The sequence below is a fragment of the Dromiciops gliroides genome, chromosome 6, assembly GCF_019393635.1.
Source record: "Dromiciops gliroides isolate mDroGli1 chromosome 6, mDroGli1.pri, whole genome shotgun sequence".
In the NCBI taxonomy this organism is placed as follows: Eukaryota; Metazoa; Chordata; class Mammalia; order Microbiotheria; family Microbiotheriidae; genus Dromiciops; species Dromiciops gliroides.
Window position 1 is genome coordinate 234,677,174 of NC_057866.1, and position 72,089 is coordinate 234,749,262.

The 72,089-nt window shown below is 37.9% G+C and overlaps 1 protein-coding gene and 1 pseudogene across 1 annotated transcript; one reads left to right on the forward strand and one right to left on the reverse strand.

The window, feature by feature from the left end:
• Nucleotides 1-2,884: 2,884 nt before the first annotated feature.
• Nucleotides 2,885-56,936, forward strand: LOC122732242 (sodium/hydrogen exchanger 9B1-like). Its single transcript, XM_043972336.1, has 11 exons — nucleotides 2,885-2,923; nucleotides 7,354-7,474; nucleotides 9,685-9,855; nucleotides 21,380-21,522; nucleotides 25,548-25,675; nucleotides 27,316-27,491; nucleotides 35,570-35,676; nucleotides 37,040-37,189; nucleotides 49,740-49,848; nucleotides 50,610-50,746; nucleotides 56,727-56,936. Exons 1-11 carry the CDS (start codon nucleotides 2,885-2,887, stop codon nucleotides 56,934-56,936), a joined length of 1,491 nt encoding a protein of 496 aa, XP_043828271.1.
• Nucleotides 32,020-33,078, reverse strand: LOC122730903 (annotated as a pseudogene).
• Nucleotides 56,937-72,089: the final 15,153 nt, after the last annotated feature.

Here is a 72,089-nt window from a genome sequence, read left to right on the forward strand (position 1 = left end):
CCAGTTCACTAAAATGAAACTCTTGTAAATGGGTTCTACACATAGACAGATGGATCTTAGTTCTTCCTATGAAATTCTTTCCACTACAGCAGACACATTCAGTCAACTCTGATTTATTAGGTGAGATGTTATGCAATAACGGAATTTTTGTTTTGTTAAAAATGCTTCAAATTAAAATTCAACTAATGGTTATTAACTATCATGCACAAGGCGTTGTGCTAGAAGCTAGGGATGCAACACAATATAAAAACAAAATGATGCTGTCCCTCTAGGGATTATATTACACTGGGGTAGATATATAATGTGCCTCGATCCGTATAACACAAGGTACAGAGTAATGTGGGGGAGGGGAGAAAGCCCCAAATCCCAGAATATTTGATGATGGCTAGAACAATTTCAGCAGAAGATGATCAAGGCTACCCAAAAGAGGTGGCCCCTAAGATGAGCCTTGAAGAAAGATGAAGATTTTGAAAGAGTTGAGAAAGTTCATTCCAACTATGGAACATAGACTGCCTGACTACAAGGAGGCTGAGGATGAAATGTTGTGTTGGAAACCAGTGAATAATCCACTTTTCTGAAATAGAATACATGAAGAGAAGTCATATGAAATAAGCCTAGAAAGCTAGGTGTAGGCAAATTGTAAAAGGCCTCAGATGTCAGGCTAAGAAGTTTGTATTGTGATGTTTAAAAAGTTCTAGAGATGTAGTTTCTGGGTAATTCATCATTTTAATAATACTGCTAGCATGTTATTAATAAAAGAGTTCAGTGGCACTATCAAATGCCAAAGACCCCTCATGATGGTGGACGTATAGTTTATATGCCTTTGGAAGAGTGGATGTTCCTGAGGGTGGCAATCAACTCTAATTGGTTAATAATTAATGAGAAAATAAATATCATAATGAGATGTAGACTTGTTCTAATGAGGGTCTTGGGGGTATGCGATTTGGATCAGCCAAGTCTTGGTCAAGGAGACTTATCAACATATATATCAAGGAGGGAATCCATTTCTATCCCAGACCTGTCTGGCCAAACACAATGAACAGGAATTCACCAATTCTTTCAACCTGGTTGGGTAAGTTTTTCTCAAAATTTCCTACAGTGGTTGATTTCTGGAAAAGGAAGTGGAAAACCCTTTAATCCTAATTCAATAATTGGTTGTTAATATGAAAAAGAAATAATTATTTCTCTCAATATTTTTTTAGAAGTAGTAAGGAAGTAGAAACCTTCAACTGAAGGTTAGTGAGCCAAGGGGTAATCACAGACTCATGACTTAGCAACATTATTTTGGTAGCTGTGCAAGGAAAGGTGGTTTGGAGAGGGAATAGACTAGAGGTAAGAAGACCAAACAGGGCCTATTACAACAGTCTAAGTGAGAGATGATGAGGCCCTGAGCTAGGATGGTGGCCATGTAGTGGTGGAAAGAAGGGGACAGATATGAGAGATGTTGTGTAGGCATAATCAACAGGACTTAGCAACCAGATATGGTAATGGAATGAAAAAGAAGAAAAAGTCAAAGAAAGATGAATCTAAAGTTTTCACCCTGGGTGAATTGGAATAGAAATCAGAAAGTTTGAGGCAGGAGCAGATTTGGGGTAGGGTTGGGAAAAGATAATGAATTAAGTTTTTGGACATATGTTGAATGACCAAATTTTTTTTGACATGTTGAATTTGAGGTGTTACTGTTAGGATATGCAGGTAGAAGATGTCTAGCAAGAAGATAGAAATGTGAGAATGGAATTCAGGTGAGAGATTCATTCAGTCAACAAACATTTATTAAGATTAGATTTGGCCATCTCCGGAGAGAGAATCAATGTGCAAATTCTTAGTGCAAATTTAAGCATGTTTTTAAACTTTATTTTTCTGGTTTTAGGTGTGTTTTCTCTTGCAATATGGAAATCTGTTTTGCATGATCCTCATGTAGAATCGATATTATATATATATATATATGTATATATATGTGTATATATATTTGTTGTTTTGTTGTTTTTTTTTGCAGGACAATGAGGGTTAAGTGACTTGCCCAGGATCACACAGGTAGTGTCAAGTGTCTGAATCCAGATTTGAACTCAGGTCCTCCTGAATCCAGGGCCAGCGCTTTATCTACTGTACCACCTAGCTGTCCCTGTAGATATTATACTGCTTGCCTTCTCAAGGGGTGGGGGAAGATCAGGAGGAAGGGAGAGAATTTAGAAGTCAAAATTTTTAATTTTTTTCTTTTTTTTCAAAATATTTTTTAAAATGAGTATCAAAAAAGTTTTACATGTAATTGGGAAATATTTAACAAAATACATATATATTAGAAAAAAGATTAGAATTGAATATGGGGGGCAGCTAGATGGTACAGTGGATAGAGCTCCGGGCCTGGATTCAGGAGTACCTGAGTTCAAATCTGGCCTCAGAAACTTAACACTAACTAGCTGTGTGACCCTGGGCAAGTCACTTAACCCCCATTTCCCTGCCAAAAAAAAAAAAAAGAATTGAATATGTAGACTTGGGAAGCATCTGCATAGAAGTATTATATCCATGCAACCATTGTATCCTAGAGACTGAACAGAGGCTCGGGGAATACCTACTATAAGAGCCATAGTATTTAGAGTTAGGACCTTATGTCCTCTCTAATCCATCCTCTTCATTCTTTATATGAGGAAAGTGAGTCCTGGAAAGGGTAAATGACTTGTCTAAAATCACTAAAGGAGAAAGTGGCAGACCCAGAATTTGAACCTAGGCCCATGACCCCAAACCTAGCATTCTTCTAGTAATTAAAAAGAAAACATCTGAAGAGAAGGGAACCCCATCCGGCTTGATTTTGAGTATATGTTCTAGTTTTTTGTTTTTGTTTTTTAATAGTTTTCCTTTCCTTTTAAATCTTCCTAGCAAACACATCATGGAATCCCAAAGTGAAGACCCCCAAGCATCTGCTCAGGTAAAGTTGATCATGTTTTACAAAACAATTTCACCCATAAAATAGAGGGTTCATTCACATTTTTCCAGAAATTTTCTTATAAAGCCTAAACACCAATCAGATTTCTTAGTGGATGGTTGTTTCGAGTATGAGAAAGAGAAGTTAACCATGGGCTTATGGAAATGCTTACAGAGGGAGGGGGTAACAAAATGATTACAGGATCAAGATAGGCTTAGATAAAAGCTAAAGAGGTGGTATTTGTGAGGGCTAGCCCCATTGGATTAGAAATGAGGGAGCAATGTGGTGAAAGTGGAGCAAGTCTGAGAACCTCATTACTGGGTGGCCGACCCTCTCTAACCTTACCCAGCTGTGTGTCCATGGACTGTACTCAAATACTTTTATCACTTGTTGGGGCCTTCATGACTTTCACCTGCCACACAACTGGGCATGAGATCCTAGGACCCCCTAAAATAATGTCTTTAACGTGGAAGCTCTCCCAAGTAATATGTAAGCTCCTTCAGAATAGGTGTGGTTTCATTTTTGTCTCTGTACACCCAGCACCTAGGACAATGTCTGGCACAGTGGAGGTACTTAGTAAATATTTACTGAATGGAATTGGAGTGAAAGGACTTGGGTTCAAATCCCAGCTCTGCTGCTTACTATGTGACCCTGTGCAATTGACTTCACTGCTCAAAGTGTCCATTTCCTCATCTATAAAATGAAGTGGTTGGACCAGATAATCTCTAAGGTCCTTTTTTAGCTCTTAATTATATAATGTTATAAGAATAATTAGCCTTAGAAGGAATTTCAAAAGGGGATACAGATAAACGGGGGGGGGGTGGTGTTGTTACTGATGTGTTAAATTAAATATATACTTAACACTCTATTACAAAAGTAAACCGAATATCAAAGAAGTTCGCAGTTTCATGTTTTTTTCTCTTCTTTGCATTTTGAAATGTCCTTGTTTGTTGATATTTATTTCCATAATTCAGAAGGAAATTAAAATTTTAAAAATAGAATAGTAACCTTCCCTAGAAGAGATGAAAAGACACTTCTCTCTCTCTCTCTCTCTCTCTCTCTCTTTTTTTTTTTTTGCAAAAGTTGGGATTATAGATGTGGGAAGCTGTATATAATATCAGACTTTTTGGAAGTGTTGGTTTGTTTTACTGAACTGTTTTTTCCCCCTTCTTTTTTATTCTTTGTTATAAGGGATGGCTCTCTCAGAGTGGGAAGGGGAACAATACATTAGGGAATGGAAGTGAATGTAAAAACCAAAGATCAGTAAATTTTGTTTTAAACTAGCTATTCTAGTGAGGAAAATATCACAAATTTAAGAAGGGGTTCCTTCCACATTTATAAAAAATCTGAAATATATGACATTTTAAATGAGACCAGCAGGTGGTGCAGTGGATAGCACACCAGGCCTAGAATCAGGAAGATCTAACTTCAAATCTAGTCTCACATATTTACTAGCTGTGTGACCCTGAGCAAGTCACTTAATCCCTATTTGCCTCAGTTCCTCTTCCTCATTTCTTTCTTTCTTTCTTTTTTTGGCGGGGCTATGAAGGTTAAGTGACTTGCCCAGGATCACACAGCTAGTGTTAAGTGTCTGAAGCTGGATTTGAACTCAGGTCCTCCTGAATCCAGGGCTGGTGCTTTATCCACTGCACCAGCTAGCTGCCCTCAGTTCCTCATTTGTAAAATGGGGACACCCTAGAAAAGGAAATGGCAAACTATTCCAGCATCTTTGCCAAGCAAACTGCTCCAGATCATGGGGTCACAAAGAGTGGGACATGACTGAACAACCAAACAACAATATTTTTAAAGTCTTAAGTTTTATTATTTAGTGCTTGCTTTATTATGCTAACTAGTACATTTAGTGTACAATTATATTTTAAATTCAGCACCAGCTAGCATGATTTAAATAAAGATAAATTAAAAGCATTTATTTAGCATATCATTAAGTACATTGATTGAATTCAACAAGTATAGGTGATATGCTAATAAAATATATAGATAACACAGAGCTGAGAAATATAGCTAATGCAATGGATTTTGAGTCAGGATACAAAGGGATGTCAATGGTCTAGACTAATGGACCAAAATTTAAGAAATGTAAAATCCTACATTTGAGTTAAAAAGAAAAAGTCATTAAAAGTATAAGATTGTAGAGGTGTGGCCAGACGTGTTTTTGTGTAAAAAAAGACTTGATGGTATTTGTGAGCTACAAGTTCAAGGACAGTGGAATATAACAATAAAAAGTTTTTTTATAATCTGATGTAGCATTAAAAACTTTATTGTCCAGAACATGGAAAGTGAAGATCCCATGAAACTATGCATTGATCATACCCTATCCAGAATTATGTGTCTGATTTTGAATTCCACACTGTACATTGATTAAATTGAGATCCCCTAGATAGGGGGACCAGGATTGTGAGAGGGGTCATGAAGCCATGAAACTTTATGATTGGTTGAAAGAACTTGGGACTACTTAGCCTAGGCAACAGAAAATGGAGCTGGGATGTGAGAGTACTATTCAAATATTTTGATACTCTTACAAACTGTGTGACCTTGGGCAAGTCACTTAACCTTCATTGCCCTACCCCTCCAAAATGTATGTGTGTATATATATATATATGTATGTATGTATGTATGTATGTATATATGTATATATATATATATATATATATATATATATATTTTAAGATACTATCATAAGGAAAAGGGATTTCATGTGTTTTGCTTGGTAGTGTGGCATAGAGGAGGCCACCTTAGTGGAGGCCTTTAATCTGGAAAACTTGGTTTCTGATACATACTGACAGTGTGGCCCTGGGCAAGTTATTTTCCCTCTTAGTGTTCTTGGCAACTCATTATTATAAATTGCTGAGAAAGTGCTGACCTGAAGAAGGAATTTCCTTATTTAGGAGTTCTCTAGATCAGTAAAATCACAGGTCCACTTCCTATCCTTGTCTCCATTCTTGGTGCTAGGGGAATGGGGGGAGTCTTAGTGGATCAGGTCTAGGAGCAATGTATGGAAATTACAAAGGCAAATTTTGATTCCATTCACAGAAAAATTTCCTAACCATCAGAGTTGTCTAAAAGTAGAATGAGTTTTTAAAATTCTCCATTTTTATCTTTATACCATAGTAATATCCTATAATTTTTTCATGTTATTTGATAAGTATATAACATATTTCCAACTTAATGTTATTACAAATACCATTGCTATGGATATTTGGAGATGTATATACACATACCCACATTACATGCATACACATAAGTGTACATATAGATGTACATATATATACAATCTTCCTTTTGTCATCCTTGGGGGTGGCAGGGAGTATAAATCCAATAGCGGGATGCAAAATTTAGTAATTTTTCTCACATAATTCCAAATTGTTTTCCAGAATGATTGGACTATTTCAGATCTCTATCAATGGAGAATTAATTCACCTGTCTTTCTCATCACTTCTCCAACAATGATTTTTTACATTGTTTATCATTATTTTCAATTTGGCATGTTTTGTGAGGTGCTCTCAGTGTTTCAGTTAGATTTGTCTTGATAATGATTTGGGACTTTTTTTTCAATGTGGTGGTTGATCATTTGTATTCTGCTATTTTAAAGCTGTGCATATTCTTTGATTTTATCAACTGGAGATAAGCATAATCATAAATTTGTGTCAATTTCCTGTAGCTTTTCTACGCCAGACTTTTGTTAAATTTTTTATTTAAAGATTTTCTTCCTAATCCATAGCTTTATTTATTTTAGTTACATTGGTTGTGTATGTGCAAAATCCATGATTTTATATTATTGAAATTATCCAATTTATCTTTCATCATCTTTTATCCCTTGTCTTGAGGCGAACTTGAAGTTATTTATGTTATAAAGGCACACATGAAATCTACGTAAATGCAATTTAAATGTCATACAACTCATGTTTACACAATTCTGAGTCAAGGTGAACTCTAAAACACTCTTGTAACTCCCACTGCCACTTCATTGTATGCAAACTGATAGACTACATAAATCTAAGTTAGTATGAATATTATCATTGTTATCAATGAAAGCACCATAGGATGTTAGTCAGACTTAAGTGACTTCCCTAGGGTCATGCAGGTAATAAGTGACTGAGGCTAGATCTGAACTTGTCACCTAACTGCCCCCATCCCCATTCTTGATGGTAATAATGAAGGGTTTTGATTTATTTTTTGTGTGTGGGGGACAATGAGGGTTAAGTGACTTGCCCAGGGTCACACAGCTAGTAAGAGTCAAGTGTCTGAGGCTGAACTTGAATTCAGGTCCTCCTGAATCCAGGGCCAGTGCTCTATCCACTGTGCCACCTAGCTGCCCTGGGTTTTGATTTTTTAAAAAATATCTGACAATTTATTCAGTTCAGAAAACATTTATCAAAAGTATACTTCTGATTAGATTTCATTATTTGCTTTAGAGATATGGAGATGAAAACATTGAAGAAAGCACCCTTTTCGAAGAATCAAAGGTCCAGAAGAAAACTCGTTCATCTCGAATATGCCCACCTAGAGGGAGATTGAACAGAGTAATAACATATGGTATGTAAGAACAAGCCAGAAGAGAATGGGGAAATTCTAAGCAGAATACTAACAACTCACTTTTGTATGGTGCTTTAAGGGTTACAAAGAATTTTGTTCACAGCAGCTTTTTATTATTTTTCCAGTCCTACAGATTAGGACACCAAAGCTTAAATAGCTTAGTTTTAAAAAACCATCACAAAGCCATTGCCTCATTCACTCATTATTATTCAGATCCTTATGATATGATTGGCATTTGATGGAGGCATCATTGTGAACTAAAACATTTCCACCAGTGAGTTGAGAGAGTAGTATTACTTTTTTTTTTATTGGAAAGGATACTAAAATAAACAAGTACTTATCTCTTGTAGATCTATACTTTAATCTTCCCTAGACATTTTCATGTTGATTTTTTTTTCTTAGACTTAGAAATTATTTGGATTTGATGGTTGCTAAGGTCCCTTCCAGCTCTTTAAATTTTGTTATTCTATGAAATGTTTATTTACAAATTTGCTTTTGACATCTACATTAAATTAAAAAAAACAAAAAGGAGCACCAAAAAAGAGAGCATCTGTTTATATACACCAGGACACAAAAAGAGAATTGTATATATATACTCCATACTACTTTTTACTCAGTATTTAATAATACCATATATAACTTTAAGAACTGTCTTGCTTCTCTGTGTTTCCTCCTGAACTCCCTTCTGCCATTCCTTTCTGTGGTGTGTGTGTGTGTGTGTGTGTGTGTGTGTGTGTGTGTGTGGTGTGTGTGGTGTGTGTGTGTGTGTGTGTGTGTGTGTATTTCTACAGCCCTCTTTCTTTTTTTTTTGCATCACTATTGCTAACCTCCTCCAGCCCCTAATTGAAAAACCAATAGAAAGGAGAGGGGGGAAAACCCCTTATAACAGATAAGCACAGTTAAGCAAAATGAAATCTATATACGTGCCCCAGAACGTGTATCTTTCTGCATTCACTGTCAAGAGGTGGATGACAGGGTTCCTCAGAGTTCCTCTGCAATCATGCCTGATCCTTGCATTGGTTACAGTTCTCAAGTCTTTCAAAGCAATTCTTCTGTATAGTGTTATCCTTTAGAAAATGATTCTCTCTGTGCTGCTAACCAGAATTCTTTGAAATCTCTTCTTCCCTCATTTCTTACAGTCCAGTAATATCTCACTTCATTCATATGTCAGTTTGTTCAGCTATCTCCAATTGATGAACATGCCCCTAGATTCTAGTCACTTTCTTTCTTCCTTTCTCTCCCCCCACCCCCAATTTTAATCATTCCATTCAGGATGAAGAAGTTTGTTTTGTGTATGTAACCATTGGCTTCAAGGGCTAAGTATATGGGACTCTCTTTATGGGTGGAGAGGCATGTATGAGAGGTTGGTAGAATTGGGGAGAGCAGGAGAGAAGAGAGATACCGGCTCTTCTGGCTTCTAGCTTTGAAAGGAAAGATGCAGGATGACAACCTCTCTTCAGATTGCTGAAGGCTTCAGGGGCTGGTGGAGTGTTTTTTAACCTATTCTGCTGGCTTCCCTGAAAGGATTCCTCTCCCAATGCCTGTAGACTTCTGCCTTCTGCAGGTCCTGGGCTGGAGGAAAATGTTTCTCTTTGGATTTCTTGGAGATGATTTGATCTGGTGCCTTTTTCCGATCCTTGGGTGAGAGCAGAGCTCTTCCTCAACCTTTTACATCACCATCTTAACTAGAAGTTCTGCCTCTCAGGCTTTTAACGAGACTGTTCCAAGCAAACCTGGGATTTTTTAACTTTCTTTTTCTTTCCTTCTTACTTTCATCTGTGTTTTCTTTTACAACATGACTGGTATGGAAATATGTTTTGCATGACTGAAAATGTATAATCTCTATCAAATTGCTTTGTCTTCTCAAGGAGGGGAGAGGGGAGAAAAGGAGGGAGAGAATTTGTAACTCTTCATTTTGACAAATGAATGTTAAAATTATTTTTACATGTAATTGGAAAAAAAGTAAAATATAAAAATGAAAATAAAATGTCAAAGGAAGAGCATCTTTGTTAAAGCATTGGATGCAGGGATATATGAAAGTGTGTACTCATTCAAGCAGAAATAACAGCCTCAATAGAAGTAAAGCAGGGTCATTATGAGCTGGGTAGTCAGACACAGAACAAGGCTTATTATATAGACGTAGGTATTACAGGGGCAATTGTGTGTATGAATTGTTTGTCTCTGATACGGATTTTCCTGACTTATTTCAGGTGCCCTCACAGTGGTATTTTTGGTTGGAGTCTGGTCCTATGCAGGCGAAGAAGTTTTTCCTGGTGGAGGCCTATTTGGAATGTTAATTATTCTCTATTGTGCTGCTATCGGTGGCAAACTTTTGCAATTCATTAGGATCCCTTTCGTGCCTCCACTACCTCCTCTTCTTGGTAAGCATTAACATTACTTGTGTTCTTTTTAATTCACTGTGTATAAGTTTTGAACATGTGGTGCTTATAGTGCTAAGTTAACACTGAAAAACATTTCAGTGCAATGATAACTGTCTTATTTTCTGTGTATACCTACAGGCATCTTTTTCTTTTAAAAATTCAGTTTTATTAAAAACTGAATATTTAACATTAATACAGCTGAATAAATTTGCTTTGTAATGAGAGAAATGATTATCCTTTCTTGCATTTAATAACTAATCATTGAATCAGAACAAAGGTTTTCCCCCTTTTCTATTTCCATATTCAGAATTTAGCCCCTGTAGGTTACTCAGGCAGGCACTTAAAGTGCAGGGATTGGGCGGGGGGGGGGGGGGGGGGGGGGGGGGGGGGGGGGGGCAGAGCCAAGATGGCAGAGAGAAGACAGCGAGTTGCCTGAGCTCTCCTTCTGTTCCCTCAAAAAGAACATTAAATCAAGCCTCTGGACAGATTCTGAAACTACAGAACCTGCAAAGAGACAGAAAGACACAGTTTTCCAAGCAGAGATAATTTAAAAGACTTCAGGAAAGGTCGATCTCACTCAGGCAGCGTACCACAGCACAGCGTGGAGGGGGTCAGGACAAGTCAACAGGAAGCTGTAGGCCACAGCTGAGCAACTGAGGCCCCTGGATCCTGACTCAACAAGCTGGTGGCACAGCAGGACAGTGGCGAAACTAGCACTATCCGAGAGGGAAGGCTGCCAGCTAGAAGGCCACCCACAGGAGAAGCGTGACCAGGCCTAGCCATCCCAGCACGTGCCCAGGGTGGTGAGAAATCCATAAGCCATAGAGGCCTTAGTGTAGAAAGCCAGTGACACAGCCCCTATACCCCAGCACAAGAAGCTTGAAACAGGGACCCTGGTGCCCGAGCAGTGGACCTCAACTTAAAAAAAAAAAAAGCTGCAATATGAGTAAGAAACAAAAAAGAGCTCTTACCATTGAGAGCTTCTGTGTCAACAGAGAAGGGGCAAACTCAAACTCAGACGAGGACAATACTCTCAAATTACCTACATGTGAAGCCTCAAGAGGGAAGATAAATTGGTCTCAAGAACAAAAAGCCTTCTTGGAAGAACTCAAAAAGGATTTAAAAAATCAATTGAGAGAAATGGAGAGAGAAATGAAAGCAACATGAGAAAATTATGAAAAAAGAATCAGCAGCTTGGAAAAGGAAGCATAAAGATTGATTGAAGAAAACAATTTCTTAAAAAATCCATTTGGCCAAATGGAAAAAAAGGTGCATATCTCACTGAAGATATTTTAATGCCTTAAAAATTAAAATTGGACAGTTGGAAGATAATGACTCGATGGGACACCAGGAATCAGTCAAGCAGAAAAAAAAATGAAAAAAAAATAGAAGAAAATGTGAAATACCTCATTGGAAAGACAACTGATCTGGAAAACAGATTCAGGAGAGACAATTTGAGAATCACTGGACTGCCTGAAAGCCATGATCAGAAAAAGAGTCTAGACACCATATTCCAGGAAATTTTGTTTTTAATAACTTTTTTTTAATTTTTTTTTTTTTGGTGAGACAGTTGGGGTTAAATGACTTGTCCAGGGTCACACAGCTAGTAAGTGTCAAGTGTCTGATACTGGATTTGAACTCAGGTCCTCCTGACTCCAGGGCCAGTGCCCTATCCACTGTGCCACCTAGCTGCCCCATTCCAGGAAATTATTAAGGAGAACTGCCCTGATATTATAGAATCAGAGAATAAAATCGTCATTAAAGTGCAGGGATGATACAGAGAAGGAGAGCTCAGATTTGTTCAAAAGGTAAAGTTAAATGAATTGATAGATTTCAGTGCATTGTGTTTTACCCATACAGGCCTGGGAAAAGGCGGATTCTCCCTTTTGTCAGATAGATGATACAGATATACATAATTCTCTTTGACCAAAACTGAGTAATCAGAGTCATTCCCCCAGATCCTAATTATAATATTTATTCGCTCATTCTACTCCTACCTGCTCCAAGGGAGACTTTCATTCCCCCTAAGAAAATAGGAGATTGTGGCCAGAAGCCCATCTACTGTCCTCAGAGAGATTGGATATTAGGCTAGAAGTATCGATTCCCTTAAATTTTATTAGTCTAAGGAATATGATTACATTCAATCTAACTCTTGATTCTTCTGTCATTATTGAGGGAAGGGGACCCCAAACTCTATATCCAAGACTTGACCTCTTCCCTACCTAACAGCAGATCTACAATGAACACACATGGAGAATAAATAGCAAAGATACCCATTTATCCAAATCATAGCAAAACAGAAATCAGAACAAGTATACCAAGGAGAATATATTATATACCAGACAACACGGAGGAAAGGAGCTCTCTCATTGGGAATGATGTAACTCAGCTCAACCAAGAGAGAGGGTCCTGGATCTCACCCAAGAGGAAACTCCCCAAAGTCTTTACTATAGCAAGCTAGGGGATAGAGACTTGATGGAGACTGCCTACTCCTCCCATGTCTTCCTATAACCTCTTCCTTCAGCAACCTGAAGTGACATTGGTTTCATCCATCTTTCCTCTTGAAGCTGGAAACCAGAAGCTCTTGAAGCAACTGAAAGCTCAGAGATGACTTGAAGCTTCAAGAGTCCCAAAGAGGACTGAAGAAGGCTGGAGGACTCTTGTCAACTCTACCTCACCATTTACATAGGGCAGGACAATCATTTCCTCCAGTGAGGAAAGAGCCCCATATCATTTGGCTTTGGGATAGTGGTTACATGAAGTTTTTACTTATCATATTAGTGGTAAATGTTTTTTCCCAAACCTGATAACTTTCTAATCTTTTTTTTTTTTTTGCGGGGCAATGGGGGTTAAGTGACTTGCCCAGGGTTACACAGGCAGTAAGTTTCAAGTGTCTAAGGCCGGATTTGAACTCAGGAACTCCTGAATCCAGGACCGGTGCTTTATCCACTGCGCCACCTAGCCGCCCCCCCACTTTCTAATCATTTTAATCATAAATAGTCACATATTTGTCATACCCATTTTTTATTTTAAGAACATAGAGCGTGCCCCATAAAATTCCTTTTATGCCAGATATTTTTTTAAATCATCTTTCCATAACTGAGGAAAATATATTATTTCATTTTTTTCTATATTTTAAATGTTATTTTTAATTTTAAAATTTGTCATTTAACTAGACTCCACTAAGATACGTGGCATAAGATGTCAGTCTAAATACATGCATCTTTTTCAAACAATATTTGCAAATAATTTGTATATCATATACAATATATATCTTATGCTTATCCATTTTCTAGAATATTCTATTTTTACTTTTGTATTTTATTTCTCTTGTAATACTTTTATAATATAATTTTTATAATAATTTTGCCTTTAATTGTTTAAATAAGCTTTATGAAAAAGCAGAAAAGCCCTGGGAGATGACTGCATTTTTTTCTGAAAAGCAAATAAAATGGAATGCTACTCTCGTTCTCATGATCAGAACCTAACATTTATCATAGTGGCTGGTTGCTGCAATTCTTACATATAGACTATTGGAATAGCTATCCCAACTAGATATTTTCATGACAACTGTTTTCCAAAGTAATCAGAATGCTGTGCCCTGTTTTATACCATTATTTATCTGCAACATTGAAAGTGACAAAACTGAATCAATGGTCAGATCACCTACCAAGCATTAAGCATATTCCAAAGTCAATGCAAATTAGCAAGTATGTCACAGAAATAAATGTCCGAAGAGGATGGTATCTTGAGGTGTGGAAAAAAAAATTGCTTGATACTATTAGTGATAATACTTAATGTACAGTTTGAAAGACAATATAATTATCATAATTAATTATTCATAGAGAGGCAAGAGTGTTGGATTGGATTGAGATCTAGCCTCAGAGTTTGTGCTGACTGCATTGACCTTTGGCAGGTCACACAACGATTCAGTATCCCAGGCAACTCCCTCAAGACTGTAAATTGCATTGCAGATACTGATATGTATTGGAAGGAGTTTCCTCATAGAGAGCTCTTTATGCCAATGAAATCACAGGTCTAATCCAAAAAAAGTAATTCTTCATATGTGTGAGATTTGAGTGACCTTTGACTTTGACATATCCTAAGGGAGGGGGAGAATGTTTCCAAAAGTATTATTGAGAACACATATTTTCCTCTCACTTCTGAAACAGTGAATACTCATGTTCCTTTGCTTTTCTTTATGGCCTTTTGGTAGCATGCTCTCACACTGGGCAGACACATGACACAAGGGAATGTCAGTGCAAAGGTGGAGGGTACAGTGTCCAGGAATACCAGAGTGCTGCAACCTCTCAGCTGCAGGGTTTCCAGCAATGAAGTCTCACAGCATCCAGTCTTATCCTTTCTTCACTTTACTCACAAGTTCTGCAGCAGCCTTCAAAAAAGGAAACTTTGCTTCTCTCTACTTTCCTGTGTCAAATACTAGCATCTCCAACATGGGAGAAATGGTGGGGAACTTTTCAAGGCTGTCGGTAGCAGCTACTTCCATTTCCACAGGATAACTGGCCTGCCTTTTGTATTGTGGTAACAATAAGTTTAACTAGTTACTATACAAAATCTGCATTCCTAAAGATTTTGGGAAAGCAGATATCCAAAAAAACTTTTTTTAAAAAAGAAATACAGGCCAAATGAAGCTAGCCTCTGAAATCTGATATTCTAACTAGATACAAATAAATTATCCTAATGAAGAAGGCTGAGAAGAAACCTGGTAGCCACACAGGATGCTCTCAATTTAACTTAGACGGTGAAAGCATACTTACAGAAGATGTTGTGAAGGGACAACATTTTTTAAAAGTGGCACAGGGGGTAGCTAGGTGGCGCAGTGGATAGAGCACCGGCCCTGGAGTCAGGAGGACCTGAGTTCAAATTTGGCCTCAGACACTTAACACTTACTAGCTGTGTGACCCTGGGCAAGTCACTTAACCCCAATTGCCTCACCAAAAAAAAAAAAAAGTGGCACAGAATTGTCATAGTATCAGGTCAGAAGCCAAAATAATCGAAATCTTGTGGGAAATATAATTAGAACAAAAAAAGGCACAATGATTTGATTCCAATTTTTGTCTTTGTCCTGAAACATGGTGTTCAAACTGGAATGGGTAGAGAAAACATTGTCTTAAAAAAAGATGAGAGATGAGAAGACAGTGAAAGCATCAGCCAGCTGCTTTTTAATTAGTTCTAGGTTTCAGGTATGGATCACATCCTTTGTCAATGAAAACCTAAAGACGTGATCACAAAATCATGTTTAGGAAGACATCTTTGAATCTTGGAGGATGATTCACAGGGAATAGGCTAGGAACCAAAAGACTAGAGACAGGCAAATGTCCTGATTTTCAAAAGGGAGAAAAGATCAATTCCAGACACTAGAAATGAGTAAATTTAACATTCATCCCTTGTGGGGGGGAGTCAAGTGTGGATTACTTAACAATTAGTTTGTGGGCACTTCAGAATAAAAAGTGGTAATTATATAGAGATAACACAATGCCTGTCAGCTAACCTCATTTCCTTTTTTAATAAGATGACTAGACTGGTAGATGAGAATGACATAGACATAAGTGTATCAATTTCAGGAGGACGTTTGACAAAAGTCTCTCATTATGGCTTTTTGGAGAAAATGAAGAAGTATGGGCTGGAGTGATAGTACAGTCAGGTGGACTCATAGCTGGCTGAACAACTCTATCCCCAAATATTGATTAATGGATCCTTCTCAACCTGGAGGTTGAGCCACAGGTCTCACAGGTCCTTAGGTCTGATAGGCCCAACATTTTTATCACTGATTTGGATAAAGGCATAACAGGTATGTGATTTTTAGATAACACAAAGCTGGGCACAAAAGTTACATAATTGCATAACAGAGTCTGGTTCAAAACCAACTGATATTTAAGAAAAAAATCGACATTAAAGTAGATTTGTCTCAGCAGCAACTCACGTGAAAAAGACCTGGGTGTTTTTGTTGGCCATGAAGTTCAAGATAAAGTCTAAAAAAATAATTTGTTGAAATCTTAAATTTCATTAAGAGACATAACTGTCCAGATCAGGGTATTATTCTCACTGGAATCTGCACTGGTTAGACCACATCTAAGTTATTGTGTTCAGCTTTGTAAACTACCATTTTAAGAAAAATGTTGGCAAACACGAGTGTCTTTGTAAAGGAAGCATCCAAACTGGCTAGGCTTTTGAAAACTATGTTCTATGAGTTACAGTGAGGAATGTGGGGATGTGTTATCTGGGTGTTGAGAAGGCTTAGAAAGGGCCTATTAGCTCATATTTGAGAAATATGTTGTCATATTTGAGAAAGAATAGACTTACTTTGTGTTGCTCTAGAGACAGAATTATGATGAATGGAGGGAGGTTACAAGAAGGTAAATTTCAATTCATTATAAACACAAACTTTTTGGTAACAGTAAAGCCCACTAATAATGGAACAGGTTCCTTCTCATATAGTGGTTTTCCTTCCTTTTAAGTGTTTGATCCTTTAAGAATCCGGTAAGAGTTGGATGCCTTTAGAGGTGTGAGAGGAATTGACATCACTTAGGAGATTGGACTCAAAAACTTCTAAGCTCCCTCTTTTGTCTTAAGATTTGATTAAAATCACTTCTTTTGGTAAAATTTTGCATATAGTCTTTGTTCACCTCAAGTAACGCAGGTTTTTGATGCCAAACTTTGCAGAAACAAATTGTAAAAAGGTTGAGTTTTACATGAATTAAATTTTTCTGATAATCTTTATATGTTTTATTGTATTTTGAAGATTTTGCCTATTTCAGAAAAATAATGTTAATGCTTTTTCTGTATTTTCAAATTTTAAAAACCGATTCAAGATATATAGAAAAGTTGAATTAATTGATCAGTCTTGAAATTAATAAACTAATATTTTTTACCTTTTATTCCTTAGTGATTTTTACCAAGGGATAGAGATAGGAAATAGGCCCGTGGTATCATTGATAAAAAGAACTCCCAAGTAAAGAAACTCCCTCTGCCAATGGTAGATTAGTACCTCCTCTGCAACTTAGTTGCCTAGAATACTGAGAGTTTAAGTGACTTACCCACTGTCACACAGCCAGTATGTCACACACCGAAGTCTTTCTGGCTCTCTAACCATTATACCATGAATGTCTCTGATTTTTACTAATGGTAATAAAATTATAAAATGTTAGAATTAGAAGAAACCTTGGAGGGCATCTCCTTGAACATTTAATCCCTCATACACTAACCCCTCTGGTCATCTCCCCTCAATTTGGAGACTTCCAGTGACAGCTCATTTTCCCCATAATGAGCTCCCTCACTATCTCCAAGTCCTCTCATTTCATTCTGATCATTCTTATTGTTAGAAATTTAATTCCTCACAAGTTTCTTCAGAAAAGGCATTGTTTTTGCTTTTTCTTTGTATCCTCAGTCCTTCACATGGTTCCTGAAACATATCGTCTGATTGATTGATCAGTATGCATATTCATAGCCATCTTTTTCGGTAGAAATGACCAATTACAGCCAACAAGTTTAGTAAAATGATCATGAAAAATCTCAGAATCATAATTGGAAGGAAACTTGGCAATTATCCTGGAGACCAGCCCTTCATTAAAAAAAGATAATAATTAAGTCAAATCATTAAGTCAAAATATGCCTTTCTGTAACTCCCAATTTTTGCTCTAAATTATGCCCTCTGAGGTCAAGCAGATCAAAACCAATCTTTCTTCAAGGTGACAAAACTATAGTTTGTTTTAGAAAGATATTATGTTTGCATAATGTTTATCATATTGCTTACCTACACAATGGATTGGGGAATGAAAAACAGAAATGTTTGTATGAACTAGAACAGAATGAAATAAACCAAACAAGAAAAAGAATATTAAAAATGACTACAATAATATAAATGAAACCACAAATATAAATGAATCACTAAGAGGAATCTGGACTCTGAATTTTTTTTTTTTTTTTAGTGAGGCAATTGGGGTTAAGTGACTTGCCCAGGGTCACACAGCTAGTAAGTGTTAAGTGTCTGAGGCCAGATTTGAACTCAGGTACTCCTGACTCCAGGGCCGGTGCTCTATCCACTGCGCCACCTAGCTGCCCTCTGAAAAAAATTTAAACCAGAAAATTATCCCAGAAAACAAATAATGAAATATACCTTCCTCCTTTTGTCAAAGGAGGAAACTACTAGTATAAAACATATAAATTATCAGATTACTCTGGGAAGAAAAGTAGTGGTGCAATGCTTAACTGTTTTTCTTTGTTACAAAGGAGGATTCAGTACTGGTCTGGGATTGAGGGGAGAAAGAGAGAGAACATAATATTTCCAGAATTGCCTATTATAGGAAGGAAAATCAACAAAATGTTTTTAAAATGTAGAAGACAGAAGTAAATGTTATAGATGTAGTCTAATCAAGCAAATACAGTTAATTACTTCCATAATTTTATTAATGCATCCTAAGATTAAAGCAACCTTTTGATGACCACATCACACTATTAATTCATACTAACTTATAAACCAGGTTAATTAGCCAGCTGAGTCTTTTTTACATCCTATTGTATTTAACCATGTCTTTCCCATCCTATACTTACTCAGTTGGTTTTTGGAGTCATAGTTTAAAGTTGATCCCTACTAAATTCCATCTGTGATTTCACCCAGCTTTCCCACCTGTCAAAATCTTTTTGGATCCCAGTTCTGTCATCCACAAGTTTAACTATGCCTCCTAACCTTCCTATCTCTAATAATTCTGAAAAATATGTCTTTCAAGTCATGGATAAAAATGTTGAATCTGACAGGGGAACCTCCTTTAAGGTTGACTTCAATCCATTAATCAGTACTCTTTAGATATGGTCATTCAACCATTTCTGAATCTTCCTAGTTTTATCAGCATCCAGCCTAAAGCTTCCAATCTATTGCCCAAGATTCTTTGTCGGATACCTTGCTAAAATACAGGTGTACAATATCTATGGCATTTCTCTGATATTCCAGGTTGTTGTTTTTTTAAACAGTAACTGCCCAAAATAAGCAAAACAATTTAAATGCAGGAAAGAAAAATGACAACTGTCTTTACTAAATTTGAAACACATTGGAATAAGATACAGAGATCAGCAGTACAACCGCAGGTCAAGTTTTAAGGTGGACTTACTGACATCTAGCTGAGGGCAAGAATCACATATTCCCAACTCCTTTCCAGTAGCACAAAAATTTATACAAAGGCTAAACAATGAGTGAAATGCCCTTCTCAGTAGTCCTTGTCATGAGGAACAGGCTGTTTCTATATCTAGCTCCTGGATAACAGAGTGCCTATTCTTTATGTTCTGCCTTATAAACATGTGGTTTTAATAATTTAACGCTTCATGATAATGTTCACAATATTTTAGAGTACAGTTCCTAAATGTATTGAAATCAAAGTAATCCAACATGTTTTTTTTTTTTTTTTAGTGAGGCAATTGGGGTTAAGTGACTTGCCCAGGGTCACACAGCTAGTAAGTGTTAAGTGTCTGAGGCCGGATTTGAACTCAGGTACTCCTGACTCCAGGGCCGGTGCTCTATCCACTGCGCCACCTAGCTGCCCCAATCCAACATTTTCTAACTGACATTTTCTGAGAACCACTTGATGGAAGGATTTCCTAGGAATGCCAGCTATTCAAAGGCCATGAGGTTCTGGGCTTGATTTCAGGAAAACCTGGTAGTCGTGTGACACTTGGATAGTTCTCTTAACTCTAATGCTTCAGGAAACTACCTAGGACTTATCAACTGAGTCAGGGATTCTTGCCATCTACATTAGGAGAAGGAATTCTCACACTGGGAATTCATACTCCACCATTGGTTCCCCACCAGATGAGCACATAGACTCTAGTGCAAGGTAGGTAATCAGAGGTACTAAATATTATGCTTTCTAATTCATACTAGAAGCATAGACTCTTAACCAAATAAGAAAAGGGGGGGTTCCTTTTTATATTCTTCAATAGTTTGAGTAGACATACTCAATCCAATTAAACAACCACTTATTATAGGTGCTAATGAGACATAAAACATACTTCAATGGTGCTTTCAATCAGCAAACATTTATTAACTGCTTCCTGTGCTAAGGGTAACTTTAGTGAGGAAGGCACTAGCAACGGGGGGATGGGCGAGGTGGAGAGGGGGAAAGGACTTCTGCAGAAGGTGACATTTGAGCAGAATGAATCCTTAAGAGGTGGAGCTGAGGAAGGAGAACATTTCAAGTAAGCGCAAAAGATGGAAGATGGAGTGTCACATGTGTTGTTTTTGTTCATTCATGTCATTTCTTGACCCCACTTGAGGTTTTCTTGGCAAGAATACTGGAAGTGGTTTGCCATTTCCTTCTGTAGCTCATTTTACAGATGAGGAAACTGAGGCAAACAGTGTAAGTGACTCGCCCAGGGTCACATGGGCTAGTATCTTGAAGCCAGATTTGAACTCAGGGAGATGAGCTTTCCTGACCCCAGGCCTGGCATTCTTATCCATTGTGCTACCTCCCATCATGTGTGAAGAACAGCAAATAAGCCAGTCTGAATTGTAGATTGTGCAGAGAGGAGTAATGTGTAAAAAGACTAGAAAAGTAGGAAGAGATTGGGTGGTGAAGAAATTTAAATGTCAAACAGAGAAATTATATTTGATCTTGGGCACCCACTTATTGAGGAGGGGTTGTAACATGATCAGATTTGTACTTTGGGGAAATCACTGTTGCAATGGAATGAAGAATGATCAGAGCAGGGAGAGGCCTAGAGGAAGCTACTGTAGCATCCTAGTTAAGAGGAGATGAGGGCCTGAATTAGGGTGGTGGCAGGGTGAATGGGGAGAATGGGATGTTGAAGAGAGAAGTTATAGAGAAAGAGTTGTCAACACATTGTATATGTGGCCTAAATCCCACCGTTGCAAACCTAGGTTGACTGGGTAGATATGAGTGCCCTTGACAGTAATAGGGAAATTTAGAAGAGGCATGTTTTGGAAAGATTTCTTTTGTATGTGTTAAGTTTGAGATGCCTACAGGATATCCAAAGGGCATCTAAGAGGAACTTGAGTTTGTAGAATATAAAATGTGCCTTTTTGTCTCTCTTTGCAGACCTTTCTTCCATCTCTTTAGGTCTGTTCCTCTCTTAGGAAAGCTTTTCTGCTAGCCTTGTTTTCTGGGTTCTTGTTTTAGTTCTTTTGGGTCTTTCCATATTTGCCTCTTGGTAGCTTACATCTGTGATCCCGTTCATCGCCTTTGACAGGGTTCCCACCTCTACCTGTGGCCGTGGGTTGACCTTTGCCTCCCTGCCACTCCTTTGTAGGCCTAGGTTTTACCTGTTCTTTCCTTCCTAGCTTTACAACAGACATCTTCAGTCTCGCAGTCCTCATCTCTATACTTTGTAAAGAGCTTCATATAAAATTCTTAGTTTCTACTCATACACAATCTGGTCTTTTCTGAAACAATGAGATATACTTTCTGCTTAGAGTGAGAATGATTAGGCATCCATGTGTGCTCTATTAAAATTTTTTTTAAAAATCAAAACATGCTTTTTTTGTTGTTTTTCCCAGGGATGTTGCTTGCTGGTTTCATCATCAGAAACACTCCAGTCATCCAAGATTATGTTCATGTCAGTCAAGTTGTGTCTTCCTATTTGAGAAATACTGCCCTTACCATTATCTTGGTACGAGCTGGGCTTGGGCTTGATCCACAGGTAGATCATAATTTGGATTTTGAATTTGAGAATTATAGAAAAGTGAAAGTGACAAAATTTGCCTTATAGTAATTTAGAGGCTAGAATCAAAGCTAAGTAAAAGTCAAAGAATTTTGTAGAAAAACTGTACCCCCTTAGAGTTGAAAAGGACATTTAGAGGATGGTCTTCTAAATTGAGCTTGGACATAATAGTTTTTTAGGGAACTCATTAGTTCTTTTTTAAAAAAATGTTTTTTGGTGGGGCAGTGAGGGTTAAGTGACTTGCCCAAGGTCACACAGCTTTAAGTGTCAAGTGTCTGAGGCTGGATTTGAACTCAGGTCCTCCTGAATCCAGGGCTGGTACTTTATCCACGGCATCACCTAGCTGCCCCGAACTCATTAGTTCTTGAACCAGTCCATTCCATTTTTGAGCAACTTTTATATACATATATATATATAATATATATGTATGTGTATGTGTATGTATATGTGTGTATATACATATACACATACATGTATGTATGTTTATATATACACACACATATAAGATACATGTATATGTATATACACATAAAATATATATGAAGATATAGAGAAATATGCATATAGAGAGAGGAGAGAGAAAGAAATACAAAGAAAGAAATATGTATACAGAGATATATAGAGAGATATATGTATATGTATATATATATATATATAGAGAGAGAGAGAGAGAGAGAGAGAGAGAGAGAGAGAGAGAGAGAGAGAATGAAAGGGGGAGGGAGAGAGAATCAGCTCCAATTTTTTTATTTTGGGCAGGGCAGTGAGGGTTAAGTGACTTGCCTAGGGTCACACACCTAGTAAGTGTCAAGTGTCTGAGGTTGGATTTGAACTCAGGTCCTCCTGAATCCAGGGCCAGTGCTTTATCCACTGTGTCACCAGTTGCCCTCAGCTCTCATTTTTATAGAAAGAAACTTCTATGGAGAAGCAACATGGCACAGTAGAAAGAGAGGTAGCCTCAAAATGATCCTCCTTTGACATATAATAGTTATGTGATCCAGGATCAATCACTTAAGCTCTCAGTTTTCTAGGCTACTCTCTAAGGCTCTAAAATGCAGAGAAGGTGCTGACCTGTATTGATAGAAGGAGTTTCCTTATATGACAGTGCCAATACCAGTGAAATGAAAGATCCAGTCCCTATCCCTATGCAGCATGTTATTATATGGAATCAAAATCTGCATTCCCACTTTTTCCACCTTGGGGTCCTTATTTGATCTCGACAGCACAAAGAATAAGTCTGTTCTCTCTTCCATTTGATGATCCTACAAAGAGTGGAAGTCAGTAATCCTGCGCGCGCATGTGCGCACACACACACACACACACACACACATATACACACACACCCCTACCCCCTTTGCATCCTTTCTTTTCTCTGAGTTATATATCTCAGTTCCTTCAACCAATTTTTTTTTTTTTTTTTTTTTTAGTGAGGCAATTGGGGTTAAGTGACTTGCCCAGGGTCACACAGCTAGTAAGTGTTAAGTGTCGGAGGCTGGATTTGAGCTCAGGTACTCCTGATTCCAGGGCCGGTGCTCTATCCACTGCGCCTAGCTGCCCCTCAACCAATTCTTAAATGACCTGGTTTTGCCTTCCCTCATCCTAATCAGCCTTCTGTGGTTGTGTTCAAGTTTGTTGTCAGTGTCTCCTTCCAGTGTGGCCCTCTAGATATAACCTGACAGGGGGAATACAGTGGAACTGTCACCTTCATTACCTGTGTTAAAGGAAGATCCCAGGCCCTAAACACAATTTGATCCCAGATTACAATAGCGTTTATTGTCTGAAAAGAAAAACTTGCAAGAAAAAACTTACAAGGGAGCAGCTGCTCAAAGGGGAGTGGGGAAAGTGGTTTAAGGGAGAAGACATCTTGTAGACACAAGCCAGCTAGCTGGATGTTTAGTCCCGAGCAAGGTCTCAAGTCTGCAGCTTCTGCCCAAGCTCACCCCTGTGATGATCAAGTCTGTTTCTGTGGTTTCTGACATCTACAGGCCTCTCCAAATTCAGCTAGAGTTCACTTGCAAAGGATCATTGGTATGTCAAGCAGCTCTGAGCCTCAGAAATCTTTCTAATGCTTATTGTGAAATTCCATTGTCCTGCTCCCCTGTGAAAAAGGGAAATTCTAACATATAGAATAATCATTACAGAGCCCATATTAACACCTGAAACACTAGGCACCTCTGTTTCTATTGTAGTTCACTATCATTAATAGCATGAGGAGAGGAGGAATGGTTATTTTTGATAATCTCAAGTATCATTGTTTCCTCAAGAAGATAACCAGTTTATAGGGTCTTGAGGATTGTCTTCTATTATTCCAATAGAAATAAATATTGCTCCAGCAGCCTCTCTATTGTAGGAGTGTCAATGAAAGCAAGATGTCCACCATCTTCCCTGGGTAGTTATTTGTTTTGCAGTTCACAGAGGACGAGGAAACCCTTTTGTTCAGAATTTAAATTCAGATGACCTGGTATATCTTGCTTTGTGCATAATAGCCCTAATAATTTGAGAAGACAGAGAGCCCTGATTATTAGGGAGACTGGGAGGTGGAACCTACTATTCTGGTACTGCACTAATTCTAGGTACTAATGTGTCTAGGTAGAAGACACAAAATGTGGTTGAGCGATATCAAGTGATACATTCAGTGAATGAGAGGCAGCCCCCTTTCGTGGATAGGACTTTGGATTTGGAGGGAGCAAGGGTTCAAATCCTGCCTCTGATGTTGACCAGCAGTATGATCCAGGACAAGTCAAATGACCAAGACAAAAAAAAAACACCTCTCTGTCACCTCATCTGTAAAATTAGGGACCCGAACTTCTAAAGTTTCCCTTGGCTACAAGTCTATCAACATATAATCCTTCAAAATGCATAATTTTCTTAGCAATCACGTTTCTTCTAACTTCTAATGTGTTCTAGCTAAAATGATAAAGTTGAACCAACAGTGCACGCTTCACAAAGAAGTTTCTATGTACTAGCACCCTCTTTACTAACAGAGCTTGTCTATCCATCAACAAGCATTTATTAAGCACCTGCTATGTGACAGGCACTGGGAATATCAAGAGGAAAAACAGTGAGTTTACATCTTATCAGGGAAAACAACAAGCACATGAAAAAGTAGATCAAAAATCCAAAAGTAACCTTGAGTAAGAAGTCTTTAGCAGCTGAGGGATGGGGACTCATCAGGGCTCCTGTAGAAGGTAACATTTGAGATATGTTTTAAAGGAAGCGTCCAGACAGGTAAGATAAGAACCAGGGAATAGCAGTCACTAAAAACCAGAGAGGAGATTGTATCCAGAGGAAGGGGAGGGGGAGTGATCATCCCTGTCAAATGCTGCAGAAAGGTCTAAAAGGTGAGGACCGAGAAAAGACTTTAGCCAAAGAAAGGTCATGGTGAACTTTGGAGAGAGCAGTTTCAGTGCTGGGCTCATTGGAATGGACCTCAGAGGCTATCTAGTTCAACCATTTAATTTCATCATTGATGAAACTGAGGCCCAAGTAGGCTAAGTGATTTGCACAAAATTACTCAAGTCGTAAGCATCAGACTGTAGATTTAAATCCAGATTTTAAGGGATTGATAAGTGAGTGAGAAAAGTAAAAATAGAAGTAAGGCAGGTAGACAGATTTTCCAAGGAATTTGACTGTGAAAGGGGAAAAAAACATAAAGATAGTGTGAAGGGGTGGTAGGGTTAGGAGAAGGTTTTTCAAAGATGGGGGAGACCTGAACCTGAGTACAAGCAGCAAATTTAGGACAGTTGTCATAACTCCTTAACCACTTTTGCTCATCTTGGGTAGTAAGGATAAAATCAATACTTCTTTAAAATATAAAGATATATATATATATATATATAGTCAAATTTTTGAGGAGAGTAAACCGAAGGGGGAATAGCTATAATGCTATTCCTCCCAACCCTCTATAAAATCTACTTTAAAAAAACTACTGGGATGGAGATTGGTTGCAATTGTTTTTCTTTGTGTCACTTAAAGATTATATGAATATGACTGTTTCTGTGTTTCAGGCCCTGAAGAAATTAAAAGGAGTTTGTTTAAGATTATCCATTGGTCCCTGTTGTTTGGAGGCATGCTCAGCTGCTGTTTTTTCTCACTTTATTATGAAGTTTCCATGGCAATGGGGATTTCTGTTAGGGTAATTTATTCTCATTTTTCCTGTGAAAATAAGCAAGGCCAGGATCCTGGGTTAAAGTGTATTATGCTGAATAGTCATAATGTCTATAAATATGTGTTTGAAAATGTATATGATATGCAGTATTGCTCTTCAACAGCTATTGTCTTTTTACCGTGCAAGACCTTAGAAAATCCATTCAATTCAGTTAAACATGTATTAAGCACCTACTATAGTCAAGACACTGTGCTAGGCTCTAGGGGTACAAAAACCAAAACCAAATGTGTTGGTGACAGAGCATAAAACCAGGTCCATGCATAGCCTCTGGCTCTTCTTGACCCTACCTAGTCAGGTGCCTAAGTATGGAATAATTTCTGTTCTGTAATGTCATTCTTCCTTCTTTCCCATGAACTCAAAATAAGTTTTCAATTTGCTAGGCTGAAGGATGCAGAGGAGTTGTACTGAATGGACTAGGAATTGTGAAAAAATACCATACCATTTGTCCAAAGGAATTCCATTTGTCTATACTTATCAATCACCCTACAAGTTGTTATTATTGTTATTATTATTAATACACTTATTATGTGCCCCGAATGGTCTTGTAAGTGAAACTCAAAGAATTTGTAACTTAATTAACTACCAGAGTAGCTCCTTAGAAACACAAGACCAAAGAGAACCCTGTTAAATCATGGAGTTGAGCTACAGGGTGTGATAGTACTTTAGGGTGGGGTGAGATAATTGCAGTCTGGGGAAGTTCTGGAATGGAAGAAGTAAGACCTGAGTTGGGCCTTAAAAATGAGTAGGATTTTAATAGGTGGAAGAGAGTAATGAAGTAAACACAAAGTATTTTGAGGGATATGATTATGACTGTATTTAAGCACTTGCTCATTTTCAACTGTTTTGTCTTCCCAAAAGTTCACTCGTAATTCATTAGAGGGCATTTTCTCTTAGAAATAAAGTTAGATTCAGTTGTTATGATCTCTTTTTAGCCCCAGTTAAACTATAATGTAGCTGTCAGAAATTCATATTAAATGTCATATACATAGATATTCCATGTATAATGTGCAAATGTCTTTTAAAATAGAGTTCCTTGTCATATTCTTATATTTGCTTTTGTTACTTTTTAAAAAAAATATTAACTACCAAGCAATTCCTGGACCATTCTTCAAAAATTGCATATCATATATGCAATTTACTGAGTAAATTACATCCATCCAACTAAAAACTGGTATGTAATTATGGCTTTCAGAGTTTTCTTTGCCCATCAACTTCATGCCCGTGGTCATTCAGCTTGTTAGTGTCAGTGTTGTGCCTTAAAAACCCAGTACTTTCTGACTCCAAAGCTAGCCTTCTCTCCCCTGGATTATACTACTTCTGACTTCTCTGTTACTTTTAAAGAAAGAATATTTTTAAATTATGCCTGAAATTCTCTTTTGTATAAACCATAATACCTTTTCTAGATATTTCTAGAATGTTTCCTATATATTTCTAAAATATTTTTCTAGAAATATAAGACACAGTTTAGCATAGGCTAAAGATGGATCATTAATGTTAGCCTAAAAGTAGTACATAAAATTTGAATTAATAACAGTTTTTTAAAAAATTATAAGCAATTTATTTTCTTAAATGTAATATTCTGTTCAAGTTGAAGGTGTCTGCTTCAGCTTTGTCCTAGGTGCAGTTTCTCCTGCTGTTGTGGTCCCCTCAATGCTGATGCTACAAGAACAAGGATATGGTGTCAAAAAGGGGATCCCCACCTTGCTCATCGCTGCCAGCAGCTTTGATGATATTCTGGCTATCACTGGCTTCAATACATTCTTAAGTATAACATTCTCTTCAGGTAAACTAAGAAATCCTCAGCATTGAGCCTCAGTTTTCTATTATTTTGCTTAATATTCCTGACTTCACTTCTTAATGCACTAATTAAAATGTAGAGCTTGAAAAGGATTTCATTCTTTTCATTTTTTCACAGGCAGAAAGAAATTGTTAATTCATTTGGAAACCACTGCTTGACCCAGCGGCTTTTACTGGAATTACTAGGGGGGTAAATTAAGACGTATTTGGTGGAAGCCTATGATTTCATTCCTAAAGGCAGCTCCCATTGAGAAAAATTTCCCAAATCAATGCACATCTTCAACTGTTCTGTAACCTATAGTCTTAGTGTTTTCCTAAGGCACTGATTAGAAAAGAGCCTAAATGGGGGTCTTAGTAAGTATGGGTCAGAAGCACCTGACAAAGCTTGCTCTTTAGCCACTAAACCAAGATTCTTCCCATATACAGGATGATCCAAAAGTCATGATGTTTTATTAACTTTTTGAAAATTATTTTTTCTTTATTTTTCACCATTTACAAGATTTGATTTTTCATACATAATGTAGATTCATTTCTTACATATACTGTATGTGATGCTGTGGTATTATAAATTAGAAACCAAAAATAAAGGAGTTATTAAATATCGAAACCTCTTTGTGACTTTTGGCCCACCCTATATAAATATTAGCTAGCATCATCGTCGTCGTCATCATCATCAACAACAACACTGAGCTATGAGTATAGTTAGTATAATTCATGCTGGGCACAGGATGCATCCTAAAATAAATGGGTTTAGTTTTGTTGGGAGGGCTTGTCAACTTGATTGGTTTTTTCTTGTTTCATGGCTTGCCAGGTGCCTGTCAAATTTCAGCTAGAGAGAGATGGGGGGCAGCTAGATGACGCAGTGGATAAAGCACTGGCCCTGGATTCAGGAGGACCTGAGTTCAAATTCGGCCTCAGACACTTGACATTTACTAGCTGTGTGACCCTGGGCAAGTCACTTAACCCTCAATACCCTGGGGGGAAAAAGAGTCTATGATGGCTCCTGTTAGGAAATTTCAGCTAGAGAGATTTCTGCAAAAAAGCTTTTCTTAGTCCTCCTTAAACTTAGTGCCTCCCCCTCAATTTTTTCTGACTTTATCTTGTTTGTACATATATCTTTTCATGTTATTTTCCCCATTAGCCTATGAGCTGCCTTTCTTTGTTTCCCTAGTACTTAGCACAGAAATTAATAGCACATGTAACATGTAACAACATTGCATATAAAAAGACACTAATCTCATGCAGGGCCACTGGGTAGCATAGTAGATAGGGTACTTGCCCTGGAGTTGAGTTCAAGTCTGACCTCAGCAATTGACCCTAGGCAAATCATTCCTCTGTTTGCCTCAAATTCTTTAACTATAAAATAGAGATAATAGCACCTACTTTGTACAGTTATGAGGATCAAATAAGATAATATTTGTAAAACCTTAGCACCTTGCCTGGAACATAGTTGGTGCTATATAAATGCTTATTCCATTTCCTCTCCCCAAAATACATAAGACAAAGCATCAAGATCACATAGAATAGCATACCTACAGGTCACAGCAGAAACCTAATACATATACACTACTTGGGTGATGTACAATGTATCCAGGGTACAATGGGCCAGAGAATCACTGTGACACATGAATTCCAACAACGGGCATTGTCTGACTATGTGTGGAGCTGCTTCACATATTATACCTTAAATGTCTAAAGTTAACTGAATCACTGACCACAAAGTTGTGACACTTCTTCATTGACCTCTTATCAATTTTGCACTTTAAATGTAGTTACATTCCTGCGCTTATAGATGCTCCAGGCACTAGAGATAGTTTCTATTCCATTAGGGACCGCTATTGGTAGAAAGTGTAGGCAAGGGGCAGCTAGGTGGCGCAGTGGATAGAGCACCGGCCCTGGAGTCAGGAGTACCTGAGTTCAAATCCAGCCTCAGACACTTGACACTTACTAGCTGTGTGACCCTGGGCAAGTCACTTAACCCCCATTGCCCAGCAAAAAAAAAAAAAAGTGTAGGCAAAAAAGATCCTTTCCACCAGACTTCCCTGAGCCTCATAATACCCAATATATTCCTTATCTAACTTTTCTCTCTTGATCTAACTCTGCACCTGGTTAGTGGGCACTCCTTAGAGCCCACATGGCTTGAATCTCCATTGCTCTTTTCTTCCATATCACCAAGTACTACAATGAACTCTTTAGTGGGCAACAGATGGTTGTGTTGCATTATCTTTGTGAAATACCAAGTGTTCTTTGAGGCTGTTTTATAGAATGGTAGATATCTTTCTTTCAACTACTTGGTATGGAATGGTTTTCCATCAGACCTCTATCTTGTGTGTTTCCTCAACACGGTGACTTCTTAGCATTCCTTTGTTGAAATTATTGGCAGAGAAATTGTGGATTGTAACATCACTTGTTCCTATCTGAGTCCTTCTGAACTGAGGACAAAGATATTCTATATCAGCCAGACTTAAAAGTCTGCATATCTGCTTTATCTTCTGAGAGTGTAGCAAAAATCAATCGGTAAACATGACTCCTGATCAAACATAACAGATACATTATAAAATCTGTGGTGTGATTCTTGGTTGAAGTATAGTATATGTATGTACCAGGAAAGTCACATGTAGGTTACATTGAGGCTTCTCCTCAGGGCTCTGTGTCCCAAGTATATTCAGTTCCATCTTCTCACCTCAGAGAAGGTTTAAAACTAGCTTTTCATCCTCATAAGGAGATCTATTAATTATTTTCCGAACATCCTCCTGAGCTCTGCCTTATCAAGGATTCTGACCACTGCATTAACCAAATAGCAGAATACAATACTTTTTATCATCTTTAGTCATTTTAGATGATACCTGACCCAAACTGCCCTCCCCAACATATTTATCAAAGCATTCTGAAGACACAACCTAAAATAATAGTTCTTGATGGGATCCAATCCGGCTAATTTGCAACCATTTTTTAAAGAACTGCATAGCCATGATGCTATTTTATTTCAACCTCAATCACAAATTCAACAGTGACCAACAATAACAACCCTGTAATTGCATTTAAGTATGTGCACACCAAACTGGCATGCTGAACACCACAGGATTAGGTTCTAAATGAAACAACAGCTAGACTCTTCAAGACTTCATACTGTTAATTATGGCCTAGAAAGATTAAGAAAAAGCAAAACCGGGGGCAGCTAGGTGGCACAGTGGATAAAGCACCAGCCCTGGATTCAGTAGGACCTGAGTTCAAATCTGGCCTCAGACACTTGACACTTACTAGCTGTGTGACCCTGGGCAAGTCACTTAACCCCAAATGCCTCACCAAAAAAACAAAAAGAAAAACCAGAAAACTCTTCAGTGGACCCTGCAATGCCAAACGACATAATTACGCCTGAACCGATGATTAAATAAGCTCACTAAAATAAAATTAAAATAGATCTTAAATATGGGCCAAGAGAGGCTTTCTATGGGGTTTATGGGCAACCTTGCCTTCCCTATTACTCTACAGGTACTTTACACAAGGCTCAGATTCATAATACTATTCTTTTTTTCCCCATAAAAGTATTTTATTATTTTCTAGTTACATGTAGAGATAGTTTTCAACATTTGTTTTAATAAGATTTCTAGTTTCACATTTTTCTCCCTCCCTCCTCTCCCTCTCCCCTCCCCAAGACAGCAAGCCATCTGATAGAGGTTATATATGTACAATCGCATTAAACATATTTATGCATTAGTCATGCTGTAAAAGAAGAATCAGAGCAAAAAGGAAAAACCGCAAAAAAGAAAAACAACAACAAAAATGATAGAAATAGTATGGTTCAATCTGCATCTAGATTACACAGTTCTTTTTTTTTTCTGGATTTGGAGAGCATTTTCCATCATGAATCCTTTGAAACTATCTTGGACCATTGTATTGCTGAAAAGAATCAAGTCTATCACAGTTGATCAACACATAATATTGTTGATACTCTGTACAATGTTCTCCTGGTTCTGCTCATCTCACTCAATTCATGTAAGTCCTTCCAGGTTTCTCTGAAATCTGCCTGCACATCATGATACTATTCTCTTTAAATTTTTTTTATTATTTTCCACTTACATATTACATATAAGGATAGTTTTCAACATTTGTTCTCATTGGATTTTTAGTTCCAATTTTTTTTTCTCCCCCTGCCCCTTCCCTCCCTCCTCCCCAAGATGGAAAGCAGTCTGATATAGGTTGTATATGTACAACATGATACTATTCTTGATTAAGCCCCTATCCCACAGCTAACTCCATCCTTAGCTCTTCATGCAGATCTCATGCAGCAATAAAGAAAGAGAACAATTTATTTAAAATAGCAAGCATTGTGACATCAAAGGAGAAACGCTATCAGCAAGTACTCCTGATACCCAAGTTCCCAAACAAACAGATTTGTCTCCTTCCCATCACTCTGGGATGGAGGTCTAGTCTGGTCTTAGCCCCTGGTCCTGCCTTGGGCTTGAGTTCAATCTAGGGAAGCAGGAAATGTTGGGATAACAATTTGCCCATGATCATGGGAAGCTGTCACATGTCCCTAGGATCTGAAAGCTATTGCTACATGACCCAGATATGTTGTTATTCTGTGGGAGTGAAGATATGCCAAGATTTGGAAGAGCATGGATGACCACATAGAGTCTATAAGACAGATATCAAAAGGAATGATTAAAAGCCCCAGTGCTTCATCAGTATAGCTACATCAGTACCTATTTCTTGACTTTAGAAGGAGCCTCTTAGTAGATTAAACTCTCGGCATGTATAGAATTTATTATTTTAATTTTCTTTGACTTTTCTTCTTACTTACTCCCTCCCCTGCCTCCTCTATCTCCATCAGAGTTTGAGGGGATTTAAGTCCAGCTAAGTTTTCAGCCACAGTGGGATAAAGGAAAGTGAGAATACATTGGGCCGTCAGGCTACCATTTTTGCTGTTACACAGCACTTGATTGGGGCAGACTGTCATGGGATTTATGGCTCATAGATCTCTTTTTTTTGGCATTTTATAATTGTATTTAAATGAAGTTCAGTTTAGTTTTCATCCACATTGACTGTCTGTAAGCTTTTCTTTTTTTTTTTCTTTTTTCTTTTTTTAGTGAGGCAATTGGGGTTAAGTGACTTGCCCAGGGTCACACAGCTAGTAAGTGTTAAGTGTCTGAGGCCAGATTTGAACTCAGGTACTCCTGACTCCAGGGCCGGTGCTCTATCCACTGCGCCACCTAGCTGCCCCTGTCTGTAAGCTTTTGAAAGTGGTGACAGACACATAAGTAACCAAGGTTGTTTGGTGAATCTTCATCCTCATTGCGTTTCCTGGACAAACGCACTCGGATACGGTATGGAACATTCCTTATTCCTTTGGCCCAAACAGCTTTGTTGAGTCTGGTGTCAATGCGTACATCTGGAGTTCCCATTTCTTTCATGGCAAATTTGTGAATTTCCTTGAGAGCCCGAGGAGCTCACTTTTTGAAGCCTACTCCATGAATCTGCTTGTGAATGTTGATAGTGTATTCTCTGGTCACCACCTCATTGATGGCAGAGCATCCCTTCTTTTTCTCTCCACCTTTCTTTGCAGGAGCCATCCTGCCTGGGACCAGGTTGGAAAGGAAGCTTATAGTTCTTATGATAATAACTAGCATTTAGGGGGCAGCTAGGTGGCGCAGTGGTTAGAGCACTGGCCCTGGAGTCAGGAGTACCTGAGTTCAAATCTGGCCTCAGACACTTAACACTTACTAGCTGTGTGACCCTGGGCAAGTCACTTAACCCCAATTGCCTCACTAAAAAAAATAAATAACTAGCATTTAGATACTAAGTGCTATAAAATTTGAAAAATTTCATACATGATTTAATTTGATACTTAGCATAGCCCTGTGATTCAGGTGCTACAGATGTGACATTTAAGACACTCCCCACCATTCACAGAAGGGAAGACTGGTATCCCTGTGTCTTCTTCCACCAATGGAGCAGGGACTTCAAATTCTGAGGCCTGCCTCACCTCTCTATGAATTTGACTAGGATATCAGAGCTATGGTGATGTTTGTGACGTATGGACTTAAAGATAATTACAGATATATGCATGTAGTATACAGCTAGGTGTTGGAGTGGGTTTAAATCTGGCCTCAGACACAAGCTATATGACCCTGGGAAAGTCATTTAACCCTCTTTGCCTCAGTTTCCTCATCTTTAAAATGAGCTGGAAAAGGAAATGGCAAACCACTCTAATATCTTTGCCAAGGAGACCCCAAATGGGGTCACAAAAAGTCAAATAGGACTGAAACAACTGAGCAACAACAACAAAAATATGTAATTACTTAGTAGACCAAGTGGAGTAATATAGTTAATATATTTAATACAGCATGTCTCAAAAGTCTTACTGTAATTTTAAGCTTTAAAAAACTTCATTGGAGCAGCTGGGTGGCACAGGGGATAGAGTACCAGTCCTGGATTCAGGAAGATCTGAGTTCAAATCCAGCCTCAGACACTTGACACTAGCTGTGTGACCCTGGGCAAGTCACTTAACCCTCATTGCCCTGCCCCAAAACATACACACGCACACACACACACACACACACACACACACACACACACACACAAAACCCTTTATAACTCATAAAAAGCAACATTTGAAAAGTTAATTAATTTAAATTCAACATAACTACCATCTTGTTCAACTTGGTCAATTTTCAAACTTTGTAAAAACTTTGATCAAATGTTGCTCAGTAATTTTGTAATGTTAGCTGTTTTTGTGTATATATGACAGATTTGACATGACCTCACAAGAAAAAGTCTAATGGATATAGGACCTACTCTGCCATTCCACTTGTCTGATAAAGTGCCATCCAAGAACTGTCTAACAAGCAATGAATACACTGTACCTCATCTTGTTAAAATTGAAATTCAAAAATTATTATTCAAAGTTCATAAAACCAAACAATTGTTAAAGAAATAGAAATAATAAAATTTTCAAATGATGCTTTTGTATATTTTTAGCATTCATACTTCTGAAACTATTACTACTTAAAATTGCACTATGACTTTTTGGACATTGTATATTAGAGGCTGGTTTTCATGTATTTGTTTTAGGATATATCTATCCTGCTCTGTTAGTGATGTTGGTTTTGTCCATGATTTTTTTTTGTACAAGGAGACATTGATAGGGTAATGTTTGTCTTTTTGTATTTTATTATAGATATTTCTTTAAAATGGTCTCCTGAGCTAATATGAAAGAAAGGGAAAATGATAAATGTTGGAGGGGATATGGGGAAAATGGTACGCTAATGTACTGTTGGTGGAGTTGTGAACTTATCCAACCATTCTGGAGAGCAATTTGGAACTATGCTCAAAGGGCTATAAAACTGTACAAGCAATATTCCTTTCAGGTCTTTATCCCAAAGAGATTTTAAAGCAAAAAGGGAAAAGAACCTATTTGTACAAAAAATATTATAGCAGGTCTTTTCATGGTGGTTAATAATTGGAAACAGAGGGGATGTCCATCAATTGGGGAATGGCTGAACAAGTTCTGGCTTATGATCCATAATGGAATATTACTGTGCTATAAAAATGACAAGCATGATGATTTCAGAAAAACCTGGAAAGACTTACATATGCAAAGACTTACAATGCAAAGTGAAGTGAACAGAACTGGGAGTACATTGTACACAGTGACAACAATATTGTATGATGCTCAACTGTGAATGGCTTATCTATTCTCTGAAATACAATGATACAAGACAATCCCAAAGGACTCATGATAAAAAATGTCCAGAGAAAGAACTAATGTTGTCTGAATACAGACTGAAGCATTCTTTCCTTTTCTTCCTTCCTCCCTCCCTTCCTTCTTTCCTTCCTTCCTTCCTTCTTTCCTTCCATATGGAAATGTTTACATGATTGAACATGTATAACCTATATCACATTGTTAACTGTCTCAGGGAGGGAGGGAGGAATAGAATTAGGAATTCAAGACAAAAACAACAACAAATATTTAAAGTTGTTTTTACATGTAACTGGGGAAAAAGAAAATATTATTAAAATAGAAAATAAAATGGTCTCCTGGTAATGTGTTGTTTGTTATAGGTCCTGTATATAAGAATGTCATCAGCGGTTTTTATGAAACAGTAGTTGGTGTGGCGACAGGAATTGTTTTGGGATTTTTTGTTCGCTACTTTCCAAGTAATGATCAGGTAAACAGGAAATAAATCTATTTGATGAAATGTGGTGTTTAGGCATTTAATAAGAAAAACCATAATTTGGGAAGACAGAAAATATCACTTATTACATTTATTTTTATGAAAACCATTCTTTAAGGTAGTTTAATATTCCTGCTTCTTGATAACAGCACTAGGTAACATTATTGATTTTAATTAATTTAATTTTAATTGATGTTTTTGCCTCCTTACTTTATGAATAAAAAACAAAAGAATGATCTACTTAGCTCAGATAGACAAAGTTCTTCCTTTCTATTACTTCCTTCTGGCTTCTCAAAGTCATGAAATTGCATATAGAGGCTGCTAATCCTTTCCTCTCCAGGTCCTCCCCTCTCAACTTTCCTAGGGAGAGGCAGCATTTACTCTAATGGCATCCTCAGTTCCTCCTCTTCCTTCCTACAGTGTTGGCCACAGTTGACTCAAATCCCCCTGATGCTTGTGTAGACAACACAACTTTATTTAACACTTCCCTTCCCTGGTTTGGCCTAGCTAACTCCACTCATTCCCCTGACAGTTGATGAAGAGTGTGCTAGAGTTTATACACAGAGGTCTCTTTTACCAATACAGAAACGACACATCCTTAAATATTGACTAAAATTGACTTACTTAAACTCATTTACTTGCAAGTCGATTCTTTATTTTTTTTTTTTTTTAGTGAGGCAGTTGGGGTTAAGTGACTTGCCCAGGGTCACACAGCTAGTAAGTGTTAAGTGTCTGAGGCCGGATTTGAACTCAGGTCCTCCTGACTCCAGGGCCGGTGCTCTATCCACTGCGCCATCTAGCTGCCCTGGCAAGTGGATTCTTAATTATTCAGAGGTTGCTGTTTGCAATAGGAAGTCCTGTTTCTTCTTCCTTCTCCCACTAAAAACTTCATGGCTCCTAGTACCAAGGTGGTGAAACAAGGTACATATTAAAAATCTGTTAATTTTGCTACTAGGTGATGCTCTGGTTTAAAGATTTTTGTGAGAATGGAGATAGAGGGGCAGCTAGGTGGCACAGTGGATTCAGGAGTACCTGAGTTCAAATGCTGTCTCAGACACTTGACACTTACTAGCTGTGTGACCCTGGGCAAGTCACTTAACCCTCAATGCCCCACCAAAAACAACAACAACCAAAAAAGAGACAGACAGAGAGAGAGAGAGAGAGAGAGAGAGAGAGAGAGAGAGAGAGAGAGAAAGAGAGAGAGAGAGAGAGAAAGGAGATAGAAAGTTCAAATACTACTTACCAAGGTCACTGGAGATAGGGATGTCATGAATAGTAAAACTTCATAGATAATGCAACATGTTTCTTCAATGTTTAATGTCAATTAATCTTTAAATATCTTTGTCTCTAACGCTAGCCTGCCGTTGCCTGGAAGAGAGCGTTCCTCCTTATGGGTTTATCTATTGTGGCTGTCATAGGCAGCAATCGTATCGGTTTACACGGAGCTGGAGGACTAACTGCAATCCTGTTGACTTTTGTTTCAGCAGTAGGGTGGAATGATGAAAAGGTGAACTCTTTACTAGCATAAAAAATGGTAAACAACTGCCTACTTTTTATTTCTATAATGAATGGTCAGGCAGCCCTCCATCTAAAAATGGTCTGTGAAAAAAAATCAAATTAAATTAAAAATGGACCCAGTCGTTTGGAATTCAGGACACAGTTTCCAATAGAAATAATTAAATAAATGGAGGTTATAGAGCCCGGATAACTCATAAATGCCAATAGCATCCATAATATAACTTCAATACAATAATTTGAAATACTATTGTTTTCTGCTAGTTAAAACATATTCCAAACTTAGTAATCAGTAAAAAATACACTGGAAACAAAAAAGAGAGAGGAGAGCACAGTCATTGACTTCAAGAGGACTAAATTCAACTCCATTATTTGAAGCTTGCTTTTTTATGCACAGTAGCTTTGTAATTAATTAAAACTTCCTGTTCCCTTCCTTGTTCCTTTTGAAGTCTGTCTTCCATGTATTTTCAGATTTCATGACAATTATTGTCATTGTCTGCTGTGTTCTGATTTATTAGTAAATAAATCACTTGACTCGTTATACCACTGTATCTCTTTACATACATCATCTCAAGCTTCTTTGCATTTGTCTTATAACCCAATTATCAGAATTGTGTTCGATCATGGGTCACAGTTGTGGTGCAGTTGTCACAATTTGTTTGGCCCTTCATTGCTGCTGGACCCATGGATTTTTTTCAGCTGTTATTGTTTTGTCTTTTTTTTTTTGCTGTTCTAAATAATGTAATGTAGTATATATTTTCTCACAAATAAGTATATTTTTTTTGCCTTTCAGTAATGTCTCTACAGTGTGGTCATCATAGGAGAATTGCTAAATCAAAGATGATCATATGAATAACATGGTTGTTCTAACTATTATAATGTTCCTTTCCAAAACGACTCTTTCCCTTCATGGCATTCCTTGCCCCCCCCCATGATATTCCCCTTTTTCCGCAGCCTAATCAACATTGATTTTTATCCTTTTTTTAAAAAAAATTCTTTTTTTTTTTTTTTTTTTTTGGTGAGGCAATGGGGGTTAAGTGACTTGCCCAGGGTCACACAGCTAGTAAGTGTCAAGTGTCTGAGACAGGATTTGAACTCAGGTCCTCCTGATTTCAGGGCCGATGCTCTATCCACTGCGCCACCTAGCTGCCCCCGATTTTTATCCATTTTTACCAATGAGCCTATATCACACAATTATTCTAGTTTTTTCTGATTATTAGAGAGTTTGAACGATTATTCATTACTTATTGTTTGTACTTATTGTTTGTGTTGAGAACTTCATATCTTTTGCCTTCTCATCCCATTGTCCGTTGTGCAAAAACCTTAGCTTATATGTAATCTAGTGACAACCCTATAATTTTATCAAATATAAAATAATTTTCCTGCTCTTGTGCTCTTTTTCACTGTAAGTACAATGAAAGGAGGAGAAAGTTCCCATAATTGAAAACAGGGTTTTTACAGCAAGAGCAAGCCAAGCTTGTGGGTGTTCTTTTATGAGAATAAAGATTTCTCTTTGAAATGATGGCCCCGTGGTGGGCTAACAGTCTCACGGTATTCTAACAGGAAGTAGAGAAATGGGAGGTAAATAGGTCTTGGTGAGGGGGCCCTAGAAAATTAATCACTATTTGTTAACAGCATTTCTATTTTTTTTAATGCTTTCATTGGTACAGGGTAAGACAAATCTTTGACATTCTGTCAAATACCTACTGTGGTCAGGGCTCTCCAGTTCTCCTCCATCACAGCTGCCAGTGGTAATCTTGGAGTCTCTATCAACACCAGGTTGTGGTTTGGCTCCAGTCTCTCTTCTAGATCTAAAGTATCTGCAGCCTTTCTTAATCCTGGTCCCAGAGAATGGCAAGGATAAGGCATGCTGTCTACTTTCTATTCTATACTGGGACACATTCTAATTCCCTACAGAATTCCATCCTATCTTCCCCAGAACCAGTGTTCCTATATAAATTATCATTACCCTTGGCTTCTCTGCTATATTTGACAGATGGCATCTTAAAAAGCTCTCCTCCTTTGTATGATACACTCTTGTCTCTAACCACTCTTGTCTATTTTTCAAAGCTGATCCCTTTCCTATTGGGGCAACCCATTCTATTTGGACTACCTACCATTTCATTGGTAGGAAGCCTTCCTTACATCAAATTTAAGTTTCTTCTTTATAGCTTGCACTAGTTGCTCATGATTTTGTCCTCTGGGGCCCATTGGCAAAGTTCTAATCGCTCCTTCAAACCACAGCCCTTCAAATACTTGAGTATAGTTATGCCTCCCTCAACCTTCACTTCTTTCAATTAAATATACCTAATTCCTTCAACTTCTCCTCATGCATCATCAATTCAAGGACTTTCATCAATCTGGTTGCCTTCTTCTGGACATTCTCCAGCTATTGAAATAATGGTAGAAGCCAAAACTATGAAATGGAATGCTGCCTTGGACACTAATTGTTCCCACAGAGTAGCAAGAAACCATTGGTGTCTCCCAAAGTATTTAGCCTGCAGCCAGGAAGGCATTAAATGATGTCTTTGCATGTGTGTTGAGAGAAGACTGCAAAGCTAATAAGAAATTCAACTAAAATAGAAGCTGACATCACTGAAAAGTACAAAACCTGTCCTTGATATACTAAAAGAAAAGTGTTCCTACTTCCCATTGAATTTTTGGAGAGTGTAAGCATTAGCAAGGGCTTCTCTCTTGAAGCAATAACCAGTCAAATCATCTTGGCACTCAGTGACCCTACACACCAGCAGATGGAAAACATAAAGATTTGCTAAGGTGTTGTGGGAGAATATATCTCTGTGGATGGATTGCCTGATAGAATACACCCTGACCAGAGCAGAAACACTGAGAGTCAATGACTCAAGGACATTTTGACTTTGGCAGGAATATAGATTTCTAAAAATATACTTTGCCATCTCCAAAGAGATTCACAGTCTGCATGTTTTAATCACACATTGTTGAAAGTATCAGGGGGCAACTAGGTGGCGCAGTGGATAGAGCACTGGCCCTGGAGTCAGGAGTACCTGAGTTCAAATCCGGCCTCAGACACTTAACACTTACTAGCTGTGTGACCTCAGGCAAGTCACTTAACTCCAATTGCCTCACCAAAAAAAAAAAAAAAAAAAGAAAGAAAGAAAGAAAGAAAGAAAGTACCAGGAACCCCGAGGCAGAAATCTTTAAAGGAGTCAACACATGGAATTTCCTGCTACCAAGAATGAAGCCACAGACTTTTTACCATTCCTGATGATACTTGGCTAAGTATCTTGACCATCTCTTGACTTTTTTTTAAATCATCTCAGAGGTTGGAGAGAATGTAATATTCACAACCAGTGAATATTGAGAGATCAACTGAACGAAGCCTACTGAATAGCTACAATTTCCACTCAAAAGAGCTGTAATTAAAACAAATGATGGCATGATGCTCTGAACCAAACTCCATAGTGAGATAGAGGGTGAAAATGATGGACGTTCTGCCAAACACTCGGAGAAGAGGTTACTCACCAGTTGTAGGGAGACTTTATAAGCTAAATAATAGATGATTCAGTTGAGAAACATGCTTTTTATACTATAACCTATCAGCTCTGCTTTGGAAAAGGGAACTTTGACCTAGACAATTAGAATCAGACACCAAAGCAGTTATTGTCCTATATAGGGCTTCAGATATGTAGACCTCACTATGGTAGAGAAACAATTCAGAAGATTCAGAATTGCTCATAGTTGGCTTGGTTCATCTGCCAGCTCAAGTTTGGGCATGTTGATCTATAGATCTGAAGATTCTGATGATCAGTCTAGACTAAGGGTTCTTAGCCTTTGGTTGGGTCATATAGTCTGGTGAAACTTATAAAGACCCTTCTCAGAACAATATTTTTAAATAATTTGAAGAAATGCTAAATGTTCAGATTTTAGTGAAAATAAAGATGTCATTTCCTCCCTCTATCCAAGTTCATTAATAATACCAGGTTATAAACTCCTCGCCTAGACCATACACCAGCTGAGGTTAATATGGTTTCCAAGTTATTAGCATAATACAGAAGGCCTAGCACCATCTGTCTAATGAAAAAACTAACTAATAATGTTGCAGAAGTAGATGTGATTACAGATATTGCCAGATGACACTATTGTGTATATAATTTATTCTTTAGATATAAGTGTATAAGTTGGTACATATTGTCACATGTCAACTTTTATTATATGTTTACTACTTTTTTTCTCTTTCCATGCATTTGTTTATACAGTAATAGCTATTACAGTCAGTACTGAATGTGCTTATTACCTATGCATTATAGATTAGGTTTGTCAGGGGAAGGATTTGGCTATTTTTGTGTATTTCTGTATGCACTAAGGTTACCTATTGCCTTGTGTGCATGTGATATTTTCTGCATGTGATTTAGACAGCCACTGCAGCAGAAGTGTCAAATTATGCTTCATACTCTATTAGGCTTATTGCTGATAATATTATTGTGGATGTGATATGTTATTTAATAAAATATATTTAATTCATTTTAAAATGCATACTAATGATATTATTTTTACACCTGGAACTTTCAATCATTTAGCTTAGAGACATTACTAAGGTAACATTAATTCTTCCACTACAATTGTGAATCATAACAAAGACATTACTTTAGAATAATTTCAAAAGAAATGTGCAATACAGTATTCATAGAAGCTAGCAGAAGATCAAGTGATTGTCCTTCTGAGATGTTCTCATATCTGCTTCATAAACATTCATCCTACAAAGGATTAAGCTAATGGTTCAAGATTGTCTTAACATAAAGTACATTTTGACACAAACAAATGATGTTCTTTTAGTCAGAAACCCCAGAAGTATATAATAGGATTGTAGTTTAATCAGATTTCTTGAACTGTGTTTCATGTGGTATTTAGTAGTGTTCAGATTTAAAGGGTTTCATAAGTCTTAGGGTCTCATTTCAAGATTTTCACCAAGTTTCACCTGGAATGTTGGAATAATTGCCCTAGATATAATGATTTTTTTGCTTATGGTACTTAAGATTTATATCTGTAGGTGTTCAAGTGTACTGGTGTAATTTTTCAGGAACTACAAAATATTTCACTGAGAGGAGGAATGTCACACTTACTTAGGATTGTCTGTTTTCATTTTTGTTTATTTTTCATAACAGGTGTAGTTTCTACCCAGGCCACATCAGGTGGAGAACAGAAGTTCAGGAAATTGGAAAGGATTGCCTAGAAACTGTGAACATAACAGTTTCTGCCAAAAGGTCACCAATGTCTATGCTAAGCAGAACATTTAGAATCAAGGTTTTGGACTACTTTTTCTATACTCTGCTGAGACACTATGAGGGAGAGATAGATCAGGGTAGTGTGTGAGATTATTTTGCTGGGACACCTGGAATGAGGGATTTGGATTGTCAGTGTCTGAGTCTAAACAACATGATTTATTTTTATTTCTGGCTTTATGCAGGTATTCTAAAATATAATGCAGGTGTTTTTTTTAAGATCATGTGAAGTTGGGAAGGAGATAATAGGAAATGGGGGCAAATGCAAACAAATTGTGATAAATTTATAAAATATTTTGTGGTAATGATTTTACATTTGTAACCCTCATCCAAACTGATATAAAAACCTAGTCCAGGGCTTAATACAGGAATTCAGATGACCTCCTGGACTTTGGGACACCACCCACCCCCTGTCACAACATGTCTTTATTGTTCTGGGGCCCATAAAGAAACAGGTATAGCCACAGAAAGGAAGAATTCCTTCATCTGTCCGTATTGTCATCCCCTTTTATGTGGGGAAACCTGTCCCTCTTTATTAAGATGGCAGCTTGTCTGTCATAAAAAAAAAATCAATATTCAGGATCAGGAAATCATGTCTACTTGTCTTGGTTTGATTCAAGAGCTCTGCTCTCCTGTGAACATGTGGTCCATCCAAGGTCTGGAAGAATGAAAGTCACTTTGAATTTGCAAACAAAATATCAGGAGGAGTAATAAGATCTTACTGGGTGCAGCAATAATATGAATACCCAACATTCAATCTTGGCATGGGGAAGAGAAGTCTCAAAATCTCCAAAACTCCCAACTGGATGATTAAATACAGTGGTCACCTCAATCACTTGTTGTCCCCCACCATCACTTTTTTCCTTCTGCCTCCAAGTTTTCATTTCAAAAACTTCTCCATGAAGAAAATTCGTCCCCCAGGCACCAAGTATCTCAGGAGGAAAGGATAAGTGAAACAATTTTGAAACATCAAAGAACTGGCAATGTGCCAAAATATCCCTTTTTACACAAATATTTCTTTGATGTCCTTGCTGGAATTCTGCTTTGTTGTTGGCCTAGAAAGATGTTGGTTTCTCCAGTCTTCTCTCTTCATGTACTAAGCAATCATCCCCACATTATTGTGCTTTTTTTGTCTTATGCTTTTTCATTTTAAGCTTCTCTTTATCAGTATGTTGGCTTAACTGGATAAGGGATGGCCAGGGAAGCTACTAAGAAAAATCTATATAAGAAGGGTCTGGAGGACACCCCATGTTTATAACAAAGATTTGTGTCTAGGGAGGTTAGTTAAGGCAGGAAAAATCAGGCAAGCAAGCTAACATCTATTGTTGTTGAGTCATTCAGTCATGTCTGACTTTTCATGACCCCCTGAACTATAGGATGCCAGGCCCTTCTATAGCCTGCTATCTCCCAAAGTCAGTCCAAGCTCATTTTTGTTGTTTCCATGACACTATCTATCCATCTCATTCTCTGCCATCCCTTTCTCCTTTTGCCTTTGATCTTTCCCAACATGAGTCTTGTTCAATAAGTCCTGTCTCCTCATTATGTGGCAGTATTTAAGATTCAGCTCCAGTGTTTGACCTTCCAGTGAGTAGTCTGAATTAATTTAAGTGTTGACTGATTTCATCTCCTTGTTGCCCAAGGGACTCTCAAAAGTCTTCTCCAGCACCACAATTCAAAAGCATCAATTTTGCAGCATTTGGCTTTTCATATAGTCCAGCTTTCCCATCCATACATTGCTACTGGAAAAACAGCAAACTGATGTCTCTCCTTTTTAGTATACTGTCCAGATTTGACATAGCTTTCCTTAAGGGGCAAGAATCTTTTAATTTCACAGCTGCAGTCACCATCTGCAGTGATCTTTGAACCCAAGGATATAAACTCTGACACTGCTTCTATATCTTTTCCCTCTATTTGCCAGAGAGTGATGGGACCAGTTGCTAAGATTTGTTTTTTTGTTTTTTTATGTTAAGCTTCAAGCCAGATTTTATACTCTCCTTTTTCACCCTCATCAAGTGGCTTCTTAATTCTTTCCCACTTTCTGCCTGCCATCAGAATGGTATTGTTGGCATGGTTGAGATTGTTGATATTTCTCCTGGCAACATTTATTCTAACTTTGATTCATTCATCCCGGCATTTCGCGTGATGTACTCTCTATGTAAGTTAAATAAATAAGGTGATAATATACAGACTTATCTTACTCCTTTTCCAATCTTAAACCAATCATGTTTGGTTCCAGTAGTTGCTTCTTGACCTTCAGTTTCCTCAGGAGACAAGTAAAATGACTTGGTATTCCCATCTCTTTGAGAACCTGCCACATTTTGTTGTGATCCACACAGTCAAAGGCTTTACTGTAGTCAATGAAGCAGAAGTAGATTTTTTTTTTCTGGAGCACCCTTGCTTTCTCCATAATCCAGCAAATGTTGCCGATTTCATCTCTAATTCTTCTATCTCTTCAAAATCCAGCCAGCTATTCTGGAAATTCTCAGTTCACATATTGCTGAAGCCTAGCTTGCAGATTAAGCATGACCTTGCTGGCATATAAAATTGTTTGGTCATTTGAACATTCTCTGGTATTATCCTTCTTTAGGATTGAGATATAAACTGATCTTTTCCAATCCAGTGGCCACTGTTGAATTGTTTTAATTTTCTAGTATATTGAGTACAGCACTTTAACAGCATTATCTTTTAGGATTTTAAATCACTCAGCTTGAATTCCCTCACTTTCACTAGCTTTATTATTAGCAATGCTTCTTTCCCGTTCTATTGTTTTCTTCTATTTCTTTGCTATGCTCATTTGAGCAAACCTTCTTATTTCTCCTTGCTGTTCTCTGGAATTCTGCATTCAGTTGAATATATCCTTCTCTTTCTCCTTTACTTTTCACTTTCCTTCTTCCCTCAGCTATTTATAAAGCCTCATAAGATAGCCATTTTGCTTCCTTCTTCTTCTTTTTCTTTGGAATGTTTTTTGCCTGTTCATCATGGCCAGAAAAATATTCAGAGGATGTCAGGAGAATCTTCACTGGGGCAGAGGCTTGGCTCCTAGGCTTCCTACCCAACAGCCAATTCTCAAGTCTGGCTCTAATTCTTAGGTAAGGCCAGGATTCCTTCCTTGTTGTCTTAGTTAGCATCTGGATACCATCTTGTCCTTTTCCTCCATGCTGTCTAGAATCATAAGTCCTTAGAGCTGGAAAGGATCCTAGAGATCATTTAACTCTCTCGCCTGTGTTGTTCTTATTGCCCCTTCATAGAAGGATCTCCCAAAAAGGACCTCCTTCCCATTTAAAAATTCATATTCTTTTTTTTTCTTTTTTTGGTGGCGCAATGGGGGTTAAGTGACTTGTCCAGGGTCACACAGCTAGTAAGTGCCAAGTGTCTGATGCTAGATTTGAACTCAGGTCTCCTGAATCCAGTGCTTTATCCACTGTGCCACCTAGCTGCTTCCTAAAAATTCATATTCTTAAAGTTGCAACCCTACTGTATTTTTTTTACTGGAGAAATAAGTCTGTCTCTATCTGATCTTGCAGCTATAGAGAAGCAAATGCAGTATTACAGAACTCCAGCATCTAGCACAATGTTACTGATATCATGAAGACAAGGCAGGTGACCTGGCATGGACAAAGGGCAAGAAGCCTGCAGCTGCCCCCAGGAGTCTTGATGAGGGGTCCAAGCTCTCTCTTCCATGCAAGGGCTGCCTGCAGAAAGGCACATAAACTCAGGCTGATGTTTTGAGGATCTCTCATTATATTGCTGTTGCAGAGTTCACTGTTCTTGAAGGAGAAAGAGAGTTAAATGGGACTCCTTTTTTGTTTTATTTTTGATTTTTTCCATTAGCAAGAATTTGTATCTCTCCCATCCACTCCCCGCAAGTAGGGAAAGAAGAGGGAAAAAAGCCATGTGACAAATATGCATAATCATATGCATACTGACCATGTAGGAAAATAAAAATTAAAATGTCTCATTCTGTATCTGGAGCCCATGGCTGTTCTTTTATATCATGTATGTCCCCGAGGAAGTCTTATGTGTCAGGTAATACTGCTGGGCTGCCTGAACTACCTAACAAGGAGAAAGCACTTGATCAATCTTAAAATTCTACAGAAATGTTAGATGTTTATTACAAGCCTAGAGTGCAAAGAACAGTAAAGGACTTGGAGGTGGTATATCTAGACCCCAAGATCAGTCTTTGATGATTCTATGTCAGCCTCTCTTCTCTATTGTGTGTTTCCATGTCCATGGTCATGGGACCTTGATAACAGCATTGTGGACAAAGCCTCCTACCTATCCCACCCTCCTGTAAATCTAAATGGTCTTGTAGGGTTGCCCAAGACCTTGGCAAACAAGTATGGGAACTGCTGATTCCAGCCATTATCTCCCTATTGATGATCCAGGGGCAGGGGAAGTAGATGCTTGATTTCTTTTCTATATCCCCTTCTGACTATTCATCTGGCTACCGCTCTCCTTTAGGCACTTGCCACTTCTAGACAATTAGGTCATCTTTTGTCTCAATTCTTACTAGCCTTTAGTCATTGAATGGGTGTTGCCTCAGACAAACCAAGGCCTGGGAAAGAACTTAAGGACCAAGGTCATCCACTGCATCTTGGACTTGCAAGTCATCTTGACTTTTTTTCTTGCCATTGGACTTTAATGACTTTGGAGGAAAGCAGGAGACTGACAACTTTATGCAGCTCTGCCTCACTTAAATGCAATTCACAGACAAGTCAAGACATCACCCTTGTGATGTCATTGGTCCTCTTTGAGCACAAAGGACCACCACCACCAGCAGGAACAATAAGAAGTCTCCTAATTGGATTCCTTGCTTCCTCCCCCCCCACCTCTGTCTCCCAGTCCATTCTATACACCAAAGTGATTTTCCTAAGACACAGTTTCTGATCATATCATTCCCTTACTCAAAAAACTCCAATGGGCTCCCTGCTACCTCTAGACTAAAATATAAAGTATTTTGTTTGACTTTTAAATCCTTTTACTACCTGACCTCAACCCACGTTTCCAACCCTGTTGTGCAATTTTTTTCCCTTTTGTATTCTCTAGTCCAGCCAAACTGGACTTCTTGCTGCATTTTACACATAGCATTCCACCTCTACATGATTTTGTCTCAGGTTCTTCACACACAGCACTCTACCTATCTCTTAGTCTTTGCAAGGGCTGTCCCTCATGGTTGAAAAATGCTCTGCCTCTTAGAATCTCTTGTTTGCTTCTGCTCAGGTATCCCCCTTCTACATGAAACCTTTCCTGATACCCTTCCCCCTCCTAATTCCCTCTGCCCCCCCCAATATAACTTATATAATTTACATGTATTTATATACATGTCATCTCCCCCAAGCTCTTTCTGAGAAGCTCATACATGCAACAAGTGGTGGCCATATACAGGTCCAGCCAAATGACAGATTCTAGCCCACACCCTTTACTTGTGAGACCAGAATTCTGGGGGAGTCCCATCCTCTACCAACACAGTCCTCAAAACACCAGTTTTGATTTGCGGTGGGTAGGGAATTGAGATGGCAGACTTCAACTCAGAAGTTGATCTTCTGCTATTCAGGAGCTTTAAAGGGACTGTTAATTTTTTTTTTTCTGTTTAAGAGGTTAATGTAGAGGGGCAGCTAGGTAGCACAGTGAATGAAGCACTGGCCCTGGATTCAGGAAGACCTGAGTTCAAATCCAGCCTCAGACACTTGACATTTAACTAGCTGTGTGACCCTGGGCAAGTCACTTAATCCTCATTGCCCTTGGGGAAAAAAAAGAGGTTAATGTAGTAAATAGCTCATTTATACATAAATGAGTAATCCTTTTAGATCTCTCAAAGTTAAGGAAAAATTATTAGAATCTCAATGGAAAGGGGTGGGGGATAGACAGGCAGCAATGAACTATGTATGCATTAAATATTAGGGGAATCTTTGTATCTCAGAAAGAAATCTTTCTAGACTAAGGCATTGAAAGGAAAGATTGGGGGATAAAATGATCAAACCAATCCTGTGTGCACATGTTCAGAGGAACGGAAAAGGAATTCAGAACTAAGAGCAGCTCAGTCTCCAACAAACCAGAGCACTCAATAGAAATGCCCATGAACAGCTCAAGCATGCATCGCCACCTGGTGGCTTTCTCAGGCAATACTACATATTAGTAAATGAAAAACATTGCTATTTGTGTCAGAGTGACACATGCTGTTGGACGCAATCAGGAAAAAAGAGCATTTGATCTGTGGGAGAGAGGAAGGCAAGAAGCAATTGTAGCTATTAAGGTCTGTTGTTCCTGGTGAGTTTTTCTGATAGAAATTGTACAGTGATGTTCTCTAAGGAATCAGAGGTATAAAAGAGAGACACTGAAGGAGTGGGGAGAGGCAACATCCCAAATTTCAAAAACAAAAGGGGGGTCAAGAGAGGAGGGGCCTATGATCTGTAGGCCAATGAGCTTGCTGTTAATTCTGATAAAAACTCTAGAGTGCACCAATAAAGTGACATCAGGTTTTCTTTCTTTTTTTTTTTAAGTGAGGCAATTGGGGTTAAGTGACTTGCCCAGGGTCACACAGCTAGTAAGTGTTAAGTGTCTGAGACCGGATTTGAACTCAGGTACTCCTGACTCCAGGGCCAGTGCTCTATCCACTGTGCCACCTAGCTGCCCCGATATCAGGTTTTTATTGTGGAAGGAAGGAAATGATAACTACAAAGCAGTAGGCATTCACTTAAAAACAAGTTATTTTTAAGTCTGTGGATGCAGAGAACCATGAAGTGAAAAGAAAACAGTGTTGATAGACATGTTCACAAGGATGAAATACACCTAAAAGAATGACTACTTTAAAAATTATTTTTACTTCATTTTTGCTTTTTCCCCTCACCTTTGTTTCCAAATGGAGAGGCATAGGTACTAGAAAAGGGAAGGACTGGACTTGCAATTTTGTTGATGTGGGAGGTGCCAGTGAGGAACTTCTTCTATCAAAACAGGTCAGCCCTTTCTGTGTATCATCATCTGAGAGAGCTGCCTTGCCAACTGCTAGGCTAAGGGGCATGGGTAGGGACACCCAGACAGTATGTGTCAGAGGCACAAGTTTTCTTGGCTCCAAGGCAAGCTTTCACTCTACACTACACTTGCTTCGTCTCCTCTAAATCTAGAGCAGTATAAAAACAAATCTGATGCAAAGGGGTTGGAAAAGATTTGCTTTCCCCAAACCAGACTATTTCAAGATTGAGATGGTAAATATTTATAATGAAATAAAATTATGTTTAATGTGGCTCAGTTCTCTAATAACATCCATTTATTTTCCTTTTCTTACAGGCAAAAGTGCAGAAAATAATTGCAGACGCATGGCATATTTTTCAACCACTTCTTTTTGGCCTGGTTGGAGCAGAGGTTTCTGTTGAGAATCTTGAATCAAATACTATCGGTAAAATATTAGAGAAGAAGTTTTTAGAAATATTGAATAATATAATACCTTGGAGCTTTTTACATGGTCCCGTTGCCTTTTTTTTTTTTACTTGTCCAGCAGTACATGCTGTATTCAGCACATTCATTTCTTGTTATGTACTTTGAACAAATACTGCCTGAAGTAGCCAATCTGCATGATCTGGGAACAGAAAACCAAATCAGATTTCTATCTATAGATCATTTATAAAGTTCAACTGACATGATAAACACTTTCTTTCTTTCTTTCTTTCTTTTTGTGGGGCAAAGTGACTTGCCCAGGGTCACACAGTTAGTAAGTGTCAAGTGTCTGAGGACGGATTTGAACTCAGGTCCTCCTGAATCCAGGGCCAGTGCTTTATCCACTGCGCCACCTAGCTGCCCCAACACCTTTCTTTATATGAAAGCATAGGTGTCTGTGACAGCAATGTTCCCTCTCCTGATATCTGTGTTATCACGATAACTAGATGCTACTTTGTACTCCATCAACTATATCATTTTTACCAGAGCCAGGAGTAATAAGTTTTGCTTTATATTCAATCATGTTTGTATTTCTTTATTTTTCGAGTTAAAAAAATAAAGGACAAAATGATAATACATGTGAAAATGCTTTGAAACATAAAAAACAGCTCAAACCTAGGGTGTTATTGCTGTTCTTGATAATTAATTATCCTCAAGAAGTTCTTTTTGGCTAATATGTTGTCAATTTGAATTATTAACGCAGGCTTTTTGAATTTGTTCTAGGCATCTGTGTTGCTACACTGAGCTTGTCGTTGTTGGTTCGAATTTTTGTCACATTCTTATTGGTGTCTTTTGCTGGTTTTTCATTTAAGGAAAAATTGTTCATTTCCTTGGCATGGATCCCCAAAGCCACTGTTCAGGTAAAAATGGGAAAGAGCAATTAATGCTACTAATCGCTTGTGTATGGTACTTAGAATTACTAATTACAGGGGTTGTTTTGAGTTCTCTACTAAAAGCCTGATAGGCAGCTGTTCTAAACACAGAAAGAAAGGACACCAGGACAGTTCAATGCATTCAGAATAGTTGGATGGCCAAAGAATGTTCCTTACAGGTTCAATATAGACTTGGAAGAAGGGCTGTAGTGGATTTGCCCCAGAAATTGGTGTTTACATTTTTATCAGTGACTTAGATAAAATCCTAGATTGTAAGTTTTTCATATTCCCAAATGACCTTGAGATGGGATACCTTGAGATGGGATAAATCCCCGGATTTAACATACTGGTTAGGTATGTTGCTGGTGGGGGGTAGCAGTGGGGGCTTGGCGGGGGGCGGCACAGGAGGTTAACCTTCAGGTAACCCTAGGAACACTATGAGTCAATGAATATTCTTCAAACTTTGGAAATAATTTGAAAAAGCCAAGCTGCCTAATAATGTTCCTATATTCTTTTTAAAATTTCACTTTCAAGAGGAAAACTCCTGATTGTCATAAGAGATATTTTACGAAATACTATAAAGCAACACTTTGCTATTCAAAATGTAAATTAGGCTCTGAAAAGAGAGGTACTTTTCTGACTTGAGTGTGATTGATTGAGTCAGTCACCTGTTATGCTTTGAATGTTGCAGAGTCTATAAGTCTTCTAGAATTATTGCCTTTTATTCATATTCCCATGCCAGTCTTCTAACTGCATAAATTATATCCACAAGCACTTATTACAAGGAATGAAATCAAGTCTTGTTACTATTTTCCTCCTTCAAAACTTGTTTCCATAAACCTTGTAAATTTCTTGAAATTTAACTAAAGTGAAACCATTATCTACATCTTGGTTTTCCCCCTTTTAATCGGTGCCACAGAAAGTTATAGAGTAGGGGGTAGATGGACTACCCTTCCCTCACATCATGATGTTTTGGCCTCAAGCAGACAGGTTTTAGTGTAGGGAGAAAAGCATAGGCTTTGGAACCAGAAGATTTGGGTTTAAATCCTGCCTCTGATGCCTATGACCTACCTATATGATCTTGGGAAAGTCACCCAACCTTTCTAGACCTCAGTCTCTTCATCTATAAAATGAGGGGATTGGAATAGATGGTCTTGGAGGTTACTTACAGCTTGACTTCTCTGATTATTAGCTGAAAACTTGTTTTGTTGATTAAGTATGTCCAACTCTTTGGGACACCATTTGGAGTTTTCTTGGCAAAGATACTGGAGTGATTTGCCACTTCTTTCTCCAGGTCATTTAATGGAAACTGAAGCAAACAGCATTAAGTGACTTGCCCAGGGTCATACAGCTAGTATGTGTTTGAGGTTGGATTCTGCCCTAGCCTCAAGTACAAAAAGGAAGAAGATAGAAAATTTACCAGTGTAGGCTTAAGGATAATGATGAGTCTGCTTGCTTTCCATAGTCCTGCATAGCAAAAACTAAGCCCTTGCTGGGACAAAAAGTATAAAATAAAATGGATCCATTGTACAGGTAGATGTGATCCAATTATTAGCAAAATCTAGTCAACTCTTTATCCTTGGTATGGATGAAGACAAATGGAGACAAATGGAATCTTCAGATATATCCAAGGCTAGAATTTTCCCCTTCCACTCCAACTGCCATGAAAAAGTAGTCAGAAAGACTTTTTTTCCTTCACTGTGTGGTAGAGATGCTAATGAAAATGGCAGTGAAGAAGGCGGAATGAGAAAGAAAACAGATACTGACAGTCCATAGCTAGAAAATCAGGATCTGAATAATAGTTTATTCTCTATCCAAAGAAAGACTAATAGAATTTAACCACTGGAAGGAGGCAATTTGGGTCCAATAAACAGGAAGTTGTCAAAACTACTCAGCTACAATTTTTTATTGTGGTGATGGTGCTTTGGGGGTGGTCACTCCTAAACTAATTCAGGTATTAGATAACTGTGTTGGTCATTTTGCAAGTATTTTCAGATAGTTTATCCTTAATTGATACCTTTAATAAAACTTAAGGTAGTTTTACATCTGAATTAGAAAATACAAATAGATGGAATTATAGAGGAAAATGTTTTTTAAATTATTTTAATGAATAATGTTGGAAGATATTGGGTACCTTGAAAACCAAAATATTGAGTACCTTGGATGTAATTAATAGTTGTTTCCTCCCCACTCCCACCCCCAATCAGTCTAAATAAATAGGTTTTCATTCTATTGAAATCAGAAAACAAAAATGTCATTCCTTCATCTTCCTTAATGATCTGACAATTGTAGGAAAATTGTAGGGAAACCTCAAACAATTCCAGGTGTTTGAAAACCCTGTGGTGTAATGGGAAACAAATATTTCTTGAATTCAGAAAAACACACTTGCTAGCTGTGTGAACTCAGGCAAGTTATACCTTTCTGCCTCGTATTTCTTGCCTGTAAAATGGGAATGATAATACTTGTACTGTTTATCATGTAGCATGCTTCATATAGTTCTTATGGGGAAAGCATTTTGTATAACTTAAAGGGCTCTTTAAGTATGAGTTGTTTTTTGTGGGTGGGGTTTTTTGTTTTGTTTTGGTTTTGCAGGGCAATGAGGGTTAAGTGACTTGCCCAAGGTCACACAGTTAGTAAGTGTCAAGTGTCTGAGGTCAGATTTGAACTCAGGACCTCCTGAATCCAGAGCCAGTGCTTTATCCACTGCACCACCTAGCTGCCCTCCACTGCGCCACCTAGCTGCCCAAATATGACTTGTTTTTAAAGGGAAAAAAGAGAATGGAGGAAATTTGAAAAAAAAAATTAGTTCTTTGAGAGCACAGATGGTTTTCTGTCTTTTTATCCCCAGTGCCTGGCACATAGTAGGAACTTAATAAATACCTATTGATTGGCTGATTGAAGGCCTTGAACCCTCTTCAGTACTGTACAGGTGTATATATATATATATATATATATGCGCACATATATGTACAGTTCACTATACCAATATATGTGTGTACTTCATATGTGTGGATCTGTGTATTGAGGCAGCCTACTGCAGGGGACATAGAAAAGAAGAACTGGGTCCAAGTGTGACTTCTGACACATGATGCCCATATGATACTGGGCAAGTCATTTAAGCTCTCCATGTTCTAAGAGAGTAAGTTGAAGAGAATTTGCCACCCTGCATTGGTTAGAGAGAGTTCTCTAGTCCCTTGAAATCACAGACCCAGTCCTTTCTCTGTGTCTAAGTTACCTAGATAACTTAGCCAAATGGGTATTTAGTGGTTAGTTTCACTTATTAGATTTTGTTGGTCCATGTTTCCCACAGTTTCTTTTTCAATTCAGATGTGGAATGTGCTTTACAGATTCATTAACACATGTACATATTCCTTTTAAGCTAGTCATTTGCCAAAGAAATAAAAAACTTCTGAATAAGAAATTGATTCCTTAGACTAACATTACTAGGAATTTAGACACAGGATTAAAAAAAATTATCTCAATTTAGTAAAATGCCTAAAGCCTCAGAATCCATAAATATTTAACCAGTGTGAATGCCAAGATTGTTGAATACAAAAGAATTTAATTCTTTCAAGAATCTTTGATATTGTATTTTAGTTTTCTGTCTGTAATGGTTGAGACACCTGCATTTACATACTGGCTTCTTTTGGGTTTGTACCTCATTGATGCTATAAAGGTTAAAATTAAAGTTTTAAACTATTTTGAAAAACAATTTCAGAAAATTCAAGGTTCATTCATTCATCAAGCATGTATTAAGGGACTGCCCTGTGTCAGGCAATGTTGATAGGCACTGAAGATACAAGAAAAAAAAATAAAACAGCTTTTGCCCTCAGGGAGCTTACATTTTGTTAAGATTAAAGAGAAGAGGGGCAGCTAGGTGGTGCAGTTGGATAAAGCCCTGGCTTTGGATTCAGGAGGACCTGAGTTCAAATCCAGCCTCAGACACTTGACTGACACTTACTAGCTGTGTGACCTTGGGCAAGTCACTTAACCTCCATTGCCCCATCAACAAAACAAAACAAAACAAAAAACAAACAAACAAAAAAAGATTAAAGAGAAGAGGACATGTGCAATTAAATACAAAATACAAACTAGATGCGAAGAATTTGAATTTGAGGCACCAGTAAATGGTAGAGCTGGCACTTGAGTCAGGAGAAGTGTCTTCTAGATATGGATTACAACAGGACATGGAACATTGTGTATGGAGAAGAGAAAGCAAGTTTTGGATCCTTCAGTTCAAGTATTTATTGAATGTTTGTGCCTATGGGTGTATAGAAGTAGTAGGATAAAGATCTTATCTTTTTAAAGATTAGTTTTTAGGGAGGACCAGGCAGCACATGAAGAATGGAGAGTTAGACAGATATAAAATATCTAATGAAATGCTAAGTGGAATATAATCAAGTACCTAAATTTGCAGTTAACACAATGTATTATGGGTGGGGAGGAAGAAGAAAGGCCAGTCTATAAACTAGAGTTATAAGTGAAGGTTTCATAGGACTTGTGATGGGAATTGAAGAATAGTTCAAACCTAGTTAGGTGAAGAAGGATGAAGAGAAGGGAGAATAGCAAAAGCAAAGGTAAATAGGTAGAAATGAACATTAGAGCATATATTAAGTGTCTCCAATGTGCCAGTCACTGTCCCTACCAGGAGGGGATACAAATACAAATGGTGTTTGCTCTTCAGGAGCATTCTATGAAAGTGCCCCAATAGCTAGGGAAGTGGCCCCCTTTCCTACCACCTGAAATTTTGTTGAGCTGATGCCCTGCCACGTTAGCAATCCCCCTTGGGAAGATATAACCAGTTACTTTGCTTAGAGCCCTCAAACGAGTCTCTTAGACTCTCAGGTGCAGAGTGGGTGCCAATCTGCATTGGTACCTTACACCAAAAAAATCAGAGATCTGGTAAAAAAAAGAAAAGGTCAGTTGTGTGACCCTGGGCAAGTCACTTAACCCTCATTGCCCTACAAAAAAAAAAAAGTGAGGTTAGCCAGTGGGTGAACAAATGAACAATTGAATGAAAAAGCATTTTTAAAAAAAGAAGAAGAAAAGGTCATATCTCCTGACAGGACAGTGACTCTGAGAATGACTCATTTTTAAGTGTCCAGGCCCACATAACTATTATTATATTAGATATTAGGGATCTGATGCTATGCCCTTATACTGCCCCTCTACCCCCTTTCCCCACAAAATTAACTTCAAAGGCTCTGTATATTTTTCCTTAATTTTTCCACCAAATGCCCTAAAGAAAAATGCCGAAGGTTCCTAGGTGTTTTGGTGGTTTTTTTCTCTGAAAGGCTGTTGCCTAATTCTCATATAATCTGATACCAAAGGTCATTCATTTGGCCATAGATTTTGATTTGTAAAGGACCATAGAGGTAATCTAATTCAACCCAGTGAGGAAAGCAAGGAACCTGAGGCCCAGAGAAAGAAATGACTGTCATACAAGTAATAAGAAGTAAAGTCAAGATTTGAATCCAGATGGTTGGACTCAAAGTCTAAGGTTCTTTTTTTTTTTCTTTTCTGTGGGGCAATGAGGGTTAAGTGACTTGCCCAGGGTCACACAGCTAGTAAGTGTCAAGTGTCTGAGGCCAGATTTTAACTCAGGTCCTCCTGAATCCAGGGCCAGTGTTTTTTCCACTGTGCCATCTAGCTGTCCCTCTACATCATGCTTCCTGTTTTTTATGAGAGACGTCCTATAATGGAATGCTTATTTCTTAAGTGTTTTCAGTACTTTTAATTTCTTTTTACCCCTCTGAATAATGAATTGGTACTTTATTAACTGGTATGTTTACCCACTGAGAACATTTATTCATACGATAAACTTATCATGTCCCGACCATGGACAAGGTGTCTTACTAAATGCTGGTTATTTTAATAATCGAGGAAGGTTTTATGTTCTATCTGAAATATAAATCATTTATTTAATGTTTTTTTTCTTACTGCTTCAAACTTTTCCCCCTAAACATAGGCTGTATTAGGCCCTCTTGCTTTAGAAACATCAAGAAGTAAGAACTTAACTCAATTGGAAGTATACGCAAAGAACGTGATGACCATGGCGTTTCTGGCGATCTTGATCACAGCTCCAAATGGGGCTCTACTCATTGGTTTGGTGGGGCCTAAGGTGCTTTCATTAGATAATCCTGAAGAAGCAACAGAGATGATTTCTTTAGCACATTAGATGGGGGAAAGAGACACTTTTTTCAAAAAGTGAGAAACATTTTTACCACCTGTATCTGTTAATAAAATTCTGATATTGAAAGGAAAGTGAAAATTAATTAATGGGAACAGAACCTAAGGCTGATACATACCTGTAGTTTAATTACATAGTTTTTTCCATTGTTTTCCTCTTCAATTTTCTAACATCTTCTTCCTCACAAATTACTATGATAACTACAACTTAGTGGAAGACATGATAATCACTGTTCAAAAATTCCCAGAAATAATAAGGATAGATAATAATAGCTTAAAGTGATCAAACAGGCCTAAGAGAAGTGGGAACAAAATCCAATAAGCCCCCCAAAAAATACTCTGCTGAATGTACTATGATGAATATTTGGGAGAGTGGAGGTTGAAGGTAACAAATTTTTCAAAACTACATTGCTATTGATAATATTGTATCAATCTCTCAAGAGAAGAAGTAAAAACCTCTTTCATAATAATCAATGGGCTGCAAGAAGGACCAGCAAAACACTGTTAAGGGAGAAAACAGTTTATCTTTGAACAGGTAAACTTATTGTAAGGAATTTCTCTTTCATTAAAAAAAAAAGCTGGTCTTAGTGGACCCCTGAATAGGTCCCATTTCAAGACTAGAGAAAGAACAAAATTATAGTCTATTTCTAACCTACCTTTAATAAGTGACACACTGTTCAAATGATGATTTTAAACCAATGGTATTTGCTGCTATGACAAAATATATTTAAAAAGAAGTAAACAGAAATTTTGCGTTTTTTCACTTGCTACAGAAAAAAACACACAACATTCTGGCTTTGAGAGCAGGACTTTTTAGAATTAAAACTCTCATACTCTGCTTGTGGTGTTTACAATATTTTCATTTTACTTTCTGGTGCCAAAGGCTTTTTTATCTTATATATAGAGTCAACTGATTACATCTTGGGCTGTGCTCAAAGTAGAGACCATCTCCAAAATCACAATCCATTTGTCCCTGAGCCTTTTCATTTGGACATTTAAAGGATAATGCAAAAGCTTTCCAAGGATCACATTTGCATATGTCTTCTTCCTTTCAAAGAAGTCTCTAAGTCCTAGAGTTTTATCATCTCTCCCCAAATCGGCACAAGAAAGGAAGATATCAATCCTAGTGGCACTAGGCAGGACATTTACACACTCTTTTGTAACAAATGACCTTAAATGATGGGTCCATTCCAATTTTAGTTTGGATTTCACCAAAGGTAGCAAAAAACTATAGATGTTAAACTGTGTAAGCACTAGCTCTTTTTCTATAGACAAGTTAGTGCAGATTTAAATAAAATAGTATATAACTGATAGTTGTATTTATCCCTCCCTTTGTGTCAAACATCAACATTTTAAAGAAATGCTCCTTTTTTTCCTGGCCTGATCATTTAAAAACTAACTTTTAAAATCAGGCCTAAAGTACATTTTAACATATACAAGATAAACGATTTTAGCCATTCGCTATCCCTTCCAGGTAGGCAGCAGAAAATAACTTGTGTTGTAAGTAGCAATAGCTTTTCTCATGCTGACATGAGATAGAAAATAAATCATTTTCAGAAGGAAATAGGTGACATTAGTATATATCCTGAACCTTTATTGATTCTTTCTCTACTCTATTATAGAGTTCGCTATGAATATTAGGTTTAATTTCTTACGTGTTCTTTGTACCCAAAAGTTTCTGATTTACAAAACAATGTGATAGGTACACTATACCTTAAAATTTATATTCCTATGGAAATGTAAATGGAAAATTTATATTCCATTTTAGAAATGTAAAATGTAAAATGTAAAATGTAAAATTTTTAATGTACTTATTCATGTCTGTATATCTGTGTGTATATATGTATGTACTATTTATTTCTATTTAAAATAAATAAAAGAACTTACTTTTTTACCATGTACATTTATCGTGTCTTTTTTTAACCCATTACATTTTGTTTTGAGATTTTTATACTTTCATTTGTAATTTTATAGCTAAACACAATGCACTTGATTCTTCACCCTGTGTCTTATAATATACTTGCGTTTACTAATTGGAAATAACAAAATATGGAAAGTGTTAAAGTCAATGAGTATGCACAGGGGGAAGAGAGAAGCTATGTATGCACTTGTACCATTGGTTTCCTGTCTGAGGAACTGGTCTGTTACCTTCTTCCACACCTCAGATTCTCCAGTACCCTTTGAGGATTGAAGGAGTGTCTTTTCTTCTGCCACTGGCTTGAAATCCCACTGACTATGTTCTCCCCTTCTTTATTTCAGAGGCCAGTGCCTTAGTATCCCAGTTCCATTTGACCAATTAATATCAGATGAGCTTTTACAAAGGAATATTTACTTGAAAGGTATAGTAAGAACAAATACACAAACATTTCCTCCCAGCATCAGTAATCCCTCTTCCCTAAGCCCAGCCACTTCAGTATCTGGGAAATGTAGGGAGATTAGTCTCAAAATTTAATTCAATTCCTACATAGTATTAGTTCCACCAAGTTCAAATTTCTCAGGTCTTCCCTGATGGGCAAAAGGTAACATTCACCTTGGAATACTAACTTTGCCACTCCAATTCATCCTCCATTCTGCTAGAATGAGATGAAAACTCTCCAAGCATCACATCTTTATCAAATAGTAGTCTGACCATGTCACACCTTGTGGATAATCTCAGAGGGACAGCACTAGCATTGAGGGAGACCAGAAAAAGGCTTCTTGTGGAAGATGGGATATCGTTGTTGTTGTTGTTCAGTCTTTTCAGTCATGTTCAACCCTTCGTGACCCCATTTGGGGTTTTCTTGAAAGGCAAAGCTACTGGAGTGGTTTGTCATTTCCTTCTCCAGCTCATTTGACAGATAAGGAAACTGAGGCAGATGGGGTCATGTGACTTGCCCAGGGTCACACAGCTAGTAAGTGTCTGAGGTCAGACTGAAACTCAGGAAGATGAGTCTTCCTGACTCCAGGCCTGGCACTAGGGGGAAGTAGGTGCTATATTATCCTCATTTTATAGATGAGGAAACTAAGACAACAGAATTGATTCACTCAAGATTACACAACCAGGGTATATCTAAGGCTGGATTTGAATTCAGGTCTTTCTGACCTCAGACCCAGTATTCTATCCTCTGCACTAACTAGCTGCCACCATTTTTACTTTCCTTTGTATCTGTAGTGCTTAGCACACAGTAGGTGTTCAAAAAATGTTTGTTGACTGAACTTGATAAACTAAAGAGCCTGATGTCAGGAGGTCGACTTGAGCTTACAGGTATTGCTGAAACTTGGTGGGATGAGACCCATGACTGGAATACTAGAAGAGTATCCTTTTGGGAAGAGAATGGGGTGAGGGAGTGGGGAGTTCTACACCTGTAATGTTGTAGATCATCCTTTGTTTTCAAAGAGGGCCAATGAGATCACAGGATGATACCTTGACTAGGATGTCATAGGTGTAGGAAACTCCCCCCACCAACACAGTTTGACAACTGTTCTGTGTCCCTTACAGTCTTGATGTCTTCTGAGTTTTTTGTGTGTTTTGGGTTTTTTTGTGGTTTTGTGTGTGTGTGTGTGTGAGGCAATTGGGGTTAAGTGACTTGCCCAGGGTCACACAGCTAGTAAGTGTTAAGCGTCCGAGGCCAGATTTGAACTCAGGTCCTCCTGACTCCAGGGCCAGTGCTCTATCCACTGTACCACCTAGCTGCCCCATCCCTTACAGTCTTAAAGAGTTTCCTAGGGTCACGTAGCTGGTGTGTGTCTGAGGCAAGACTAGAACACATTGCCCTAACTTCAGGACCTGCGGTCTAGCCAGTATTTCACACTGCCTTTTGAGTTATAATTTCCCACCCCACTCCCACCACCAAAGTAAGAGGAAGTGATCTTGTCTTCAGAGTATGCTACGTACATCAACTGAACTGAAAGAGGAAGGAGGTTAGGTCAGAAAACAAATTACAAACCCGTAATTTGTTCCAGATTACCAGTCTGATCATTTTTTATTTACCTTAATGTTGATTGCTTCATCCTGCAAAGGTGGTGAAACCAACCGGGGTGGGGGTGAGGGGGAAATCCTGTTTTCAATATAATTCTCATAAAAAATGAGGAATTGGTTGCTAGGATGAAAATGATGTGAAACTTCTAGGGAAGTGACTTTCTCTTCTTAGAAACTGGAGGTGAAGAAAGCTGTGAAGACTCTGCCATGCCCCTCATATTTTGGGAGGGCCAATATCTAAGGGTTCCCTAAAAAGTTGGGGAGATCCCAGGGCCTCAGAGTTAACCAAGGGCCTTAGTCCAGGAGGGATGAAAAGTTCCTGGGAAATAAATTCTGAGAAGACTGGGAGAGGCCATCCTGATGAGGAGGAAAAAGGGAGAAATCAGGATGATTATACAGGAAATTCAACAACCAACAAACCAAAAAGCACTGACTTTTAATAGAGCTATACAAAAGATATTCAAGGGAAGTTACTGGAGGGTTAGGCTTTTTTAAATGGCCCAATCCTATAAGAATACTCTCACTTAGGCTAAAACCAAGGTTAACAAAAAATTGTTTAAGAGTTTTTTGTTGTTTAGTCATGTCTCACCCTTCAGGAGCCCATTTGTGTTTTTGGTTTTTTTGGTTTTGTTGCAAAGATACTAGAGTAGCTTGCCATTTCCTTTTCCAGTGGATCCATTTTAGTGACTTACCCAGGGTCACACAGCTCGGAAATGTGTGGGGCTAGATTTAAATTCAGGTCATCCTGACTCCAGGCCCTATCCAGCTGCCTCTGTGGTTTTTTGTTTGTTTATGTTAGTTTTAGTTATACTGGAGGAAAGAAAAGAATCAAAGAATACAATCACTGAGCGAATTAGATGATACTGACCCCTGCTGTGGAGAGGATTGAACTGTTCAGTCCTTATTTTGCTTCTATTTTCCTTGCCCAAAAGAATGATCTTTGGGCAGAAAAGGACAGAACAAAATAGCTAGTAAGGCATTGATACTGAGATAAGGAAGTTTCTTTTAATGAGTTCAAGCACTAAAATAATTTGACAAATATGATTGCTGAATTATACTCATCAGTGATATTTGAAAAATCATGGAAAATGGGAAAGGTGGAACAGGATTGAGAAGGGTCAGCGTCCTGATCTTTAACAAAAGGAACTGGGTAGAGTCTGCAAACTGTAGGCAGTTGTGATCAAAAATTTGATTTTTGACAAAATTCAAGGACCTATCTTCAAACAGATGCCTAATGAACATCTTACGGGTTCTGAATCCACCTAATTGTATTATGTAATCGGGCACCTCTTCACATTTTCTACAAGAGACTTTGTGAAATACTTGACTAAATTTAAGGAAACTACAGCATCTCCCTGAACTGTAAGTCAAGTGTCCCTATAAAAACAAAAGGGAATAAGGTTAGCATGATGTGGCCTGTTCTTTTTTTTTTGGGGGGGGGTGGGCAATGAGGGCTAAGTGACTTGCCCAGAGTCACACAGCTAGTACTTACTAGCTAAGTGTCAAATGTCTGAGGCCAGATTTGAACTCAAGTCCTCCTGAATCCAAGGCCAGTGCTCTATCCACTGCACCACCTAGCTGCCCTCTACGTGGCCTGTCCTTTGATCATTACTTTCCTTTCAAGATATACCCCCATATACAAATTAAACCCTTCCTTGTAACAGAGAAAAACAAGCAAAAACAGCTGAGCTAGTGATGTTGTCTTATAATGGATGCAACATTCTACTCTCATGTTTCATTATCTGTCCTCCAAGTCCAGGATTGGTTTTCAATTATTCAGAATTTAGCTCCCATCCAGTGCAATAGCCTGCATTATAATGCAAACTACCATACTGTTGTAGTGCAGCCATTCTCAAAGTATGGTACAGGGATGCTTTGGAATCTCTGAGATCATTTTAGGGGGTCCATAAAATCAAAGCTCTTTTCATAATAATACTAAAATGTCTTAATTTCAAATATGATAAATATCAATACATATAATCCACATAAGCCAAAAGTTTCAGGGGATGTGGTCCTCAATAATTTTTGAATGAGACCTGAAATGTTAACTTTAGCAAAGTAGCAGGATATAAAGGAAATTCACATAAATCATCAGCATTTCTATATGTTACCAACAAAATTCTGCAAGAAGAGATAGTAAGAGATACCCCATTTAAAATAACTGCAGACAATATAAAACATCTGGTAGTATACTTTCCAAAACAAACCCAGGAACTACATGAACATGATTATAAATTATATATTATTCTTATACAAATGGTCAGTTTTAAATAATTAGAGAAATATTAATTTTTCATGGGTAGGCAGTCAGTATAATAAAAATGATAACTATCTAATCTATTTATTCAATGCCATTCCAATTAAATTACCAAAAATTAATTTTACTAAGTTAGAAAAAATAACAAAATTCCTTCGGAAGAACAAGAGGTCAAGAATTTCAAAGAAACTAATGGGGGGCAGCTAGATGGCACAGTGGATAAAGCACTGGCCCTGGATTCAGGAGTACCTGAGTTCAAATCTGGCCTCAGACACTTGACACATACTAGCTGTGTGACCCTGGGCAAGTCATTTAACCCTCATTGCCCTGAAAAAAAAACAAAACAAAAACAACATAGGGTAGCTAGGTGGTGCAGTGGATAGAGCACTGGCCCTGGAGTCAGGAGGACCTGAGTTCAAATCTGGCCTCAGACACTTGACACTTACTAGCTGTGTGACCCTGGGCAAGTCACTGGAAACTAATGAAAAAAGTACAAAGGAAGGAGGTTTAGCAATACCAGATCTTAAACTATATTATAAGATAGTAATTATCAAAACTATCTGGTACTGGCTAGGAAATATAAAGGTAGATGAGTAGAACAGATTAGATATACAATACACAGTAAAAAGTGAATATAGTAATTTTATGCTTGACAACTGTAGTTTTAAGTTTTGGGGATAAGAATTCATCATTTAGTAAACATTGTTGGGAAAGCTGTAAAGCAGTCTGGCAAAATTGGACATAGACTAATAACTTATACCATTTACCAAGATAAGGTCAAAATGGATACATCACAAGAAATAAGAAGAACATGGAACGTATTAGTTGTCAGACATATGGATAGGAGTACAATTTATGAATACATGAGATTGAGAGCACTGGTAGGTGTAAAATTGATCATTTTGATTACATTAAATTTAAAAGGTATCATACAAATAAAACCAATGTAGCCAAGATTAGAAGGAAAGCAAAACATTAGGGAAAAATCTTACAGTTTCTCAGATAAAGGTCTAGTATCTCAATTGTATAAAAAAAAAAAAAGAATGAGTCATTCCCCAATTGATAAATGATAAATGATGAAAAACAAAACTACATATAATCATGTCCTCTAAATGACTATTGATTAAAAAAAGAAAAAGTGCACAACAGAACAAAAGAAAACTTAGAAGTGCAGAAAAGCAGGGCAACTTTGAAAATTATGAATAGCTTTTTACATAGTTTTTTTTTAAAGTAAATCATGAAATGGAAATTCATGTTTTATATTGAATCCTCTTTTCATGTTGTGATTTATACATGGAAATGTTCTTGTGTGTTTGTGTGTGTATGTGTCTTTTTTGTATATAAGTTCAAAATTAATTGTAAAAAGTGAATGTTTAAAAAAAAAAGAGTGAGATCAAGACTGATAATGAAAAATACTATCCACTTCTGGAAAAAGAATTTATGGAATCTGAATTCAGATTAAAGCATACTATATTTAATTTTACTTTTTATGGGTTTTTTTTGGTCTGTGCTTTCCTGCACAACATGACTGATATGAAAATATGTTTTGCATTATTATATATATGTATATATACAAATATATACATATATACATACACACATATATATGCATGTATGTGTGTGTGTGTGTGTGTATATCAAGTTGCTTGCCTTTCAATGAGGGGGGAAGGGAATGAAGGAGGAAGAAAATTTGGAACTCAAAATTTTAAAAACCAAATGTTTAAAATTGTTTTTACATGTAATTGGAGAAAATACTTAAACAATTTTTAAAAGAGACCAAACTTCATGAAACAAAAAGTTTGGGAACCACTGTTTTAGTCATTATATATAATATTCTTCTGGTTCTGCTAATCTCATTCCATAATAGTTTATATAAATCTCATGTTTCCAAAACCTTTAAGTTCCTTATTTAGTCTACAATAACATTCCATTACATTCATGTACCACAGCTTATTCAGCCATTATTCAATTGGTGGCCATCCATTTCCAATTCTCTGTTAGCACAAAAATTGCTGAAATGTATGAGGAAGTAACATGTGTGTATATATATATATATAGATATAGATATAGATATAGATATAGATATAGATATAGATATAGATATAGATATAGATATAGATATAGATATAGATATAGATATAGATATAGATATAGATATAGATATAGATAGATATAGATATATGGCCAAGAGCCCTTCCCTACTGGATAAGTGGTCAAAATAATATGAACAAAGAATTCTCAAAAGAATTACAGACTAATAATAACCATATGAAAAGTCAGGGTAAGTGGTGTAGTGTATGGACCACCAGGTCTGAATTCAGGATGACCTGAGTTCAAATTTGGCCTTTGCCACTTACTAGTTCCATGCCCCTGGACAAGTCATGTGACCCTGTTTGCTGCAGTTTGCTCTTCTGTAAAATGAGCTGGAGAAGGAAATAGCAAACCATTCCGGTATCTTTGCCAAGAAAACTCCAAATGGGATCTCAAAGAAGGATCACATGACTAAAGTGACTCAACAACAACCATATGAAACAATACTTCAAGTAGCTATTAATGAAAGAACTGTAAATCAAAACAACTCTGAGGTTTCACCCCATGCCTCATATCAAATGGCAAAGATAACAAAAAAGATGAGATTAATGTTGGAAGGACCAATGAAGAACAGGAACACTCATGCGTTGTTGGTGGGGCTATGGATTGAGCTAACCTGTAAAGCAATTTGAAATGATGTTAAAAAAAAAAAAAGATAACTAAAATGCTTATACCCTTTGACTCCAAGGCCCCACTGTTAGGCACATTCCCCAAGGAGATCAAAGACAGAAAGAAATGTTTTGAATATACCAAAATATTCACAGTAGACTTTTTGTGGAAACAAAGAAGATGCCCATCAATTGGGGAATGACTGAACAACTTGTAATAAATGAATGTGTGAAAGCAGACAAAACCTCACCTAGTTACTTTTAGAAATATCAAGAAAGCATTTTGAAATTATCCTAGTAGGAGGCCTTTGGACTAGTCTGAAGGAAATACTCTTATCAGTCTTTTTTTTTTTTAAAGGTGCAGTTCCCCACTCTTCAAATCAACCAAAGGAAGGACTCTTCTACTGAAGTGATTAGAATAATTGACTAGACAAGGATAAGAGCCTGGGGTTCTTGATGGACCTACCTGAAGAGATTAGAGCAAGATTATATTGACCTATCTAAAAGCAGTGTGCTATTTCTCCCATGCCCTGAAAGTCAATATTTGTTGTTAAATTGTTTTGTTAGTTATGTCCAACACTCTGTGACCCCCTTCAGGGTTTTCTTGACAGAGATATTGGTGTGGTTTGCCATTTCCTTCTTCAGCTCATTTGACAGATAAAGAAACTGAGGCAGATAGGGTTAAATGACTTGCCCAGGATTGCACATCTAGGAAGTGTCTGAGGACAGATTTGAACTCTTCCAAGGTCCAGGTGTTGGGTTTTTTTTTTTTGGGGGGGGGGTTGCCCAGTTGTTGAAGAACTTACCACTTTCTTTGTTCTACTTACCACCACTATATTCATAAGTCCTAAGTTAGTTTTTAAACTCCTTTAGACTATATCTCAAATGTATAAAAGATGGGGCAAGTTAATGTCGAAAGAAGCAAAAGTTTAATTTATTCAAAAGTTCAATCCACCAAGTATTACAGACACAAATCCAAGGAAATCAGAGACATCCAGAAGACATCGGAGAAACCACCAGTGGTGAAAAAGAAGCAGGAGCATGGATACAAGGTAGAGATGGGGTTCAAGAGCCTGAGAATTGGGAGCTGACAGTCAGAACTACTCAAATCTGACTCATCAATTATGATCTTTTACTCTGGGAGCTGAGTGTTAGTCACACCCATCCCTGCCCAATTCCCGGAAGCCATTAAGTACTGAAGCATATACATGACTCCTCCTAAAACATCTATCTATGGTCCAGGCACAAGGCCAGGTAGATTATTATGGGTTAAAATCTTTAATGAGTTTGGAGACATGCAGGCTTCATATAGTTTCCCATGTCCCTTTTTGAGGGGTCTGTAGCCCATCCAGTCCACAAGATATAGGAGATGACCCACCCTAGTAATGTCCAAAATCTGAGTTCAATAAATAAACATCATTAAGTACTTACCAAGTACTAAGAACTTCAAAACAGAGTTCTGTTGATGATCAATGATCAATAATAAGGAGGGGGAGTTTTCAATGTGTACAAGCCTGAATTGAACTATGTTCACTGAAATCTGGATGGATTGAGTATAGAATGCTTATGGAGCAAGACAAGTGGTTTATCTCATAAGAGCCTCAGAGCTCACCACCCATGTGATGAAATTTAGATTGGTTCCATTGCTTAATGTGCCAAATTCTTAGAAAGAAACTAGATCTCATCTCCAACCTGCTAGTTGTTCCTTGTGGGTTTTGTTTGTTATCTTCCCTATAGTGACTTTAGCCATCTACTGGATTACTATAGATTGACTTAAATAGTTTCTGGTTAGGTAATTGGCAACAGCCAGGACGGTGTGATGAAGAAAATCCAGCAAAAGCCATGTTTCACCTGGAAGAAAATGCTTTGGGTAAATGAGTGAACTGAGCCATTTTGTCAGAACTTTACCATAGGCAGTAATGCAACCCAGTTGTTCTGATAGTAAGAAGTATAACCTAAGGTATTTTTGAGGACATGGTAGTACTTTTTGTTTATCCATTAAATTACTAACGGTATGTAGAAGAGCTGAAGGTTTTCCAGAAAGGTGACAGAAGAGTGAAGAAAACAAATGAGAGAAACTGAGGGTCTAAGTAGAAGCTAAAGTGGAGAGAATACCATGAAACCAGAAAAATCTTCCAGAGAAATTAGCAGAGTACATCAGTGGTATTAGTCAGGACAAGCCATCTAGTTTAGAATGTCAATATCTACCATTATTGTGGATAATATTGTGCTATTTACATGAAGCCCCTGAGCACTGTGAAGCATCCTGGATGACCACTGAAAAGAATCTAACCTGACAGGGGCAGCTAGGTGGCGCAGTGGATAAAGCACCAGCCCTGGATTCAGGAAGACCTGAGTTCAAATCTGGCCTCAGACACTTGACACTTACTAGCTGTGTGACCCTGGGCAAGTCACTTAACCCTCATTGCCCTGCAAAAAAAAAAAAAAAAAGAATCTAACCTGACAACACAGGAAAAACAATATGGATAAAGGATGTCTATTGTCCACATCATGATAGAGGAAAGACCTATATGACAGTATAACAGACAATCACTTAGTCCCGGGTTTAAATAGCAAGAGTAGAGCAGAATGGATGGCCTTCAGGGAATTACAAAGCTACTCAAATGACTCTAAACTTCTCTCTTATCCAAAGACCTTCCTCAGATTCCAATGGATGTCTGGGCCATGTTAGACCAGTCAACTGAACCCCTCAGCATGACTGAGAAAAAGGGAGATCAGGTAACGTATATGATGAGATCAAGGATATGTCTCATGTATCATTACCCAAGATCATATTCACTGATAAACCCTTCTACTACTGGTGCTGCTAAGGGTTAGATGGAGACTCTTTCTCTCACGGAGGGCCAGGGTTATTATGTACATGACATTTTCAGAAGCTCTATAATTCACACTGTCTTGGACCCTACACTCAGTAGTCTGAAAGTTCAAAACTGATAGGATTTTAAAAGGAAGTCCTATCAAAGCTCCCCCTCCCTGACATCAGGACAGATTTCCATCCAGCCTTTTGGGAGGACAAACATAAAACTAAGAGGCCTGTCTGATTATAGTACAGACAGTTTCTTCTCCACCCTGTGGACCTGCTTGTCAGGAGCCAATCAAGGCTGGGTCCCCTTCAGTAGCAGCTAATCTTCCTGAACAAGAGTGGGAAGGTTGATAGGTGGGGTAATCCAAGAGGACTTTGGATGAGAATGGAGTCAAGTTTCAACATGTATATATAATGTCAGATGAATGCTGAAAGGGTATCAACCACCTTGACTAATCTATCCTGAATGGGACATGAGAGGCTTTCCAAGTCAGCTAGTTAACTGTGACTAGTCTTGTTCCAAGGCAAATTTTGGTTTAGGGCTCAGAACGAGTGAGCTGTGATGTTACAGAACTTGCTGAAGTCCTTGGATCTGACAATTGACTCACTCATTTCTTAGGTGATTGTTCAAAATATTCTTGAGCCATTGGAGGAAATCCTTCCTCAAACCTTCCATCGCTCCCCCTCCTCTTCTCCTATCAGCTGAGAACTTTCCCTTATATTTTACTGAAAAAGTTGAGGCCATTCTCTGAGAACTGCCTCTTTCCCCCTCCTCCTCAACTCACACCATCCAAATGCCATCTTCCACTATTTTCTTCTTTACCTGTCTCACATGATGAAACGGTCCTTCTCCTTGCTAAGGCAAACTCTGCTGAAGGTCTCACTCCATCCGTTTACATCAGCATATTGCCTCCTGAGTGGCAGCTGGTGGTACAGTGGGTATCCTAGGCTGGGAGTCAAGAAGACCTGATTTCCAATTTATCTTCAGACACTAGCTTTTGTGACCTTGGGCTAGCCCCTTCAACCTCTCTTTGCTTCAGTTTCCTCAACTGTAAAATGGGAGTAGCACCTACCTCACAGGATTGTTGTAAGGATCAAATAAGATAATATTTGAAAGTGCTTAACACAATGACAGGTACATTGTAGACACTATAGAAATGCTAGCTAACATTACATCTGTGCTCTCTGTCTCTGTCTGTCTGTCTGTCACTCTCTGAAGAATCTCTAGAACCTACTCCATCATGGCTTTGCCCTCAGCATTCTCTTTGTTGATGTTACATTTTCTTCCACATCCAGAAGCAAAGGAAAAACCCCAGGCTTGGTTGGAAGTCCAATGAACACTTTAAAACACTTTTCAAACCTTAAAGTGCTGTATGAACGCCAGGTGGGAAAGCAGGTAGCATTCCCCTGAAAATGGCCAAAGAGAAAACAGAAGGCTGTTGCAGAAGGTAAGCCAAGTTGGGAATTGTTCAGAGATGACAGCTTGAACTATCTGATGGCCAGTCAGCACTGCACCTTTTAACCCTGGGGAGAGAGCTGCATGTTGACCCCTTATGCCACCCATGATTTGGGCTCATTAGATCTCTAGTTCTAATTTGTCCAGTGTGTTATAATTGGGCGTTCTTTTTCGGGAATGGCTATGGATTGGGTTAGATGCCTGATTCTAGTTCTGAAATTGCATTATTTTGTGACCTCCACTCACAGCTCCACTTCTCAACCACCTTTAGAATGTCTCCATTTAAGGGACAGCTAGGTGGCACAGTGGATAAAGCACTGGCCTTGGATTCAGGAGGACCTGAGTTCAAATCTGACCTCAGACACTTGACGCTTACTAGCTGTGTGACCCTGGGCAAGTCACTTAACCCCAACTGTCTCACCAAAAGAAAAAAAAAAGGATGTCTCCATTTTAAATGCCCTGACATCACTTCAAACTCAATAGGGAGTAATGCAGAGGATTGCCTTTTCTTCCCCCAAGACTAATTGTTCCCTCCTAAATGAACCATTCATATTAAAGATACCACCCTTCTCTTCTGCGCCCATGCTCAAAACTGGGCAGTCATTATTAAGTCTTCCCTCTCCATTATATCCAATCAGTCTAGTCTGGTAGCTTCTTCCTTCAAAACGTCTATCATATTTATCTTTTCCTCTTCGTTCTTGTTACTATCACCTTAGTTATCTAATCTTCAATTTCTCCAATAATAACCTTCTAACTGTTCTTCCCACACTTAGTCTCTCCATTCTCCATACTGCTTCCAAACCAATCAAATGAGATAGCATATGTGAAGCACTTTGTAAACCTTAAGATACAATGTAAATGCTGGCTATTATTGCTATTATGCTAGCTATTAATCTTCCCAGAACATCATTTTCATCGTGTTGCTCCCTGCTTAAGGACCTAAAGTGGCTATACATGGCCTATGGAAATCAATCAACAACCCTTTGGTAAGCACCTACTATATGTCAGCACCTGGACAAGGATATAAGTAAAATGTATAAAATAAGCCCTATTCCCAAGGAGCTTACATTAGAATGGGAAGACATATATATATATGTGTGTGTGTATGTGTGTATGTATGTGTGTTTGTATATGTATGTATACACACATACACATATATACACATACAGAATAGATATAAAGAGATTAAATGCAGAGTTGTTAACTACAACACATTTTGGAAGGAAGTGTAACAGCTGTGTGTGTGTGTGTGTGTGTGTGTGTGTGTGTGTGTGAGAGAGAGAGAGAGAAGAGGGAGGAGGAGAAGGAGGAGAAGGAGGAGGAGGAGAAGGAGAAGGAGAAAGGCAGTTAGGCTGGATAGCAGAATGTAATGTCTAGGGGCAGCTAGGTGGTGCAGTGGATAGAGCACTGGCCCTGGAGTCAGGAGGACCTGAGTTCAAATCCAGCCTCAGACACTTAACACTTATTTGACCCTGGGCAAGTCACTTAACCCCAATTGCGTCACCAAAAAAAAAAAAAAAAAGAATTTAATGTCTAATGAGGCTAGAGAAAATGGAGGGGTTAATATTTATCCCAGAAGCAATAAGGTACCACTGTAGTTGACTGAGTAAGGTAGGCACATGCTCAGATCTATAGTTAAGGGAAATTATTTGTAAGCAGTATGGAAGATAGACTGGAGTGGGCAGAGACGAAGTAAGAGGATCAAGCTATTGCCATAATGCAGGTGAAAGGTGATGAAAGTTTGAGTTAAGGTAGTAGCTATGTGAGTGAACAGAAGGATTCATAAACAAGAAAGTTGTGGGGGTAGAAGGGCAACTGATTGGATAGATGGGATAATGAAGAGTGAAGAATTGAGGATAGGGCTGATGTTATAAAGCAGCGAGATTGGAAATATGGCAGTACCTTTAACTGAAAAAGGGATGTTTGGAAGAATGGATGATTTGAGGAG

What these genes read in the sequence shown, in the direction of transcription:
- LOC122732242 (XM_043972336.1), top strand. Translation starts at nt 2,885, where the DNA reads ATGGAATCCCAAAGTGAAGACCCCCAAGCATCTGCTCAG. An exon ending in AAGTATAACATTCTCTTCAG is followed by an intron (nt 27,492 to 35,569) that starts GTAAACTAAGAA and finishes TGTTTGTTATAG; the next exon opens with GTCCTGTATATAAGAATGTC. An exon ending in TAGGGTGGAATGATGAAAAG is followed by an intron (nt 37,190 to 49,739) that starts GTGAACTCTTTA and finishes CTTTTCTTACAG; the next exon opens with GCAAAAGTGCAGAAAATAAT.